Source organism: Callorhinchus milii, unplaced genomic scaffold (assembly GCF_018977255.1).
Source record: "Callorhinchus milii isolate IMCB2004 unplaced genomic scaffold, IMCB_Cmil_1.0 Scaffold4, whole genome shotgun sequence".
Classification (NCBI taxonomy): Eukaryota; Metazoa; Chordata; class Chondrichthyes; order Chimaeriformes; family Callorhinchidae; genus Callorhinchus; species Callorhinchus milii.
Window position 1 is genome coordinate 73,224,103 of NW_024704745.1, and position 72,089 is coordinate 73,296,191.

At 41.0% G+C, this 72,089-nt stretch overlaps 1 protein-coding gene across 1 annotated transcript; it reads left to right on the forward strand.

The window, feature by feature from the left end:
- The first annotated feature begins 18,339 nt into the window (after positions 1–18,339).
- ufm1 (ubiquitin-fold modifier 1) lies at positions 18,340–38,790 on the forward strand. The gene is made up of 6 exons (XM_007891232.2): positions 18,340–18,529; positions 20,855–20,911; positions 22,446–22,503; positions 30,016–30,055; positions 30,197–30,229; positions 38,317–38,790. Coding segments are annotated over exons 1-6 (258 nt in total). The 5' UTR covers positions 18,340–18,527; the 3' UTR covers positions 38,385–38,790.
- The last annotated feature ends 33,299 nt before the right edge of the window (positions 38,791–72,089 follow it).

Genomic DNA, 72,089 nt, shown 5'->3' on the forward strand with positions numbered 1-72,089 from the left:
TGTTTAAATTTCGCTCACAACAGGCTGTTCCGGAACACATGGTTGATGAACAGAACCCATCAGTTCATTAGCAGTTAAGTTCTTTCTAAATCTATGTTGCACGAGTCAATGGTTTTATGTTTGCTGTTGATATTTTAGTGGATTGAAGGATTAACTATTTTTCTAATATTTGTCTGCTTGGTACTTTGCCTCACAGCAATGTTTTGAGTCAGATAGCCATTTTTTTAGTGTTCATAAATATTATGATATCCATTGATTTTATATATAATGTTAATGCACCTTTTAAGGTTTTACACAATTTGACATGAATACAGAAGTTTAAACAACAACAACAACAACAACAACTTGGATTTATATAGTACCCTCCACGCGGGTGGCGTCTCAGAGCGCTTCACAGTAACGGATCCCGGGGCCGAGTCAGGGGGAGGGGGAGGAAGGTGACCAAAGAAAGGTATTCAGCAGAGAGAAATCTAAAGACTGATAAGGCATTCATTCTAGTTAGTGGTCAGTCTAATGACATAGATATCATAGAATCATAAAATTATACAGGACAGAAGGAGGCCAATTGGTCCATCGTGTCTGTGTCAGCTCTTTGAAAGATCTACCAAATTCAATCCCATTCCCTGGTTCTCTCCCCATAGCCCTGCAGACTTGTCCTCCCCAAATAATTATCTACTTCTCTCTTAAAAGTTGTTAAGTCAAATTCGACCACCCTTTCATACATTCCAGATCCGAAAAACTCGCTGTGTGAAAAAAAATTTCTCCTCACCTCCGCTCTGTTTCTTTTAACAACTATTTTACATTGATGGCCTCGGGATACCGACCCAATCGCCAGTGGAAATAGTTTCTCCTTGTTCACCCTATCGAATCCCCTCATAATTTTGAAAACTTCTATTAAGTCTCCTCTTAACCTTCTCTGCTCCAAGGAGAATACTCCTAGCTTCTCTAGCCTCTCCTGATAACTGAAGTCTCTCATTGCTGGTACCATCCTGGTAAATCTCATTTGCACTCTCTCCAATGCCTTAACATCCAACGCCTTGATATGTGGAGTCCGGTAGTGTAATACTTAGAGCGCGTGCCTCGCAAGAGAGAGAACCTGGGTTTGATTCCTGGGCTGGGTGAATCTTTAGGTAAGTTAGATATCCTAAAGTGTGGTGCCCAGAACTGAACACTGTATTCTAGCTGAGGCCTAACCAGACAATGCACTATTTGAATGAAAATGGAGTTTGGTGAATATCCCCCAAATAAGATTCATCATTCTCTTTATAGTTGTTTGTAGTTGCCTTCGTTCCACCGGGTCGGGCCTCCTCCTTGTCCCCCGAGTCCTCCGCTCCACCATCGGCGGCCGTGCCTTCAGCCACTACACCCCGAGGCTCTGGAACTCCCTTCCTCACTCCCTTCGCCTCGTCCCCTCTCTTCCCATTTTCAGGTCTCGGCTGAAGACCTTTCTTTTTGACCTCACCTTTGGTCACCTTCCTCCCCCTCCCCTTGGCTCGGTCCCGGGATCCTTACTGTGAAGCGCTCTGAGACGCCGTCCGGCGTGGAGGGCGCTGTATAAATCCAAGTTGTTGTTGTTGATAGACTATAACACTTACCACTAAACATAGCAAGGGCAAGTTTCATGATGCATAACTAGCTGGAACTGCCTTACCCATTTATACTTTGGATCAAAGGTTTCCAAGTCTCAAATGATAAGCTCTGCTAACCATCTAGTAAGGGCTCAAACTTGTGCTTATCAGTTGTCAAATAACCAATTTATGATTATCATTGCCTGGCTCAAGTTCTTACTTGTTCAGAACCTGAGTCGGGCAGATTCACTGATGATGACGGATAATAATAATAATCCTTGCATTTGATATAGCGCTTTTCACATCTTCTAGATGGGAATTGAACCCAGGTCTCTTGCTTGCAAAGCGAGCGCTCTAACCACTGAGCTACAGGGATCAACTAATCAGTTAAGACCAGAACGAACAGATTACTTACTAGAAACTGGACTTCTTCCCACTTGGCCCCAAATAACCCCTTGGGTCAAAGTTCTAGTGGTTAGGGTGGTACTAGCTGAAGAAGAAGCAGGAAGCTTGCTAATAATAATAATAATAAGTCTTGCATTTGATATAGTGTCTTATCACATCTTTGAGATGTCTCAAAGTGGTTCACAGAATATACTGTGAAGTTAATTGACTGTATATTTTGTGAGTAAAACGTAGCAGCTAATTGTACACAGCAGTGTCCCACCAGCAGTTGCAAGAATCTCGCAAGAATGAAGGGTTGAAGAGATCTATCAGGATTTGAACTCAGAACCTTGCCCCAAGTCAAATGAGTGAGGTATCTGGTTCATCATGTTCTCATGCTAAAATAACAACCTGGCATCTCACACCAGTTTCTGAACCTAAATAGATATGTCTCTAAAAAAAAACACCCCATTTGGCCTTTTGGTACGTATTTATAATTTACTAAGTTGTAAGATCATTTTTAACATTATTGCCACTGACATTTTCCAAACAACTTTTAACACATTACTGGGTGAAAATTGCAATGTGTGATGTATTAATTAACACCTCTACCACCCTACGGTGCTAATTAACAACAACAACAACAAGATTCCATTTATAGAGCGCCTTTCACGTCAGGAGGACGTCCCAAGGCGCTGGACAGTTGGGTCAGAACCCGAGCAGGGGGGAAATGGTGAGGGGAGGGAAGGGAGGGAGCGAGGAGGGTGTAGAGAGTTGAGAGGGGAGCTGAAGGCACGGTCAAAGAGAAAGGTCTTGAGACCGGCCTTGAAGGAGGAAAGGGAGGAGGCGGCGAAGGCACTGCGGGATAGAGTTTCAGAGCCTCGGGGCTGAGAGGCTGAAGGCCCGGCCACCGATGGTAGGGCAGTTGGGGCGGGGGATGTGGAGCAGACCGGAGCCAGAGAAACGGAGGGTACGGGCAGGTAAGTAGGGGGATAGTAGGTCAGAGAGGTAGGAGGGAGACTGGCCTTATAGGTGAGGATGAGGATCTTGAATTCGATCCTCTGGGGGATGGGAAGCCAGTGGAGGCGAGCGAGGGTGGGAGTGATGTGGTCGCGAAACCCATATTAAAAATTGTGAGCAATGATGGTAAACCTATTGACCGGCACCCTGATGTGCTGGAGATGAGCTCTTATCCTGACAACTCTGCAATCTCAGTCTTTAACACTCTCATCTCTGAGTCAGAAGATTGTGGGTTCAAGCTCCATGTCAGTCCTTGGAACTCATATAGTCAAAACTGACACTCCAATGCAGTGCTAGGGTGTGCTGCATTGTTGGAGGTGCCATCCTCCGGATAAGACAACAAATTACATTTATATAGCGGCTTTCACGTTGGGAATGCATTAAACCAAGGCCCCTCAATAGTCTGCCTATTTGGGTGAAATTAAAGTGTATAGTCATTGCACTTTACATTATATCTTGTGGAAGAAGCACTTTGGGATGTCCACCCAATGTGAAAGGCATTATACCAAATGTAATGATCATTATTAATCTACTTTTCCACATCCAGCTGCGAGCCCAGTCCCCTTATGTTCTGTCAGCTTGTCTGTCGGACATCAGGAGCTGGATGAGTGCAAATTTCCTGCAGTTAAACGTCAACAAGACGAAAGCTGTACTCTTTGGCTCCCGCCGATGTTTTCTGTCCCACAGTTCTGACCTCTTCAACCTACCCGACCTGTCCTTAAAACTCTGACTCTGTACGCAACTTAGGCATCAGGTTCGATCCCCTGTTATCCTTTCTCCTTCACATCCGGTCCCTGACCAGCACCGCTTTCTTCCATCTCCGCCACATTTCCGTCTCCAACAATACCTCACCCCAAAAGCTGCCAAAACCCTTGTCCATGCCTTTGTCAGCTCTTGGCTGGACTACTCTAACTCCCTCGTCGCCAGTCTCCCCTCCTCCATTATTCACAAAATTCAGCTCATTCAAAACTCCGCCGCCCGCATTCTTACCCGTACCAGACTTCGTACCCCAATTACTCCTTGGAACTCATAAGGTGGAGTCCTGTAGCTCAGTGGTTAGAGCACTCGCTTTGCACACGAGAGACCTGAGTTCAATTCCCGGCAGGGCGAAACCTTAGGCAAGTTTCCTTACTCCATACGCCTAATAATAATCCCTCCAAAAAAAAAACAATAATAAATTGTTCATTTTCAATCTACGACTGTTTGTGGGACATTGCTGTGCGCAATTGGCTGCCGCGTTCGCCCACAAATATACAGTCAATTCACTTTACAATGTGTTCTGTGAAACGCTTTGGGACGTCCTCCCGACGTGAAAAGCGCTATATCAAATGCAAGGATTATTATTATTATTATTTACTCCTGTCCTTGCCGAACTCCACTGACTCCCTGTCACAGAGCAGCTTGACTTCAAAATCCTCACTCTAGTGTTTAAATCCCTCCATTCCTTGGCACCCCCCTATCTCTCTAACCTCCTCTCTCCCCACAGCAGTACCCGCTGCCTCCGCTCTATTGGGTCCAGCCTCCTCCATGTCTCCCGAATCCTCTGCTCCACCATTGGCGGCCGTGCCTTCAGCCACTATGTCCCGAAACTTTGGAACTCCCTCCCTCAACCCCTTCTCCTCGCCCCTTCTTTCCCCATCTTCAGGTCGTGCCTGAAGACCTTCCTTTTCGACCACGCCTATGGTCACCTTCCCCCTCCCTCTAGCTCAGCCTTGGGCTCCGTCATTGTTAGGCTCTCTGAGATGTTGCCTGGCGTGGAGAGTGCAATATAAGTGCAAGTTTTTGTTGTTGTTATGGACTGGTCTACGAGTGCGCCTTGTCCACTCTGTCACAGTGGGTTGAGCAAAACTGTTCTCCCAAAGTCAGGAGGCGGTGCGGTATACTCTCAAACCTGTTAGTAATGACAGGTTTCAAGGACATGTTTTGACTGTATGTTCTGTCCTTGTGAGAATTAACATTTCTTCCCCACTGTTGTAGCAATGCTACAACAATGGCTGTTTTACTCAATGCATATCTTAGATTTGTAACTATAATGCAATGCTTTGCTTTCACAATTCTGGTGTATAATCAGATTTATATGAGCATAATCTTACCGGAGGCAGTTAATTAATAATTCAATAACCATCCCTTCACTGCAAAAACACAGAATGGTATATTTAATTATTTATTGTAACAATGTCAAAAAGAGTGTAAAGACATGAGACCACCAGAAACTAAGCAGTTCCTTACCATTTCCTCTCCAATTATTTTTTTTGTAGGACATTGTTGGGCCCAAATTGGCTGCCACATTCACCTACAAAATGCACAGTCACTACACTTAACACTAACACCTGTGAAATGTTCTGAGACGTCCTCCCAACATGAAAGGCATTATATCAAACGTACAAAGCCATTCTCACTGATTCGTTCTCAGTGAGAATGCCTTTGTACTTTTGTAATTTGATTTATAATGCAACATTTCCACTGGGACAAGGCTTGCTGTTTTATTGTATACAAAGGAACGGAGGTCAGGATGCATTGTTTGAAGTGCCATATCCACTCCTTTATCATCTGCTTTGCACCTGTTGGGATGTGACATGGAGGAGTGCGTTGGATAATTCAAAGTCAATAGACCATCAATCCGAATTTCTAGCAACAGTCGTCAAATGTATCATATATTTATTAAGGCTTTGAACAGAGGACATTGCATGAAAGCATAAGATCCCGTTCCTGATTTCTTTTCAAAGGTATTGGCTGGAAGGTGCTCTTGTGAAGATTTGGGTGATGGCAGGATTAGACATAATTTTGATGAGCCATCTGCTTTCTCCATCTCCAAATAGTCTAGCAATGTTCAATGTTGGGGTTCATACATGCATAATGAACAAAGTACAGAAGGGTGATAATTATTGTGTCCTAGTTTCAGGGGTAATAATCCCTTCAAAAAAAATAATAATTTGGTCATTGAATCCATGACTGTTTGAAGGACACTGCTATGCGCAATTGGCTGCCGAGTTTCTCCAACAAAATATACAGTCAATTTAGTGACTCTATATCAGGGATGACTATATAGGCACGAGTCCTCCGGGGTCACAAGCGAGCGCTATCCACAAACCATCTTTGTACTCTGTTGGTTTGGGGGGAAGGAGAGGGGGGAGGGTGTCGGAGGGTTGGTGTGAAGGGTGAAGGGCTCATGTGAGAATAAACACCAGCATAGACTGGTTGGGCTGAATGACATGTTTCCATGCTGTACCACTGTATGTAATTAATAGCCATATATAGAGCAGGAATATACAGGGCAGGAAAAGGCTAATGAGGTCTTAAAGTTCAAAAAAAAGAAAGAATCCTCCACTTTGTTCACTCAGTCTTCACTAAACAGTTGGTAGTTCTCTCATGAATTCTCTCGTGAATATCTGCCTCCACCACCTCCCTTGGTAGTCCAATCCACATACTCATCACTCACTGTGTAAAATAATTAAATTGGAATTGTCTTTTCACATTTCCTCTTCTGTGGAAAATATTACATTCTAATCTTTATTGACCATGTTGATCATTAGCTGAAATATGCAATGGGATAAGATTGGTAGTACCTTTAAAATAGTTCCTTGTGTTACTTAAGGAATAATAATAATAATCCTTGCATTTGATATAGCACCTTATAGGGTCTCAAAGCGTTTCACAGAATTTATTGTATAGTGAATTGACCGTATATTTTGTGGGCAAAATGAGGCAGCCTATTGCGCACAGCAGTTTCCCACAAACAGTCGTGGATTGAGGGGCCCAGGCAAATACTCTAATCAATCCACTACAGGATTCCAATAATGTTCGATAACTACCAGAAGCAAGTCCATCCCTCTCCAGATAAATCATTTCTTCCTTTCCAAGACGTAGGATTAGCGTTTTTATTATTCTGTAAATTTTAGTCTTTACAGAGGTAAAATATCCAACTGAGTTTAGATTCATTTAAGGTAAATATTTTGCAGCATACAGAGCTTAAATACAATGGGACAGTGTGATGGAATTCCAAAAGATGGGGTCAGAAAGGCTAACGGTCCAACCGCCGATGGTGGGGCAGGAAAAGCAGAGGACATCAGCAGAATGGAGCCCACTGAGCAGAAGGAGAGGACAAGTTATATGGAGTGAGCAGGTTAATCGATATGGAGTTAGCGGGTCTGGGGGAATTAAAGATTAAAGATTTGTGGAGTCCTGTAGCTCAGTGGTTAGAGCACTCGCTTTGCAAGTGAGAGACCTGAGTTCAATTCCAGGCAGAGGGCGAAACCTTGGGCAAGTTTCCTTACTCCACACAGAGCCTAATAATAATCCCTCCAAAACAAAACAATAATAAATTGGTCATTTCAACCCACGACTGTTCGTGGGACATTGCTGTGCGCAATTGGCTGCCGCATTTCGCCCATAAATATACAGTCAATTCACTTTACAGTGTGTTCTGTGAAGCGCTTTGGGACGTCCTCCCGACGTGAAAAGTGCTATATCAAATGCAAGGATTATTATTATTATTATTATTATTATCATCTTGAATGCTTCAATTAGATGTCTCCTGAGATGCCTCTTCTCCAGTGTGAATTTCCCAGCTTCCATAATCCAACCATCAATTTAATTACCCTATTTTGAAAGCAACAAAAAAAAGGTGATATGATTGGCATTCTTCAGTCCCTGAATGCCATCCTGTGAGAAAATCCATAATGGTAACTACTTATGTTGCTGTAATAGGCAACGCAGAGGAACTGAATATTTTTGCTGTAAATTGTTGTTTCTCTTTCATCACTGATTACAGAAAATCATACACTAAATCATAAATGTTCCCTTAGCAACTGTACTGTTACCAGTAAATATATTATAGACAGGAGACCTTAAGTAAATAGTAGAATGATCTCTGTAATGATAACCATGACAACAAAATGTTGCTGTTGGTTTTTGTTTTGGTGCATGATAGTACAGTTCGTGGCATCATTACACTCAGATCACTTGTGCCTTTGGTAATCAGCCACCAGTATATTGTTAACACTTCAGAACTTTTTGTCTTACTTAAAGTTGAGTGTATCAGGAGGCTGCTGGACAGAATATTTGCCCATTTTGGAGTCCTGTAGCTTAGTGGTTAGAGCACTCGCCTCGCAAGCGAGAGAGCTGGGTTCAATTCCCACAAATGTTGGGCAAGTTTCCTTACTCCACACGCTTCTGTTTACCTTTGCAGTAAATAGGAACCCGATTGTTAGTCGATTAGCAGATTGATTTTTTGGGGATAATCCACTGCCATCCATAAAATCCAGATCATTCAAAACTCTGCCGCCTGCTTTCTCATCCGCACGAAACTCCGCTCCCCGATCACCCCAGTCCTTGCCAGACTGCACTGGCTGCCTATCCCTGAGAGAATCGATTTCAAGATCCTCACCCTTGTATTCAAGTCCCTGCACTCCTCTGCACTCCCCTACCTCTCTGACCTCCTCTCTCCTCAAAACAGTACCTGTTGCCTTCGTTCCTCCGGGTCTGGCCTCCTCCTTGTCCCCCGAGTCCTCCGCTCCACCCTCAGCAGCCGTGCCTTCAGCCACTATGCCCCGAGGCTCTGAAACTCCCTTCCTCACTCCCTTCGCCTCGCTCCCTCCCTTCCTATTTTCAGGTCTCTGCTGAAGACCTTTCTTTTCGACCGCGCCTTTGGTCACCTTCCTCCCCCTCCCCCTGGCTCACTCCCGGGATCCGTTACTGTGAAGCGCTCTGAGACGCCGCCCGGCGTGGAGGGCGCTATATAAATCCAAGTTGTTCTTGTAATAATTTCTTCAAAATAAATATGGTCACTTCAATCCACAATGGTTTGTGGGACACTGCTGTGCACAATTGGCTGCCATGTTTTGCCCACAAAATGTACAGTCAATTCACTTAACAGTATATTCTGTGAAGCACTTTGGGATGGCTCAAAGACATGAAAAGGCACTGTATCAAATGCAAGGATTATTATTATTAAAATTGGCCAAATCCAGCAAAATAAAATTTTGTTGCTTGTGCATCATTCTGCAACAGCCAATTTGCACAATGTCCCACTAACCATGATCACCTGTAAGATGAATTGTGACGATACAGTGTAGTAAATCACTCTTGTTCTCCGAATAATCTGAACACTATTAATCTACAGATGCTTTTCGGTGCATTAACTGCAGCTTCCATGAAAAAAATGGTTAGTAAGGAGATCTCTGATTTATTTCACCAGAGTAATTGTGCAGCTTTTCAATTTCATTTATCACCTGTTTGGACGGATTTAAATAAAATGCTTTTCATTCAATCCTGTATTTTGGGCTGTAATGAGAGAAAATAGTTTGACCTGCTGATGAGGGATAGTATAAGGGATTATGCTAAACAACATAGATTAATCAGAGGGAGACAGACATTGCTTCAGGAGTGGGAGGTTGTGCTGTGTAAATGTATTGGATATTTTTTAGGAATTAACAAGCTGGCTGGACAGAGGGTGAGACTGTGAATGTTATTTACAGGCATTTCCGAAATCTTGACAACTAACACAATAAGGTTGAGACCCACGGGATGGTTAGCAATGTATTAATCTGGACTAGCGTATAGGGTAGTTGGCAGAAATGTTACCTTATTTGCATCTGACCATCTCAAAGCAATTAACAATCAATTACAGTCAAATACAATGACTGTTGTAGTTACAATACAATACAAATTTCATTTAATATAGATACAGGAATCAGTACTGGGGCTGCTTTAATACATTTATAATATAAAATACAACAACAAATTGCATTTATACAGCATACTTCACAACACTGAAAAATAATATAATCCTTACCTTTCATATAGCCCCTTTTATGTCAGGAGGACATTTCAAAGCGCTTCACAGACGCGCTTTGAAATATCACAGGATATATTGTAAAATGTAGTGCATCTGTATTTTTGTGGATGCAGGCAATTTGTGAACAGCAGTGTTCCATAAACAGTCATTAAGTGAGTGACTAGTATTATTTGGAGCATTGTTGGCCAGGACATTGGGAGAAAATGTATAGTTTTGAGTAGTGCCTCGATATCTTTATTATCCACCTGAACAGGTATACGGGACCTTATTCAAAGTCTCATCCAAAAGACTTGGACAATGCAGCACACCCCAAGAACTGCATTAGATTGTCAACCTAGAGACTATATGAATTCAAGGTTCTGACATTGGGCTTGAAACCACAACCTTCTGACAATGCAAAGGCCACTAACTCAAACTCTGCTGTGCTTGAAAATACCAAGAACATTTGTGTGGAATTAACATATAGAGCAGGCACATGTCATTCCTTATATGAAGATCCTTCTGAAGAGTCTCCGAATGAACGGTAACATTGTACAGTCTGTGTGGATCACAGTATTTTGATTATATGAATCAACAGTGAACTCCTGATAATGATATCCTGTCTTATATCACAGCGCCTTATCACGTCTTCGAGACGTCTCAAAGCGCTTTACAGAATATACTGCAAAGTGAATTGGCTGTATATTTTTTGGGTGAAACGCAGCAGCCAATTGCACACAGTAGTGTCCTACAAACAGTCGTGGATTGAGTGTCCAAATTATTATTGTTTTTTTATTATTTTTGAAGGGATTATAACTCTGGAAGTACTTAAACTATACTGTATTTAAACGACTTTTATACTGAGTGTGTTTAGTGTAGGTCCTCCTGGCCAAAGCACCCCCTGGTGATCCAAGAGGACTCATGCCTACATAGTCACCCAGATATAGAGTCACTGAGCTATTTTTCCTTGGATTGATGATATATCTGGAGTTTACTGTAAATGCTCTATGTTTTAATTCAGTCTATTATAGCTTACAACAACAGGCTTCATAGCTGTTGAATGTTGTTGTTCAATTATTTCCGAAAGCCATTTCCTTTTCCACTTTACACTTTAAATGCCTGTCTTTCTCACAACGAGGAAATACAGATAGAAATCAGTTTCATTTTCATACTGCCTCATTCTGTCAAGCACCTCAAGGCACTTTATAGTAATTACTGTCAAGTAGTGACTGTTTTTGAAGACAAACAGTCATTTTGCATCCAGCAAGGTTCCAGAAACAGCCATGTGGTAAATGACCTATTGATCTGGAGGTTTGTTGGAGAGGACACAGAGTAAAACTCCTTTGTCTCTTCTGAAGTGTCATTAAATAATTAATGCCCACCTGAACAACCAGAGAGTCCTATCCCCTCCATTCTCACCGCATTGAAATCAAAACTTATTGTATTGTCTCTTCTTATCAATTGCTTTGAGGTTTTCAGATGTGATAAGGCAGTGTAAAAATGCAAGTTCTTTGTGTCTGACATCTCCATTACTCTAAAGGTAGACCGTTTTAAAACATACATTAGAAAATAAAATTACTTTTGGAAAAATAGATTAGAATAACCAACTATTATAAAACATGCTGCTGAAGTCGACTGCATCATCTCCTATTCTTTAACTCATTCTTTCCCAGAATCTCAACAGTTTGGATAGCTTCACCTCCTTCAAACTTATTAGAATAATAAATAATAATAATAATTCTTGCATTTTTTAAATATACATAACCTCTTAGCAGTTATAACTATCAGTTGTAAGTTATATACAACTTCCCTTCCTACTATATTCTACAGGCCAATAAAACCCAAGATTGGTACAGTACTTCCAATTCATCTTTCCCTCTCTCATATTCTTTTTATCACTGGAGATCAACTAATAATACTGAATGATAAACTTTACATTTGGTAAAGTACCTTTCATGTCGGGAAGATGTCTCAACACACTCCACAGGATTTTACTATAATGTGTAGTGACTGTGTACCATGTTGATGAATACAACAACCAATTTGCATATAACAATGTCTCACAAACAGACATGAAACGAATGACCAATTTTATCTTGGGGATTATTGGGAAGGACATCAGGAGAAACTTTTGAGACTTGTGGATGACACCCAAATCCAACTGCAACTCCCAGTTCTCTGATGTCCTGTTAGCTTGTTTGATGGACATCAAGGCCTGGATGAGCACAAATTTCCTGCAGCTAAATGTTGGCAAGACGGAAGGCATGCTCCTTGGCACCTGTTAATGTTTTCTATCCTGCGGGTTTGAACTCCTCAACCTCTCCGGGCTCTCCCTCAGACTCACCGAACCGGTGCGTAACTTAGGCATCAGGTTTGATCCCCAGCTTTCCTTTCTACCCCACATCCATTCCCTGACCAGGATCAATTTTTTCCACCCCCGCTACATTGCTTGCCTCTGTCTGTCACTCACCACCAACAAAACCCTTGTCCACGCCTTTGTTACTTCTTAGCTGGACTATTCCAATGCCTTCCTCACTCGTCCCCTCCACTCCACCATCGGTGGCCTTGCCTTCAGTCACTATGCCCCGAAACTCTGGAACTCTCTCCCTAAATTCCTCCTCCTTGCCCCCTCTCTCCCCACACACAAATTCCGCCTAAAGAGCTTCCTTTTTTATTGCACTTACGGTCACCTCCCCCACTCCATCTCCCCTTGGCTCGGTGCCAGACTCCGCCACTATCAAGCGCTCTGGGACCCTATGCTGCACAAAGGGCGCTATATAAATGCAAGTTGTTGTTGTTGAAAAGCGAAGTCTGAGAGACAGATCAGAGAGGAGCTTGTGTATTGAACAAGCTTAACAGAACAGAGAAAGCAACCAGTAGCAATACTTTTAGTTGTGCTTGGCCAACAGGACAAGAGGACACAGCTGCAGGCTTTAGCACAGACATTAGGATGCACTTCTTCACACAGAGAGAAACAGATTACCAGGAAGGCTGTTTGAGGTAAGAACACTAGACACATTTAAGAGTCTGATGTTGTAATAGGTTAGATATTCTGGAAGGATAATGACAAATGATTCTTTTTTCATAGAATTTTACGGCACAGAAGGAGGCCATTCAGCCCATCGAGTCTGTGCCGGCTCTTTGACAGAGCAAGTCACTTTCACTAACCCCAATTCTCGTTGAACTTTTCTTCTGATTAATTTTAATATTATGAATCATTACAAGCAAAAGGAACCAGGTTCGATTCCCAGGCGGTGCAAAACCTTAGCAAGTTTCTTTACTCCACACGCTCTGTTTACATAGCAGTAAGTATGAACCTGGTTGTTAGTCGATAGGTGTATCACTTTCTGGAGGTAATAATCCCTTCAAAAAAATAATAATGTGGTCACTCAATCCACGACTGTTTTGTGGAACACTGCTGTGCACAATTGGCTGCCGAGTTTCACCCACAAAATATACAGTCAATTCACTGCACAGAATATTTTGTGAAGTGCTTTGAGACGTCTCGAAGACGTGATAAGGCGCTATATCAAAAGCAAGGTTTATTATTATTACTTTTGAAATGGATTTTCATTTAGTGATAAACAGCAGACCAAAACAGAAGATTAATTCAGACAGTTTTGCTATAAGATTGCAAATTCTAATTAGGTTTAAGATACTATCCACTTTGAAAGATAGAGCACGTCTCAAAACATATCTGTTTGACCAACCTTTCCCCTCCCCATTCCCAATGGAATGCCCATCAGCATTATGAAACGTTTGAGATGTCCTATCGATGCGAAAGGTGCTATATAAATGTAAATTGTATTGAACCTTGGCAAAGAACATTCCTTTTAGATTTAGTCAGAAAATTGGATTTTGAAATCTGACATTTTGTATTTGAAAGTTATAATTTACCTATAACTGGTTGCCATGTTATTACAGAGTACAACAAGACAATTATTTGCAGTTAAAATACTGGCTAAAATTTGGGGCATTTTTGTTGCTTAATTCACTATAAAACTTTGTCAGTTGAAACATGTTTGTTCACATAAAGCTGTATAATTGTATTCAATTAAATGCTATAATGTCTTGAGTATTCGGTTTAAATAAAGATGCATGAATAAACATTAAAAATGATTTAATTAATCATCACATTCTTTGTAATGCTTGTTTTTCTGCCTTGGTGTTCGAATGAAAGTTTAATATGACCCATCATTAGGAGAGACAACAGCAACTTTATCAAATAATGCTTGAAAACAGCAATAATCATCCTCTGCCACAGAGATAACAACAACAAATTGCATATATATGTATGCGCTGTTGGCCAGGAACACTGGGAGGAAACTCCCTTCTCTTTTTAAATAGTGCTTGGGATCGTTAATGTCCACCTGAATAGGCAGACTTTCCCAAAAGGGATAGATTCTAACCCAAAGAATATAAGAAAGAATGTGGCAAGCCTTTTAGGTCCATCAACCCCACTCATTTCATAGCCCTTACACTGTACAGTATCTCCTATTGTGGACTTTATTCCAACCATTCAATCTCTTGATGAAACATGATGCATAGATATAACCAGATTCCTAAAGATTTTAAAGCAAAACTACACAATACAGGATATATTTTGAAAGCAAACAATCCCCTTATCTGGATTTTGCAAAGTATTATGTCTAACAAAGTTGATAAATGGATTGACTTTCAAAATTCTTCTAAGACTTAACACTAAAACGTCCCCTCTACCTTGGATTGGTTGCACCTGACAATTTCATCCTGCTTAATTTCCATCATGTGGGGATAATTTATCTTATTAATAATAATAATAATAATCCTTGCATTTGATATAGCGCTTTTCACGTCGGGAGGACGTCCCAAAGCGCTTCACAGAACACACTGTAAAGTGAATTGACTGTATATTTGTGGGCGAACGCGGCAGCCAATTGCGCACAGCAATGTCCCACAAACAGTCGTAGATTGAAAATGACCAATTTTATTATTGTTTATGGTTTTGGAGGGATTATTATTGCTTGTTAAAAGGAAAGTTCACCACCTTTATAAATTATCTGTGAAATGCTGGATATCAAATTATTGCTTATAAACCAATTTCAATGAATTTCCCTGGGATGAAGTTGTTTTCTTCCAATATAATGTTTTTTAGGAACACCACTATTAACGTTCTAAGGTTTGCTAATGCAGCTGTCTCTCCAGACTGTCAGACCAACAATCCTATTTCACTAATTTGCATCATATAATACATTTCACACTTTTAACTTTCACGGTGAATTTGAAAAAAAGTGTGAAAGATTATGAAGTGTTCATTATTTTTCGGTGTTTGATATTGTGTTGAAATACAGCATTTTAAAGTGTATAGCGTTTGCAAGCTTTATTAGACGAGGTTAAAACTGTTGAAAGGTAAACAATTGCATAGGATCTCCGGGTATTTTCCATTCACACCACCAAAATTTACCGAGGCAGCAGAGAAAAAGGTGCACTTGGCCAGTAGTTGGTAAATTTAGATAATCTTGGAATCCCACAACATCCTCTTCTAATCGTTTCAAAATAATTATCTTCTTGTGAATGGCCCCCCAGGAAGATAGTTTCTGAAGCTTTTGAAATGAAAACTATGTTCCAGGATTTGAGCCATCAACAGTTGTATTTTTGTGTAACTATCACGATTGACAGCAAACAGTTAAGTTACTTTTTTTTAAATCAACAAATAGTTATACAACATAATAAATTCTATAACATGGTAGCTCATTTAACATTAAGCATTTAGTAAATTATCTGGTTGATATTCCATGTTTACTTTGGGAAACCATAATGATATGAGTAGGAGTCAATGTTCCTGGGGCGGATTTAATTTGGTAGAAATCTTGTAGTTTCCAGCTACTGCCATGTAGTAATGCAGAATTTATTGTAATAGTCTCTTGTTAATGGATTCTAATGTTTCTCTGAGGTGGACAAATAAATCTGAACTCCAGCGGAAATCGCTATTGGTTCTGACTACCAACGCAATAACTTGTATTGAACACAAATCAGGAACACAACACTGAGGCAAGCTCCTTTTTGGGTCCAGAATGGAAAAGACTGTAAGCAAGTCCCATAATTCTGGTTTATTTTAAATTGATCAAAGAAACCCACAAAGCCTCTTGGATTTGTTTCCTTCCTAAATAAAGGCTGACTATACCACACAAATGCATGGCCAAATTTTTGAATGGTCTGATTTGTTCTCCTTCTTGCAAGTTGGAAGATGTAGTGAGAAAAATATGATGGATACAGTATTGAAATTAATCGCATGGAGAGCTGAGACTTCAAGCTATAAGTTCCGATTACTGAGATAAGTGGTTAAGGCGACCCCCACGAAAATTGATGGAAATCAAACAGAAGATATGATAAATGGTGAATTATTATACAACAAAATACATTACATTTGTATAGCACCTTTCACATTGGGATGTCCAATACAATTTACATTGCATAGCACCTTTCACGTAAGAAGGATGTCTCAAAGAGCTTTTCACTGCTGGAGCAGTGGAGGTATTATTTTGGAATCCAAAGTTGGTACACTCTGGTTTTCAGTTTTTTTTTACTCCCCTCAAGTTACTTTACGATTTGACACAACATAACAGTTGAAGACCATATGTCCCTTCGGCAAATCTAAAATTGTCCCAAGCACAAACAACACACACCAGGAAGTTTTTCTTTATTCAGAGGGCTATTAACGACTGGATAAAGTTTACCAGGAAAGATGATTGAGGCCATTTAGAAAGCAACAACAACAACAAAATTACATTTATAGAGCGCCTTTCACGTCAGGAGGATGTCCCAAAGCGCTGAACAGTCAGGTGTCGGGGCCCGAGCGTGGGGGAGGGGTGAGTAATTGATAAAAAAAAACTTCACAAAGAAATGCATTGGTTAAAATGATAAAGCAGCAGCATCAGAGGAACAATATTATTTTTTGCTGCTACAAATTTCTCTATACTGTACATTTCTCTATTATATACTGTATATAATTCCCGGCAGGGGGCGAAACCTTGGGCAAGTTTCCGCACTCCACACCCAATAATGATCCCTCGAGAAAACAAAACAACAATAAATTGGTCATTTTCAAACCACGACTGTTTGTGGGACACTGCTGTGTACAATTGGCTGCCGCGTTTCGCCCACAAATATACAGTCAATTCACTTTAGTCTATCCTGTGAAGCGCTTTGAGACGTCGAGAAGACATAAAATGCACTATATCAAATGCAAGGATTATTATTATATTATATAAGCGCTCTCACACACATTCTCTCTCTCTCACACACATTCTCTCTCTCTCTCTCTCACACACTCGCTCATTCTGTCTCACTCACACTTACACTCCCTCCTCTCACACTCTCTCCCTCCCCGTCTCTCTCTCCCTCCCCCTCTCTCACACTCACTCTCTCCCCCGCCACACTCACTCTCTCTCCCCCCCCCCCCACTCACTCTCTCCCCCCCTTCACACTCACTCCCTCCCTTTCCCACTCTCTCTCCCTCCCTCCCCCTCTCTCTCCCTCACCCTCTCTCTCTCTCCCTAACCCTCTCTCTCACTCTCCCTCCCCCACACTCACTCTCTCCCTCCCGACCCCTCTCCCTCCTGCCCCCTCTCACACTCCCCCCTCTCTCACACTCATTCCCTCCCCCTCTCTCACTTACTCCCTCCCTCTCTCATACTCACTCTCTCTCTCTCCCCCCTTCACTCACTCCCCCCCCACACTCACTCCCCCCCTCACACTCACTCCCCTCCTCCCCTCCCCCTCTCACACTCACTCCATCCCTCACACTCACACCCCCCCCCCTCTCCCTCCTCCCCTTCTCTCTCTCACTCCCTCACCCTCTCACTCACCCCCTTTCTCACTCCCTCCCTCCCTCTCACTCCCCCCCTCCCCCTCACTCACTCCCTCTCTCCCCCCCTTCTCACTCCTCCCTCCCTCCCTCTCACTCCCCCCTCCTCTCTCCCACTCCCTGCCCCCCACCTCCTCTCTCCCACTCCCTCTCTCACTCCCCCCCCTCCTCTCTCCCCCTCTCGCTCCCACTCCCTCTCACTCACTCCTCCCTCCCTCACTCCCTCCCTCTCTCTCTCACTCCTCCCCCTCCTCCCCTCTCACTCCCCCCTCTCTCTCACTCCCTCCCTCCCTCACACTCACTCCCCCCTCCCTCCCTCCCCTCTCTCACTCCCCCCCCTCCCCTCACTCCCCCTCTCTCTCACTCCCCCCCTCCCCTCACTCCCCCTCTCTCTCACTCCCCCCCCCTCCCCTCCCCCCCTCACTCCCCCCCCTCCCCTCACTCCCCCTCTCTCTCACTCCCCCCCTCCTCCCCTCTCACTCCCCCTCCCTCCCTCTCTCTCACTCCCCCCTCCCCCTCCCTCACTCACTCCCTCCCTCCCTCTCCCTCCTTCCCTCCCTCCCTCTCACTCCCCCCCACCTCTCTCTCTCTCACTCCCCTCTCTCCCCCCCTCCTTGTCTGGGAGTTGGCGGGGTCTTTACAGTGAGGTGTCCAAGGCGGCGCCCGCACAGTATTAGCCTCACAGATATTTTAAAGGATCAAAACTGATCCATTGAAAAGAAGAAGAAAAAAAGCAACTTGAAACAAGCGAACACAGCAGCGGGGCTGCGCGTGTGTGTGTGTGTGTGTGTTCAGGGTGTGACACCTGTCTGTGCTGGAGTTTGAAGGGCAGCTATAGCCGGTCCTGTCCGGGCGGTGACGTGGCCCAGTCCGTCAGTCTCTGGTCACTTCCGGGGTCAGCGGCCGAGTCGGCGCCGGAGAGAGAGAGAGAGCCATGTGAGAGCCTCAGCACTGACACAGCGACAACACAGCACTGACACAGCGACAACACAGTCACTGACACAGCGACAACACAGCGACAACAGTCACTGACACAGCGACAACACAGCGACAACAGTCACTGACACAGCGACAACACAGTCACTGACACAGCGACAACACAGCGACAACAGTCACTGACACAGCGACAACACAGCGACAACAGTCACTGACACAGCGACAACACAGTCACTGACACAGCGACAACACAGCACTGACACAGCGACAACACAGCACTGACACAGCGACAACACAGCACTGACACAGCGACAACACAGCACTGACACAGCGACAACACAGTGACTAACATAGTCACTAACACAGCGACAACACAGTCACCAACACAGCGATAACACAGTCACTAACACAGCGACAACACAGTCACTAACACAGCGATAACACAGTCACTAACAGCCACTAACACAGCGACAACACAGTCACTAACACAGCGACAACACAGTCACTAACACAGCGACAACACAGTCACTAACACAGCGACAACAGTCACCAACACAGCGATAACACAGTCACTAACACAGCGACAACACAGTCACTAACACAGCGACAACACAGTCACTAACACAGCGATGACACAGTCACTAACACAGCGATAACACAGTCACTAGTACAGCGACAACATAGTCACTAACACAGCCACTAACACAGCGATAGCACAGTCACTGACACAGTGACAACAGTCACTAACACAGCCACTAACACAGCGATAACACCGTCACTAACACAGCGATAACTCAGTCACTAACACAGCGATGGCACAGTCACCAACACAGCGATAACACAGTCACTAACACAGCGATAACACAGTCACTAACACAGCGATAACACAGTCACTAACACAGCGATAACTCAGTCACTAACACAGCGATGGCACAGTCACCAACACAGCGATAACACAGTCACCAACACAGCGATAACACAGTCACCAACACAGCGATAACACAGTCACTAACACAGCGATAACACAGTCACTAACACAGCGATAACACAGCGACTAACACAGCGATAACCCAGTCACTAACACAGCGATAACACAGTGACTACAGCGATAACACAGTGACTGCAGCGATAACACAATGACTACAGAGATAACACAGTGACTGCAGCAATAACACAGTGACTACAGCGATAACACAGCGACTACAGCAATAACACAGTGACTATAGCAATAACACAGCAACTATAGCAATAACACAGTGCCTGCAGTAATAATACAGTGACTATAGCAATAATACAGTGTCTGCAGTAATAATACAGTGACTATAGTAATAACACAGTGACTATAGCAATAACACAGTGCCTGCAGTAATAATACAGTGACTATAGCAATAATACAGTGACTATAGTAATAACACAGTGACTATAGTAATAACACAGTGACTATAGTAATAATACAGTGACCGCAGTAATAGTACAGTGACTATAGTAATAATACAGTGACTATAGTAATAATACAGTGCCTGCAGTAATAACACAGTGACCGCAGTAATAACACAGTGACTATAGTAATAATACAGTGCCTGCAGTAATAATACAGTGACTATAGTAATAACACAGTGACTGCAGTAATAATACAGTGACTATAGTAATAATGCAGTGACCGCAGTAATAATACAGTGACCGCAGTAATAATACAGTGACCAGAGTAACAATACAGTGACCGCGGTAATAATACAGTGACTATAGTAATAACACAGTGATTGCAGTAATAATAGTGACTGCAGTAATAGTCAGTAACTACAGTAATAATATAGCTTACAGAACAAATACAGAGTCACTGCAAAGTAAATTCCTGTGAAGTTACAGCCTGTAATAGCCACAGAGGCAATAACTACTTATTATTACTGTCACTGTGATTGTGATGGCTGTTCAGAAGGAATAATCATAGTGACAGTAGTAATAGCCTCATAAATAGTAGTACTAAGCATATTATTAATAACGACAGAGGAGGACTGGCCTCCCCTTAAACCAAAGAATTTGGTCACTCAATCCACGACTGTTTGTGGGACATTGCTGTGTGCAATTGACTGCCACGTTTCGCCCACAAATATACAGTCAATTCACTTTACAGTACATTCTGTGAAGCGCTTTGAGGCTCGATATCAAATGCAAGGATTAACCCCAGTAACAGTGCTGATCGCAACACCGACAGTAATAAACACATTAATAATGGCAGTAGCAATAATGTTGATGACATTTATTAACGTTGTGATATATAGCTGTGGTGTGCACCCAACTTATCGCCACAATCTTTTTTTTCTTTAGGTCGAAGGTTACCTTCAAGATTACACTAACGTCAGACCCCAAGCTGCCATACAAAGTGTAAGTCAGTGCACCCACCAGAGATGCATTCTCATTAAATGAAGGGAACAGGACCAGGAATAGAGGGGTTTGGTCAAGGGGAGTAGGAGGGAGAGAGACCCTGACCTACTGAAAGCTGGACATTTTTTAGTACAGAGAACGCTGTGTGCGTGTGGGGAAGTGCTGATTGCCGACCACACCACTTTAAAGAGCAGCTGTGATTTTATGGGCCCCAATCTGCGCTATTGGTCATCTTTTCCCTTGCACACTCTCCCGAGCTATTCCTCCTCGCCCCTACCCACCACCCACCCCCAAGCTGGGACTCCCAGCTGTGAGAAGCACTTTGAATTGTCCTCCCAACATGAAAGTGGCGTTACAAATATAAATTGTTGTTATAATGGGGCTCCACTGAATTGTTCCATATTTATACAATATATGTCTTTTTTTTAGTTGTTCTGTAATTACCGTATCACTAGATTTCCTCTTCACTCCAAATTGAAAATTGGTATGTGGAGGAGGAGAGTTTGTTGGGGAATATTGCCTTATAATTGAGGTTGCTTTATTTTTATTATATCTATTAGATTTTGGTTTGTACTTGGGTTGAATAAAATCTCCAGTGAATGTGTAAAACAGCTGTCAACCATGCTTACCGTATACTGGGCTGCATCTCAAGGGCTGTAGGTTGGGGGGGGCGGTGTTATCTTTAGTGAAGTTACATTGATAATACATGTATTACAGTTTTGGATACCTAACCTTCAAAGACACATTATTGGCAATAGAGAAAGCAGAGAGAATAATTATAGGACTTCATTATAATGATAATAATCTTTGCAATTGATGTAACATCATACGATGTTGATGAATGCCTCAAAACCCTTCACAAGATGCACTGTGAAGTGTAATGAATGTATTTGTAAGCGAACACCTACAATGGGCTACAGTTAAAATTATCACTTGTTGGTTTGTTCGGCTGAAAGAGCAATGATGGAGTGACATGATTTGTGGATTTTATGGGCCTTGATGCTCTACACTCAAGTATTTGTACAAAGTCAGTATTGTAACTCATTGAGGCAGTGTTTGCAGACAACCGTGAACAAAGTGATTTTCACACCAACCCTACTTATTTGTTACTAGTGGAAAGTGCAGTCAAAGTTAGACCACTAAAATTAATGCTGTGTAGCAAGTTGAAATCCACTTTAAGTTGTACCAGTAGTGAAAATTCTATGATCCCTTTAGATGAAATAAGTGGCCCAATACTCTCTGCGAAGTAAAAGACATATTTATTACAAAAAATTCCAAATAAAATACAAACCATCCATTGTCAGGTTTTCAGCCTATCTGATACAATCTACTGTCGGACTTACAATCAACAACATCAACAAATTACATTTGTATAGCGTCTTTCACGTCAGGATACACAGATCCACATCCTACCACTCCTCATGTGCCATATGAATCACTAGCATGCTATAATAAAGTTACCTTTAAGATCCACAGCTAATCTCAGTCACATCCTAGTAATAACATGCATTGATTCTCAATAATCGTGTTTCAGGTTGAGTGTACCCGATGCCACACCTTTCACAGCAGTGTTAAAGTTTGCAGCAGAAGAGGTAAGAAACTTGTGCATGAATTAATTTCTCACACAACTTTTGCGAAGCATCTTTTGGGTGCAATAGCCTTCGTTGACACATTACATTAATCAGATCCCTTGGACACTACAATTATTACTTTGGAAAAATGCTGCTGCAATGCAGTGGTCCATGGTATTTACTGACATGTTCCTCTGATCGTTACATTACTATATTATGCACACTTTTTTAAAAAAGTTTGTCCAATTATTTTTTCTAATCTTCCCAAATGCCTCGCTGCTTCAAATCTGGCCTCTTTTCATTGGGGTATTGTTCTGTGGTTGCTGGTTGCCCTCTGGTACCCGGCTCAAGTGGTCATTGCATATGTGTGAGATCTAGCAGTGAGTCAACTGTCGAAGGTCAGCATTATTGTTGAAAAATGTCTAAAGGTCCTAATTACTATTACTTTCAGCACTATACAGTGAAATTCACATCAGTCTTATCAGTCAGGACTGTAACATTTAATATGATTTACGCAAAGTGTGAATGCAATATGAAATCTGATTTAATCAATAATCTATACTGCGCTTGCATTCTTCAATGCAACTGGTAAGTGTGTATGCACTGATGGGCCAGAACTTGATTTCCCGTGATTCAGTGCAGCCAGTAAGTACGGTAGAGACGTTAGGAGATGATAATAATAATCCTTCCATTTGATATAGCGTTTTTCACGTCTTCTCGACGTCTCAAAAGAGCTTCACAGAATTTGCTGTGAAGTGAATTGACTGTATATTTGTGGGTGAAGATGACTTGTTTTATAAATTACAACTAGTGTAAAGAAATCTAAGTGTATTTTGGCAGGAAACTGAATGGGATTATGGTACACGTATGATTTAGGTGATAATCCGATTTATAAAAATAAGAATTTTGCTGTAGTAATCCTTACATTCAACAAAGGACCTTGTCAAAATGCCTCAAGTGCTTCACTGGATTTACTGTAAGGTGTTGTGACACTATTCTGCATGAAGGGTGTTATATAAATGCAAATTGTTGCAGTGACTATATTTGTAGTCGAATGTGGCAGCCAATTTGGGTCAGTAAAACAAACGGGAGCTACTAGTTAGTGAAGCAAACAAACTAGAGCTAAGAGAATCGTACTTAAAAGCAAATTGCAGAATTCTGATTCTTGGCACAAGTTTAATTTAAGCTTGCCAGCTCTTAGTGCCATATTTAGCTGGATTTAACCAGCCTATTCATTTGAATAAATACAATAGTGACAAATAAAATTAAATTTCTGACCTAGAAATCAGTAGGGATGGGCCACATCATTTGTTTCTGAAGATGACTAAATGCCAGGGTTCTCTATTTATTTGTTTATTTTCATTATCTGTCAAGATATTGCCAATTACATCCTTGTGATTGTCAAGGAGATTGAACTGATTAGAATGATATACACAGTGCTTTGATTCCATTGGTGTGAAATTGACCTGAAAGCTTTGTTAAATTGAAGAAGAACATTGCATCTTTAAGGTAAGCTCTTACTCAGGGTATTTAGACACAGTTCCCGAACCAGAACAATTTATAATTCTTGTGTTCCATTTCAGTAAAACTACATATTTATATTTATTTCACGTTTGGGAGGATGCCTCCTTCAAATAGCTGACTTGGTGCCGTAATGAGTTAGAGGTGGCCAAAAGTGTGGTCCAAATGTTGAATAGAGGTTAACATATTTTTGCCAGTTATAAGAGTGGTTCTGGATTCATTTGAGCTTTGCTTCTTATCGGCAACGGGGCTGGCATATCTGAAACTGACAGCAGTGGCCATATCGAGCAGTAATATAATCATGTCTGGATTGTATTCTGTATTTACTATTATGTTTGGAGAAAGGTTGACTAAACTCACTTGACAAGACAGCTAAGGACAAAATTGGAGGTTTCACTTTCTTACGGCAACGTGAGAAATTCCCTACTTTCAAATCCTGCCTAAAGACCTTCCTTTTTGATCGCGCTTACGGTCAGCTCCCTCTCCCCCTGCTCGGGGTCAGACTCTGTCACTGTCAAGTGCTCCGGGACGCTACCCCACGTGAGGGTGCTAAATAAACGCAAGTTGTTGTATATTACTTTTTTTAATCCACACGTGAAAAAATTATACTAATTGGACTGAAAAGAAAAGATTTGCTACTGTATTTGGGTCGCTGAACTCTTGCTATTTGTTTCGGTGTAGTACGAGACTTTGAGTAATAATAATCATCCTTACATTTGGTGGTGTACCTTTCACGTCCACAGGGACTTCACAAAGCGCTTCACAGGATTTACTGTAAAGTGCAGTGACTGTGGGTGTTCAACCAATTCTGAAGTTTTCTGCAGCTCAAACTTTTCTGAACTAAATTATTCAGCTACAATTTAAAGTATATTATAATTCAGTAAGTCAAATGCAGGTTAATATTAAGAAGACCCAAATATCTTCTAAAATCAGCCCACAATTTAGATTTCTTTGATTGTCAGAATTTTCCAGTTGCACACAGGAAAATGTACTGCTCATATGCTTACAGTGATGCATTAAACATGTAGAGATTTTGTGTGTCAAAATGTTTGTCAGGTGGCTTAGTTGGTAGTAACTTCAACACCGAGTCTTAATGGTGTGGGTTCATGTCCCACTCTTGGACACTTAACTTATATAGACTCTTCTGCCAGTCCATTGCAGTGCTGTCGAAGAGCTACATTGTTGGAGGTGGTACGTTAATACTGAGGTCTCATCTGCCTGTTCAGGTGGATGTTAACAACAACAACAAAATCACATTTGTATTGTGCCTTTCACGTCAGGAGGACGTCCCAAGGCGCTGTTAAAAGATCCTGTGGCATTATTTAAAAAGAGAAGGGAGTTTCTCCCAACGTGCTGGCCAACAATACCACCAAATAAAAATTGGTCATTCACTTTGTGGCTGTTTGTGGGACATGGCTGTGTTCAAATTGGTTGTGGCATTTACTATGTATAAGTTATATAATAATACTTACACTTGATATCGCACCTTTCATGTCAGAAGGCCGTCTCAAAGTGCTTCACACAGGATATGCTATGAAGTGGAGTGACTGTGTACCTTGTGGGCGAACTTTGTTTGATTATAAAGAAATGGGGATATTAATATGAAATTGTTCCTAATGTGGTAAAGATGTTAAAATGCTGCACCAGAGTGATCAGACATCCCACACATTCTAGTGAGCGACTGATCCCATTGGAGTTGTGTGGGAGGACAAGTCATTCACCAATGGAGGGAGTAATAAGCCAACTCAATATCATAACACACTGATGAACTCATAAGTCAAATGTCGGTTTTGTAATTTAATTGAATGCTTGTGATTAATCTGCCTCATTCCCTGCAAATGTACTTGTATGAACTGAAAAATATCATTTTAGGTAATTTTAGGTAATGGAGAATAATAAAAATAATAATCCTTGCATTTGATAGAGTGCCTTTTACATTGAAAGTACTTCTAAGTACTTCAGAGATTATACTGTAAAGTGTAATGCCTTTTTTGTAGGTGAACACGGCAGGTAATTTGGGCTCAGCAATGTCTCATAAAGTGAGTGACCAATTTTATTTGTTGGAATTGTATGCCAGGGCACCAGGAGAAACTTCCTTCTCCTTTTTGAATAGTGCTATGGGATCTTTAACTGAACAGGTAGTTTGAACGTCAGTTTAACATTTCATCCGATGAACAGCACCTCAGACAATGCAGCAGTGGGATGAAGAATGGTAAACATTTCGGTAGCATTTTCAAGATGAACCATGTTTGTCAACATTTTATTGCTCTCTTTCTATCATTCCAAGCTAGGCTGTCCATTAATACCATAAGATATCATCAGTACACAAACACCTATGAAGTATGAAGTTATGACCAATTGTATTTGGCGAATCATTTGGGGGTGGAGGTAAGTGCGTTCTCCTTGGAGCTGAACTGGTTCCAAAGTATCATGTTTGCCAACCGAATGTCAGAATCGAGCCAACCTTCTGTTGTAGTCTCAGTAGTCCAGTTCCAGGTGGATTTGTAGTATTCCAGGGCACTGCTGATAGCTGAACAGTAGGACTTGGAAGGCAGACCAGTCGCTGGGACCGATTACTCTTCCCACTTAGCTCCTGTTAAACCTGCAAGTCAAAGCTCTGACGTGTAAACAGATGGGAAGCTTTCCAAGCGGTGCTCTCAATGGCTGGTTAGACTCCAGCAGTACCCCAACACACACTGGGATGCCCCATCCTTGGCTCTTGCCAACCTGCATCTATTAGTTTGCAGATTAGGTTTGCAGGATGTGTCCCTCCAGGGAGGAAGTGTGCATTCCATTCCAATAAACATCTTTGAATTTTCAAGTATAAGTGGGATGCATTGGATCTCTCAGTTTGGTTTGGATACTCTTAAGCATGGATGGGTTGTCAAGACACCTGGCTGACCAAAAAAATAAATTGGAGGATTGTTGATCAGGAAACTGGGGGAAACTCCCTCACAGTTGATTACTGACCTTGGTTTCTTCTGAATCTGGTTTTGTTTAGTTCCTGAAACTCTTATTTATTTGAAACCTTGTTGGGGCCCGGTAAAAATAAATGCTATGGTTTTCCGTGAGCTTTGCAGTTGTTAATTTAAGATTTGGAGATGAGGGTCATAATCACGAACCACAAAGTCATAAGTGAATCGTAGAAGAGTTTACCAACTTCAAAAGAGCAACACTCACAGAATGCTAAAACTGACTTGATCTTTGTGAACTGAAAATATCTATCTTACAGCTCAAACCAATTACAGCTTCATTGATTTTTTTTAATATGAAAACTTGGCCATTGCAAGCTGATCCAGTTTATGTAACAAACCCATTTTTATAGTGATGGAAGCAAATATGCTCCTAGAAGTTGAACAATTTGGAGCGTGAAACAGGATTTAAAATCTTTGCTTGCATTGCTGTTGCCGGGACTTGAGCTAACCGGTGTCGAAAAGCAGTAATGAACGTTTCAATATTTTAATATTTTAAACATTATTGTGCAGAACATTGTCTGAATGAAAAAAAATTGGAAAAGCTGAGAACGTAACACAAAACTGATTCCAGCACTTTATCCATAGAAATTCGTGCAAATGTATTCAAATATATTTCTAATCTATACCACAGTACCAAGTGTGTCACTGTGGTATAGATCAGTTAGTAGCGTGTTTCGTCTCTGGATTCGAAAATTGTAGATTCAAGTTCTCCAACAGGGACATTGAGTTCACTGTCTAGGTTGACACTCCAGTACAGTGCTGGGGAGCACTGCATTACAACAACAACTTGCATTTATATAGCCGTCTCGCCAGGGTAGAGTCCTAGAGCGCCCATTATTGGGATATGCCGTCTTTCAGGTGAGATGCTAAATGTCTGTCTGGTCAGGTGAATGTTAAAGAACCCCTACTCCTTATTTAAAAAGAGAAGGAAGTTTCTCCTGGTGTCCTGGCAAATGGTCCTCCATTTGATTAGTCATGCTTCTCTTGACTGTTTGTGGGACATTACTCTGCACAGCTTTGCTGCCACATTTACATACAAATAGTCACTACTATTTTCAGTAATTACTGTGGAATACTTTTAAGATGTTTTGACGTGATGAGGCACTATATCAAATACAAGGATTATTTTTTATTACTGTATTTTGTTTTCTGTAGGAATAACATTTCTGGTGGCTTAAAGTATCAACACTTAAGGAGAGTAGGGAAGAAAAATATGCAATATATGACAGAAGGGTGAAATCCGTTGCCGAGTGCCATACTCTTGTATCTTGGTCAGAGAGGTGTGAATTCACATCCCAGGTTGGAGTGTTAAGTTCAGCGTCCAGGCTGATACTCTCATGCAGTTGTGGGGGAAGTGCTGCATTATTGAAAGTTCTGTCTTTAAGATGAGATGTTAAACCAGGATCTCATGACATTGTTCGAAACCAAAACGAAGTTTTTCCCGGTGTCCTGGTTAGCAATCAACAACAACAACAACAAGATTCCATTTATAGAGCGCCTTTCACGTCGGGAGGACGTCCCAAGGCGCTGTACAATTGGGTCAGGACCCGAGCATTGGGGGGAAATGGTCAGGGTGAGGGGAGGGAAGGGAGGGAGCGAGGAGACGGTAGAGAGTCGAGAGGGGAGCTGAAGGCTCGGTCAAAGAGGAAGGTCTTGAGACCGGCCTTGAAGGAGGAAAGGGAGGAAGCGGCGAAGGCACTGGGGGATGGAGTTCCAGAGCCTCGGGGCTGAGAGGCTGAAGGCCCGGCCACCGATGGTAGGGCGGTTGAGGCGGGGGGTGTGGAGCAGACCGGAGCCAGAGGAACGGAGGGTACGGGCAGGTAGGTAGGGGTAGGTCAGAGAGGTAGGAGGGAGCGAGGCCGTGAATGGCCTTGTAGGTGAGGATGAGGATCTTGAATTCTATCCTCCAGATAGATACACCATTCACTTCATGTTTGCTTGTATGTGCTTCCTGTGTGGATATTGGCTGCCATGTCTGTCTACAAATGCAGTCACTATATTTGAGAGCTACTACCAATCAAAAGCTTTGAGCCAATTTGACATTATAGGGATCATATCATATACGAATATTATTGTTGTATCTTTTCCCCTGGATTTGACTAACCCTTTGTTTCAGTAAATGTGTCTGATCATTTATTTCTGCATAGTTTGCTTGTTAGAGTTAAAGTAGTTTTCAATGACATCCTTAGCTTCTGATTCTTTGCCATAATCCAGCTGTCAAACAGTCAGAACCAGCAAGATGTTACTTAGCTTCCCTATTTCACCCCAGGAGGAAAGAACTAAGAAAGAGACAATACAATTTACATTTATTTAGCATCTTTCACGTCGGGAAGATGTCTCTGGCTGGCTGGGCACCCAAGCTGGAGGGTAGGAACAGAAGAGCTGTGGAGGAGAAAAATGACAAAAGTGTGGGTCAAAGAGGAGCGTCTTGGGTTGGGCTTTCAACGTGGGGAGGGAGGTAGCGAGTCCGAAAATCTTAATCTCAGCCTTAAAACCATTGTCTTAAAAATAACTGCACAAAATGGCTCCCAAATTAAAATTTAATTTAAGAATTTTCCTAAATTCTGTGTGATTTCAAATTTTACGGCAATGATCTTTAAGTCTATTATTATGGGTAATGTGACGCAGGGGAAAGATATTTGGTGTGTTCTACTTGCTTGTTATTTTAACCAGTTTTTAAAAAATCTTCATATGCGCTGAATAGGTCTGTTTAAGGAACATTTACCAAGAGAAATATTGCTTCCAATATTGCTGTTTGTTACACAGACCAGTTTATGGAACTGTGTTCCGATGGGTTTCCGCATGTTTCAGACACCTGGCTGATGCAACAAAAAAGAATATACTGGAACATATCTTCTAGAAAATGCTTCCTCCCTCACAAGTTCAAGCGTATAAAATACGTTTTCTATAACACGCTATTACTTGCTTTTGTATTATTTCCAGAAACTATGATATAAAAATTAGTCCTCTACTACACTGATTCAAAATGAGTTTGTTCAGAATTTTAATTGTATTCTTTGTGTTGCTTTTCTTTCAGTTCAAAGTACCAGCAGCATCCAGCGCTATTATAACAAATGGTAAGAATACTGATTTCCCACTTTGCAAACCTCTTCACAGGATATACGTAAAGTGCAGTAACTTTTTTTAGGTGAACCTTATCGTTCGATGAACTTGATCATGTGAAAATGTAATTGAGCAATTATTTTGTTCCATTTCAGATGGGATAGGAATAAACCCTGCTCAATCCGCAGGTGAGTAAAACATTAAATTATTGCTGAAAGCTATTTGCAGGCATCAGCTTCATGACAGCTATGTTTCAAAGGCCAATCCACAAATGAGTTTGTCAGTAATATACAATTTCATATTTCTTCACCATAAAATTTAAGAAAGAATTGCTCTTGGAGTCGACGTTAAGATAAACAACAACAATTTGCTGGACCCAAGCCGGGAGGGAGAGGAGGAAGGAAGAAACCATAGTCAAAGAGATAGGTTTTGGGGTAGCCTTTGAGGACCAATAGAAATGGAGTAAACGGAGGGGCTGAGAGACAGGAAGTTCCGTTTGGTGAGGCCCAAGTGACTGGTTGCCTCTGGTGGTAGAGGGCACAGGCAGATGACCAGCAGCAGGCCTGAGATTGTCGAGCCGAGGGAGAAAAAGGTTAGAGCAGATCACACAGGAGAATCAGGATGAACACTCAAAAGTTTTTTTGGGGTAAAGATTTGATTAGCAGAGTTTGGCCAAGCTGAAGCTTGTGAATGGTGGAACTTAGGAGATCAGTGAGGAGAGAAGTTGAGTTTAGAGGTGATAAAGACGTGATGAGGGTTTCAACTGCATAAGGAGTGAGAAAGGGACAGAAGCTGGCCAGGAGGCTAAGATGTAGAAAAGCAACATTGGTCAACAATAACTTGTATTTTTACAGTGCCCTTCATATAGGATAGCATCTTGGAGCGCTGGTCAGAGGGGCTAGATATGAGGGAGGAAAGTGAGCTGAGCGTTGAACTGAACACCAAGGTTGTGCATTGGTTCAGTAAGTTGAAAGGAGGAGATTTGAAGAAGTCAGAGCCAGAAGCAAGTTGTTGTTGGTGTTCGCGAGAGCTGAGGAGCTTGGCTTCCGTCTCATCCACATTGAGCTGAGGAAGTTGAAGCTCCTCCGGGACTTGATGTGGCAGACAAGCAGTCAGGACATCAGTGGACTTGAAATCAATGGTAGAGGTAAAAAGATGAATTTGGGTGTCGTAAGAAGTAATTGATTTATAATGTGTCTTGAGAGTTTGTACAAAGGTTCAGAGCCAGTCTTACTGCTTGTCATATAGGGAAATTGGATGCCACATTTCACCCTCAAAAGATAGTCAATTCACTTTAAAGTATATTCTGTAACATGCTTTGAGGCATCTCGAAGATATGATAAGGTGCTATATTAAATGCAAGGATTATTATTATTGTTATTCTCAGGCCGCTAATGCATTGTTAACCTACAGTTTTGACTTCATGCCCTGGGCATCAATTGGTCAGTTGTACACATTTCTGAGGATGATTTTTTTAGACAGTATTAGTCCCGTAATATTTTGAGACTGTTCATCTGACACATTTATACTTAGGCAATTTTCCAGTAATGAACCTGCTGTCAAATCTTTACAGAATTAAGTGGCAATTTATACATACAAGCACTGAAACAGCAACATCTTGTTTCCTTCTGCTTCAACTCTGATCAAAATCAACTAATTCCTTAAGTAACATGAAGTGAAGACTCCTCACTCTAGTTGGGGAATTTGAGATATAACCTCAAAATGAGAGCTTTGTTAACTTAAAGAGGAGTCCAAAAACATTTCTTTATACTAAGGTTCCTGAGAATATGGAACGGACTGCCTCGGAAGGCCATCGACACTCAGTTAAATGAGGTAGAATATGGCGAAAGGACAGGGAAGTGGATTTTAAGTACTTTATGTTGATAGCCCTTTACACTGCTAATCAAGCTAATAATAATTAATAATAATAATAATCCTTGCATTTGATATAGCACCTTTATCATGTCTTCAAGACATCTCAAAGCGTTTCACAGAATATATTGTAAAGTGTATATTTTGTGGGCATACAGACTGTATATTTTGTGGGCATTGTTGGAAGTACACTTTTCAGAAGAGATGTTAAACCGAGGTCATCTGTCTGGGTGAATGTTGAAAATCCCACGGCACTGTTCAAAAAGAGAAGGGAGTTTCTCCTGGTGTCCTGGCCACCAATCCGCCAAATAAAATTGATCACTCAATTTATAGCTGTGCGTGGGTCATTGCTGTGTGCAAAAATGGCTGCTGTGTTTGCCTACAAATACATAATCACTACTTTACAGTAAATCCTATAAAGCGCTTTGTAAGATATACTTACAATGTGAAAGGCACTAAACTATATGCAAGGATTATTATTAATGGTGGATCAGGCTCAGCAGGCTGGCTGCAAGTACCTATTTTGCAAGAAGAACCAAGTTTCAAGGAAAAATAATAACTTTTGTTCAAAACTAATTTGAAACTAAATGACTATCACAAAAAAAGCTTTTTAAATGATTTGGAATGATCTGCCTGAAAGGGTAGTGAAGTCCGATTCGATAACAGCTTTTAAGAGAGAACTGGATAGGTATCTGGGGAGGACGGGTTTGCAGAGTTATGGGAAGAAAGCTGGTGATTGGGGTTAGTGAAAGTGACTTGCTCTGTCAAAGAGCCGGCACAGACTCGATGGGCCGAATGGCCTCCTTCTGTGCCGTAACATTCTATGAATCTATGAAAAAAAGTACAAAAAGAGTTAATCGAAAATGATTCCCGTGGAAAATGTGTACTACATGGAATACTTTGAGGTGCAATAGTTATTTGGTTTTGATATTTGTGCAGTATTTATCAGTCAGCCTTTTCCCTCTGTATGTGCACTGTTTAAAACACGAACAATCATTTTTTCACAAGTGAACTGTTCTGCATGGGCTGTAAATCTACATTAGGCAAATTCAGCTGACTATCAACTATATAACAACTTGCATTTATATACAACAACAAGAAGATTACATTTGTGTAGCGCCTTTCACGTCGGGAGGACATCCCAAGGCGCAGGGTAGCATCTCAGAGCGCTTAACAGTGGCGGAGCCTGACTCCGAGCCGACTGGGTGAGGGGGAGGTGATCATAAGCACGATCAAAAATGAAGGCTTTAAGGTGGGACTTGAAAAAGGGCGGCAAGGCCGAGGGATTGAGAGAGAGTGTTACAGAGTTTCGGGGCCTAGTGGCTGAATGTGCGTCCTCCAATTGCGGTGCAGAGGGTGCGAGGGACAAGCAGGAGGCCGGTGCCAGTCGAGCGGAGGTACTGCATGGTGGATTGGGGAGTGAGGAGGTCAGAGAGGTAGGGAAGTGCCAGGGAGTGAAGGGATTTCTACACATAGTAATAGCGCATAATCATTTATATTTGCCTCTTCTGCTGGATGGAGTCTCGTATGCATTGCAGTAATAACTGTTGAAATATTCCAGTTGGAGCACACATCATCATATCCACTATATTCCACACATGGCAGATGGGTTCATTTGGTTGCTGGCACATGGCTCTGAGCATAATATAAAATGTTAATAAGGCTGCAGACAAATCCATTTTAATAAAAACAAAAATGTGTGAATTGGTAATTTTTTCTTGAAGAAATGAAAATTATTATGCACAAATAAAAGCCCAGCTCGGATTAATATAAGAAATGACTGAAATGTCATGAGTGTAATCTTCCTCATGAAATTCTGAAGTGCCTTTGATCTGTACAAGTTGTGGTGAAAGGGTGAGCATGCGTGGGCCCTGGGGCAGGACATGGGGACAGATATTAAATTGACTTGAAGGTTTTCATTACATATGAGACAGTCTTCAAGCAGGAATGAGCAGCAAGGGCCTGCGAGGTCATGGGTTGAAAGTAATAGCCAAGAGCGCTCCCTCCCAAGGAAGGAGAACTTCTGAACTGTTGTGGCCTCCAGGCACTACATACTGTAAAAGACGAACTTGAAGATTATCCAGGGTTGATTGACAGGGATGCAATAGGTTGATGGTTCATGAAAAAAAGAAACCAGTGGGCCGCAAATCCAATTGAACAATTTGATTGATTGATTGAGATCAGTCGCTCACGCGCTGCTTGAGTAACCGGCAACCTGGAAGCTTGCCATTGTTAATGTGCGCAACAACTAAAACGTATTAAACACAAAATAGCAAAAAATTGGCATTTTCACCACCAATATTTAATAACTTTCCAGTATGTATACGAGTAAGTATAAGATTATGCTTCAATCATAATAACTTGCATTTATATGCATTTATAATAGCATCTTTTATGTCAAAAGAAATGTCTCAGTGTTTTGGTATAATTAATAATAAAAATGAATCTTGGCAAACATGGCAGCTAATCTACAGAGAAAAATAAAAAAAACCTTGCATTTGATATAGAGCTCTATCAAAACATCTCAAAGCATTTCACAGGATATACTGTAAATTGTGTGAATGGGATGGATGAGTAGCCAATTTATTTTTTTAAATTTGGCGGTATAAATTTGGATTGGGAGGATAATATAAAAGACGTTAACTGTGAGAAAGACTCCACATATTTCTAAAGGCCAATCCCTATATGTTTACCTGAATCACAAGACAGACAGAACTGAAAATAACCCAATCAAAGAATGGGATTTCCATCTGGGAATAAATAATAATAACAAAATTACAATTTATATAGACTGTTATATAGGCAAATGAGGCAGCATTTATAAGGAATAAAGTCCTTGTTTGTACATTCAGTGTTTATAATCTAATTTTATTGAGGACAGAATGGAGTAAAGTCCCATTGTCAGGTGGACCTTGGGGTTCATAAAATTCCAATTAGCCCTTGTAATGGGTTCGTTGGTCATCCCCTCTACATTGTAATGACACTGATTACATTAGGTTACCTTACTGGTCCACGTGGAAATTCCAGCAGTAGATTGTTGGAAGGTCAACATTATAATTAGGGAGAATCTGAAGAAATAATCCTTACCTTTGGTAAAGCTCTTTTATCACTTCTTTGAATATCTCAAAGTGTTTCATAGGATTTACTGTAAAGTGTATTGATTGTGTTTGTGTGCTATTGTGGCAGGCAATTTTGTGCACGGTAATGTCCACAAACAGGACGAGAATTAAAAGTTATTTGTTGCAAACTTGTACTGTACTTCAAAAAAATGTTGAAAATCTACTTTCCCAAGTGAATGCACAATTCGTGGAGTGCTGTATTGGTTAGAGCACTCGCCTTGCAAGCGAGGTGACCTGGGTTCAATTCCCGGGCAGGGCGAAACCTTAGGCAAGTTTCCTTTCTCCACACGCTTCGGTTTATTTAGCAGTAAGCAGGAACCCGGTTGTTAGTAGATCGGCGAATCGCTTTTCCGGAGGTAAATTTTAAAAAAAAACGATGATGTTGTCACTGAATCCATGACTGTTTGTGGGAGACTGCTATACGCAATTGGCTGCCACGTTTTGCCCACAAAGCGTCTCAAAGCGGACATCAAGGCTCCGTGACCCCATCACTCCCACCCTCGCCCGACTCCACTGGCTCCCCATTCCTCAGAGGCATACCATCGGTGGCCAGGCTTTCAGCCTCTCTGCCCACACACTCTGGAACTCCATCCCACACTCCCTTGCCTCCTTAAAGGCCGGTCTCAAGACCCTTTCTTTGATTGTGCCTTTGGTCGCCCTCCCATTCCCTGTCTTCCCTCACCCCTACACCACCCATGCTTAGGTCCCAACCCCTGACTGTCCAGCGCTTTGTGATGTCCTCCTGACGTGAAAGGCGCTCTATAAATGTAATTTTGTTGTTTAGAAGATGTGATAAGGCGCTATATCAAAAGCAAGGATTATCATTATTATTTAACAGTTATGCTTTTTCTCCTATATAGCCGGCTTTAATCGTTTTAGTCAGCATAATTATAAGCAGAGTAAAATTTCAATCAGTTTACACTTCAAATCATAATGGTAACTTAACTATGGATGCCTTCAGAGATGCTTTTGGCCCCCATGGGATGCATGACATTGACTTAATATTGTACATCAAAGTTTGGTATAACAAGAAGATTCTTCACGATTCTAAATCTATCTATGGAAAAAGCTAGCGAAATATAACCTTTACAAACTGAGAAGGCTATTATTGTGGGTTGGGGATGGGGGAAAGAAAGGACCTGAAGAAATATATAAAATAGTAAATGTACAGACAACAACAGCTTGCATTTACAGTGGTGGGATTGGATGCCAAGCAAGGGGGGAGGGGTGTTGAGCGCTTTGAGGCGCTACCCTGCATGTAGGCCGGTATTTAAGTGCAAGTTGTCGTTGATGATCATTGGCGAGGTCGAAGAAGTAAGTCTTAAGGTGGGAATTAAAATAGATGAAGAGGGGATGAGTGGAAAATTGAGGCAGCGAGTTCCAGAGATTTGGGGTTTATTGGCTGAAGAAAGACACCAATTTGGGGCGGGTGTTGGGGAACATGCAGCAGGCCTGTGTTAGCTGACAGAAGGGGCAGGCAGAGGAGTGAGGTTCGAGCGGGTCAGAGAGTAGGGAGATATTAGGGCTCAAAAGGATTTTTATGTGATGATGGGGATCTTGAAATCGATCCTATGGGATAAACCTAATAAAAGTTAGTTGTTAAGTAAAGGTCATAAATGGAAGCTCGTGAAATTATAGAAAGGATGTCTGGAAAAGCTTCAATACTTTTGATTAATTTTTCCTGACCGATGTAATGGGGCAACATAATTGACGTTACTGTAAATACAATTAGGTCCTTTTTATTGGTCACCTAGATTTCTGACACATACAGAAACCCATCACCATGGTTTAATTTCTCCCTGGATGGCCACACCCTGCTTACCCAATACCAAAGAGTATTAGATGCAGGTTGATGAGTGCCAAGGCTTGGAGACTCTCAAGTGTGTGTTAGGGTAACTGCTGGAGTTCAACTACCGAAAACTACATAGCTTGCCATTGACAGCACTGTCTGGCAAACGTCCTGTTGCTAACGCTGTTAGGACCACCCTAGCTGTTACGGCTTGGCTTGCAGGGTTAGCAGGAGTCGAGTGGGAAGAATCCCTGCTCCCAGTGACTGGTCTGCCCCTCCAAATCCAGCTGATGAGCCAGGCTGGCTGGTCTGTTATTAGCACTGCCTTGGAGTACTGCAGACCTATGATGGGAGAGATAATGTATTCGAGTGAAGAACTTCAGTTGACCAAATGACCTTATTTTTGTTATATTTTCCCACTATTGTTAATTGTTGCACCGGTGTTGAACTACCTGGAGTGAACTTGGTTTGTTATTTGGCGGTATATCAACGTGCAGCCAAAAGCTGCGTTCATCCTGCCTGTTGTACACAACTTTGCATTAGAAAGAAAATGCACTAGAAAAAGAAGATCCAGGTGAAATTCGTTGATAACGTAAATGTGTGCCATTTAGAATTCCAAATGGCAATGACATTGGTGTGCGAACGTTGTGGATAAAACCTGACGAGGAACCTCCTAAGCGACTGACAGCTTGGCTGGGAACTGCCATGAATGTTCAGCGCTCCGAGGTGCTATCCTGCAGGAATATATTAATGCAAGTTGTTCATCCTTGCATTTGATATAGCACTTTTCACGTCGGGAGGATGTCCCAAAGCGCTTCACAGAACACACTGTAAAGTGAATTGACTATATTTGTGGGCGAACGCGGCAGCCAATTGCGCACAGCAATGTCCCACGAACAGTCGTAGATTGAAAATGACCAATTTATTATTGTTTTTGGTTTTGGAGGGATTATTATGAGGCTCTGTGTGGAGTAAGGAAACTTGCCCAAGGTTTCGCCCTCTGCCTGGAATTGAACTCAGGTCTCTCGCTTGCAAAGCGAGTGCTCTAACCACTGAGCTACATGTTGCTTAGTTACAGTAAAACAAACTATGATCCTCTCGCTTTGCTTCTTAGTGGAATGTTGCTTCCAGACAGGAAAGTTAAACCAAATTGCTTTGGAGAGAAGCTGCACTGATATTTGGAAAATTCACTGGAGAGTGTGCGACACTTTCAGATATCTGTGGTATTTAGATTATCAGGAGCATAAATTAGGTTATGTAAATTCAGCAATTTCTTGTGTTCTCCTTTACTACTGTTAAGCATTGCAGTGCAGTTAGTTGACAGGAATAAAACTGGGTTGCTCTTGGCTGTATATCAATGCGGTGCTGGACGCCGTGTTTATGCTGCCTTTCTAACCACTTTGAAGAGACGAGTTGCTTGCCTGTATGATATCTTAAAGCCAATTGTCATGCTTTTGCTAACCAGGTTTTATTCTGATTGCTTTTTTAATTGTAGGAAATGTTTTCCTGAAGCATGGCACAGAACTGCGACTCATCCCCAGGGACCGTGTTGGAAGCCATTAACCTTTTGCTGCCCATATAATGGACAGGAAACCATCTTCTCCTGCTGAAGAAACAAACCCATATTTATTTTGGAAATTTTTGGTCCATGCTACACCTGTTTGATACACATTCCTGTTAAAAGTTCTTGATAAGGTTCTCGGGATTTAATTAACCAACAGATCTTTCAAGAGAGAAGATTTAAATTGTGCACACTGTAAATCTGCCCAGCGGTAACCAGACATTTAAAAATTATCTGTACTGCATTGGAATTGTTGAAAGACTGGACTGCAAAGAGTTGTCAAGCAAGTAGAGTTAATGCCTTAATGTATGGAATTGTTGTACTGTATTAAGGAATAACCTGCACCTAGTGATCTAGTAAATATGATCTGCTCAGAATGAACTCAGATNAAAAAAATGTAAAGTTTGACATTATGTTCCCAAAGCTTCATTTTGTCAGTATCTTGACTTTATATAATCCATTTTCTGTGTATTCACAAGATATAAGCCATCTAATTCAATAAAATAAAAATGCTTGTGACAGAATGAAAAGGTGAAGGCATCTCACTTTTACCTGTACAGATTTGAAAGTCGCAAGTGTAGGTGGAATGCATGGAGCTCTCAATTTGGTTTGGATGCTCTTAAACATGGTGATGGGTTTCTGCATGAGTTACACACCCAGCTGACCAAAAAAACAGAAGTGGCCTGTGCTAAGTCTGTTTGTGGGACACTGCTGTGCGCAATTGGCTGTTGCGTTTCGCCCACAAAATATACAGTCAATTCGCTTTACAGTATATTCTGTGAAGCGCTTTGAGACGTCTCGAAGTTGTGATAAGGCGCTATATCAAATGCAAGGAATAAGGATTATTGTTATAGCTAGTCCATACTGGTATCTACTCTACATGAGCCTTCACCCCTCCTAATCTGCTGTCCTATATCCCTCTATCCCCTGCTCTCTCATGTATGCATGTTTGGACAGTTCATGAATTTAATCACATTCAACAGACCTCCAATATTCAATAATCTCTCAATAGAGCTCGATTTTCGCAAGTGGCTTGAAGATTCATAGTATGGCTATAAAAAAGATTGGTGATTAAAGTGTTTTCATTGCGGGGTACTTACAGAAACTGATAAGGACCATATGGCATTGCACACTGTATAAGAACTGCGACTAAATGGTTGATTGCAAGTGTGCAACAACTTGCATTTATACTGCATCCTTCACATAGGTTAATGCTTTATAGTTCTTTACAGATGCTGAGCATGGCATAAGGGGAAGGTGACCATGTGTGCAGTTGAAGAAATAGGTTTTTAAGTGGGAATTAAAAACAGAAAGACTATAACTTTCCAGTAATGGGAAGGAGATGGCTAGAGAAAAGGAGTTCAAGAGGTTTGGGGCTGAAGTACTACATATTAGTAGAGACACAAATATTTAGTGTTTTATACTTCCTTGCAGCAATGAAATGAACTGAGACAACAATTAACTGAAGGGAGTTACTCCCAGTGTCTGGGCCAAAAATTCAGTTCACTTCAATGCTGTTTGTGGGATGCTGTTATGCTTAAATTGGCTGCCATGTTACCAACAAAATGCCCAGTCATTACACTTTACAATAAATCCTGTAAAAAGGCCTTGGGACCTTCTCCGAACATGAACAACAACAACAACAAGATTCCATTTATAGAGCGCCTTTCACGTCGGGAGGATGTCCCAAGGTGCTGGACAGTTGGGTCAGGACCCGAGCAGGGGGGAAATGGTCCGGGTGAGGGGAGGGAAGGGAGGGAACGAGGAGGGGGGAAATGATCAGGGTGAGGGGAGGGAAGGGAGGGAGCGAGGAGGGGGGAAATGATCAGGGTGAGGGGAGGGAAGGGAGGGAGCGAGGAGGGGGGAAATGGTCAGGGGGAGGGAAGGGAGCAAGGAAGGGGTAGAGAGTCGAGGGGAGCTGAAGGCACGGTCAAAGAGAAAGGTCTTGAGACCGGCCTTGAAATAGGAAAGGGAGGAAGCGGCGAAGGCACTGGGGGATAGAGTTCCAGAGCCTCGGGGCTGAGAGGCTGAAGGCCCGGTCACCGATGGTAGGGCGGTTGGGGCGGGCGATATGGAGCAGACCGGAGCCAGAGGAATGGAGGGTAGGGGCAGGTAGGTAGGGGGATAGTAGGTCGGAGAGGTAGGAGGGAGCGAGGCCGTGAATGGCTTTGTAGGTGAGGATGAGGATCTTGAATTCTTGAAAGATGCTTTATCAAAAATGTAAGGATTATATTAAGATAAAGCACTAGAGAGGTACGGATCAAGAAAGTCCATTTATATAAGCTAGATAATACAATCTTAAAGGGGGTGAAGAAACAGACAGACCAGGCGGTTCATATATATATATAAATCTTTGAAGGTGGCAGGACAGGTAGATACAGCTGTTAAAAAAAGCATACGGGATACTAGGCTTTATAAATAGGGGCATAGAATATGAAAATCAGGAAGTTATGATGAACTTTTATAAAACACTGGTTGGGCCTCAGCTAGAGACTGTGTTCAGTTCTGGGCACCACACTTTAGGAAGGATGTCAAGGTATTGGAGAGAGTGCAAATGAGATTTACTGGGATGGTACCAGGAATGAGGGACTTCAGTTATCAGGAAAGGCTGGAGAAGCGAGGAGTATTCTCCTTGGAGCAGAGAAGGTTAAAACGAGACTTAATCAAAGTTTTCAAAATTATGAGGGGATTCGATAGGGTGAACAAGAAGAAACTATTTCCACTGGCGGGTGGGTCGGTAACCCGAGGACACAAATTTAAAATAGTTGTTAAAAGAAATAGAGGGGAGGTGAGGAGAATTTTTTTCATACAGCGAGTTGTTCGGATCTGGACTGCATTGCCTGAAAGGGTGGTGGAAGCCAATTCGATAACAGCTTTTGAGAGAAAAGTAGATAATTATTTGGGGAGGACAAGTTTGCAGGGCTATGGGAAGAGAGCAGGGGAGTGGGTTTGATTTGGATAGCTCTTCAATGAGCTGGCACAGACACGATCGGCCAAATGGCCTCCTTTGCTGTATAATTCTATGATTCTATGAATACCAATATGTGCTTATTTTTACTGTATAAAAATGTGATCTTTTTAAAGACAGGAATGGGCATTCACAAAATGAGAGCGCCAACATTCACAATGACAGTATCTGTGTGCCTTTTATTATCTTGCTTTCCTGTAGATGTTTTAAATAAATCAACATTTAAAAAGCTTATAGATATTAAAACAAGCCATATAATCAGCTGATGACATTTAGCAGCTTTTGTGAAGAAACCAGAAGCCTTTGGCAATAACCGAAGAGATGATCATCTACTAATTTGCGTGAAATGAATCGAGAAATGTGAAAGTCTTATCGTTGAATGTTTGTTCCCATGTGTCATTAGCACTAATTAAATGTTAATGTGTGCTTGTCAGGCAACAAATAATCTCTGTACTGATTAAATTTGTGGACATAGCCAATTGAGTATGACCTCTATCTTCACAAGGAAATGTTAGACTTCATACAGACACTCACCTCCCAATGATTACATCCACATAGATGTGACCATCTTGAAAACAACAATTGCTTCAAAGAGCACTGTTGCTCCTGTAAAAAAAAGTTGTTGGGTAAGTGTTTTGTTCACGTTGCCATACATGTTTGGGTAATTTCAATTGGGAATAAGTCTTTAGAAACAATTGGGAGACTCATCCGGTTTTAGAGCCATAATGAGGATTAGCTGGGGCTCTTGAACAGCCTTAAAAAGAGACATATCTTTGTCGGAGATTGCAGTTAAAGATCTATCTCTAAAACATGTCCTTAATGAAAACATTGGATCTGAATACTTTGTTTCCCTGACTTTAGGAGATTTCTCCGTCCAGAACTTTCACTATTATGAATCACTGCTGAATTACAATACTGTACAAAATGCATAGCTGGCTGAGCACCCATGCTGAAAGTGGGAGCCACGAGGGGTGGAAGGGGAAATATGATCGAAAGCATGGTTAAAGGAGCAGGTCTTGATGCTTGACCGAGGTGATGGAAGGACTGGGATGTAGTTGCAGAGAATGGGGCATAAAGGCTGAAAGCCCACTCAGTGATGGGGCGGATAAGGGGGAACATGAAGCAGGCTGGTGCTTGCTGAACAAAGGGAGTGCCCGGGTCAGTAGGGTCACAGAGGTAATGTGGGGCAAGACTGAGGATCTTGTTCTCGATCCACTGAGGGATGGAGAACCAATGAAGCTCTTGAAAGGTGTTTGGATGCGATTAGATGGTCTAAAAAAAGTTTTGTCTTTTTTGAAGTGCAATTGAGAAGAAGGCAATTTAGTTACTGTATGCCATCCAGGAATTAATATTAACCTATTTACTACTTCAGTCAACCAGGATAAATACCAGAAATAAATTGTGTTATACATAAAACAAACCCAATCGATATAATAAATATTCTGCATTTTTTCAATTTTCTTTTAAGTCCAAGAGCAGGTGTGAAGCTAAATTGAAATACGGCAGCTCAATTTTACCCAGATCAGCTTGCAATGGATGCAGAATAAGACCTTGGACAGTCAATGTCAAACTATTTGAGACATTCTCCTGGCGTGAAAGACGCCACATAAGTATAAATTGTATTAAAATGATGTCCTGTCTACTTATTTTGAATATGTTCATTAAAGAGCACACAGTACTATTTCAAACATATCGTTTATTTCATGTCACAAAATATACAGCCAATTCACTTTACAGTATATTCTGTAAAGTGCTTTGAGAATCTCAAAAATGTGATAAGGTGCTATATCAAATGCAAGGATTATTATTATGATATTATTATTATGTCTGTTTGTGAATCCTTGCCCTTGTGCAAAAATAGCTGAAGTGTTTGCCTATCAATACATTCACTCGGATGACTTGGCAGTAAGTACATGTCAAACCCTTTGAGCCATTTTGATATTATTGGTGCAAGGATTACTGTCATGTTTACAGGGTGTTGGTGGATCTGTAAAATGTTCAGGTGCAGTAGAAAGAGAAAAAAAATGCATTTTTATAGCACTGCATCACGCCAAACCGTCTCAAAGCCTTTTACAGTAATTATCGTCAATTTTCACTTTTTTATGCAAATAATGTAAAGCAATAATTATTATTCGTTGAGTCACAGATTTAAGGCTTTTTAACAATAGAAAAGTGAAATTTTATGAGATCATTATTCAGATATGTCTGGCCATCTATTCCGAGGAAAGTCATTGTAAATCAGTTGCATTCTTTGAAACCTGAACACTCGTTTTCCGCAGTGACACTATTGAGTGATTCATTCAGCCAAGCAAGCACCTGCTGATAAGAGGATTTACAGCAAACATATTAACAGCCGTGACAAATGGAATGAATCATACACAGGGATGAAAAGAACAAGACATGCAGCAATATTGAACTACATTTTAAGCCTGGACTTTTTAAAATCAATTCATAGTCTTTTTTGTTATCACAAGACTAAATTTATTCCCATTGAAATGCCACGATTGAATTTAATTAGACAGCAGGCATTTGTGCAGTGTTTGTAGATCTGAATCTACGCAAACTCCCTGCTTGTCGGCCTCCCCAACTCCTCCCTCCATAAGCTACAGATCATCCAGAACTCTGCAGCACGTGTCCTCTCCCGCACCAGGCTCTGTGAACCTACCACCCCCATCCTCCTCCACTGGTTTCCATCACACAAAGGATACAGCTATAGATAAATCATAGAAATAGTAGTAAAATAATGCTGATAATAGGAGTACCAGTCTTTATAGGCTGCAAACTTTACAGGAGCTATAGATGTATCTACAACGCTCCAAGGCTGCATTGTGCTACATCTACAGATCTATACATCTAAAGTTTGCTTTTCCAGCTCTCTCTGCTATTGTTGTTGCAGCATTCGTTTGGTTTGCTATCAGAAATGTAATGATATTGTGCCAAACAACAGATGTTGTTGTGTGCAGAGTTATTCTTGCTGTCTGCTTCTGAGTGCTCTGCTGTGACAGGATTGCACAAAGTGACAGCAGTATAAACAGACTCATTCTGTCACTTTCATCGCAAGGGGTGGTACAGATGAAGAAAGCCCTTCAGCCTATTTAACAATAATAATCCTAGTATTCAATATAGCGCCTTATCACGTCTTCAAGATTTCTCAAAGCACTTCATAGAACATACTGTAGTGAATTGATTGAATATTCTTGCGAGGGAAATATGGCAGCCAATTGCGCCCAGCAGGTCCCACAAACAGTCGTGGATTGAGTGACCAAATTATTATTAGTAGTAGTATTTTGTAGGGATTACATTTCATTTTATCCTTCCAGAATATAATTACAATTTACATTTATATAGCACCTTTTGCTTTGGGAGGATATATTAGAACGCTTTACGCAGCTGGCTGCCAGTCCCATTACCTATCCTTGTGCCTGGTCCTTACAGCATCAAGCTGTTTCTCTAATGAGTCTGGAGTCGTGAGCTCTATCATACTTCCAGATAAACTGTTCCAGCTGCTGATTACAATCTATGTGAAGAAATACTTCCCTGTCTTTCTAACAACTGCCCCCACAACCCTCAACCCTCTCTTGTCACTCTGCCTTATTCTTGTGTCATTCTGCCTTAGATCTGAAAACATGGTACTGCGTTTACTTTGTCTTAAGTTGGTCGCCCTGCCTCCTCTTCACCAGGAATACCAAGAATATGGTAACCTGTATCAATCAGCTTAACTTAAATAATGAAACATTTTGGGATTTGAAATGATTTAATTCCTTTGCAACCAGCATCCAAACCAAGAGGAAGAAGCCCTATTCCATATACACAAGCAGATGTCAGCTTATTTGGAAGCAATCTCTCCTCTGGTATTACTTTCTCACAACTCAAATGTAGAAATCACTATTTTATTCTCAGCTCTCAAAACACAATCCAACAGTACAACCAAAGCCTCTTCAGTTAATTTTCCTGCATCCTGCTTTATACTGCCTGATCCCCTTTCATTGGTTCCCAGTTAATTGGTCATTTCTTCTTAAAGGATATCCAACATCTGGGTCCAAAGGTTATGGGTTGATGTCCCTCATCGAAATTTGACTCATGGTCCACATTGACTCTCTATTGCAGTGCTGCGATAGCAATGGATTCTGGATTAAGTGCTTCAGGACACTACCCTGTGTGAAGGGCGCTATGTAAATCCAAGTTGTTGTTGTTGTGGATTGTCAGAAGGGCCACCGTTCAGATAAGACGTTAAACCAAGATCTCTTCTGCCTCATCACGTGGATTTTAGCGATCCCTTATTAATAATAATAATCCTTGCATTTGCTATAGCGCATTATCACATCGCTGAGAAGTCTCAAAGCCCTCCCAGAATATACTGTAAAATGAATTAACTGTATTTTGTGGCCGAAGCTCACAAATAATCCCTTGACACTATTCGAAAAGCAAAACAACATTATAGGTAAGATATCAAACGCAAGCATTAATCATTATTTTGTGCAGAGGTTAGCTTTATACATATGATTAAAAACATTGGGTGGGAAAAGTGAATGAGATCATCGTTAAAATACAAGATCTTTGGGAAGCAGGCCCAGAAGTGAATTTCACTCTTCTTTTTCAAAGACAGTTCCCAGTGTGCTAACAGATCTTGCAATGTACAAAAGTGAAATTAATATATGAATTTTTCATATTTTATTACTGACTACTTTCTCTCTGTGACCTGCTCAGTACATTAGTCTTTTCCCATTTTGAAGTCTACCCACAAGACACAGGTCAGCACTGAGACCTTTTAAAACTTTGTTTCAATCAAGTCAGGGAGTGTTGGGATTTGGTTTGGAAGAGTGGTCTTTGCCTACAAAATACACAGTCACTCCACATACATTATCAAATACTTGCAGTCCTTTAGGGTATTGGTTAGAGCACTTGCCTCGCAAGCAGAGTGAAACTTTTGGCAAGTTTCCATACTCCACACGCCTCAGTGTACCTAGCAGTAAGTAGGAACCCAGTTGTTAGTCTATTGCCAGATAGCTTTTCCGGGGATAATAATTCCTTCAAAAAAATAATAATGAATAATAAATTTCTCGCTCAATACTCAGCTGTTTGTGGGACACTGTTGTGCACAATTGGCTGCTGCATTTTGCTCACAAAATATACAGTCAATTCACTTTGCAGTATATTCTGTGAAGTGCTCTGAGACATCCCAATGACACGATGAGGCACTATATCAAATGTAAGAATTATTATTATTATTATAATCGCTATGAGATGTCCTCCTTGGTGTGCCACTACCTTGAAATTCAAAGTATTCATTTGCAAAAGGTTTCATATTTATGGTTATTGGCAGCATTTTATGTATATGCATGTGTTTCCCAGTTAGTTCCGGCCTGTGATTATTAATCAACTCAAGTGAAATAAGTGAGAAAACCTTGGGGTTAATTGTCACCTTACACTGCAGAGAAACGCATAATATTCTCATTAGATAAGACAAAATGATTCAATGAGTAAGACGTCTATTGACCTGGTTATAGATGTTTGTGAAGAATGACTTACATGATTAAAAGAAAAGATTTAAAAAGAATTTTCACTCACTTTCTGACTGTTTGTTGTGGACTTTTGCAGTGTTTCAAACCCTCCGAGACGCCGTACGGGGTGAAGGGGGCTATATAAATGTAAGTTGTTGTTGTGGTGGTTGTCCCTTGTGCTCGCCTGCAAACACAAAATAATTGCACTTTACAATAAAAATCTTGTGAAGCACGTTGAGACCTTTTGACTTTGTAGGAGCTATATTATATTGCAGTTTTGTATGTCCATAAATGCTACTTCTCCATAATTTTGTTCAAACTCTTACACATTTGAAAATTGTGAATAATACAACACAATTTATATTTATGTAGTCACCAGGATAGATATGGTCTAATTGGCCTCCTTCCATGCTGTAAAATTGTATGGTTCAATTCCCCATCTAGCTTGTCAAATCCATTTATTATTTAAATCATTTAAATAAAATCAGCCTCACCCTCTACAGACTAGAACTGAGTGCAGGACTGATTCATTGCTTAATTTGTGACCTGTGTTTGAAAGGCAAAATAGGGAAGAAAGTGAGTGTAAATCATTCTTATAAGCATTTTGCAATCATATGGTCTGTCAGACATCCAGCAGAGAAGGCATCCATCATCGAGGAAATACTTGTGGTCAGCCTGGCGCAGTGGTAGCACTCTCACCTCAGAGTCCGAAGGTAGTGGGTTCAAGCCCCACATTAGTTTAAACTGACACTCCAATGCTGTGCTGGGGGGTGTTGCATTGTCGGAGGAACTGTCCTTTGGATGAGACATTACCCGAGGTCCTAACTGCCTGTTCAAGTGGATGTTAAAGGTCCCCTGGCACTATTCAAAAAGAGATGGGAGTTTCTCCCGGTGTCCTGACCAACAAAACCCCAAATAAAATTGTTCACACACTCCATGGCTGTTTGTGGGACACTGCGTGCCCAACTTGCTGCCGCGTTTCGCTCTCAAAATACATAGTCAATCCATTTAACAGGATATCCTATGAAGCGCTTTGAGATGTCTCAGCAAAATGACAAAGTGCTATATCAAATGCAAGCATTATTAATATTACTTTTGAAATGTATCACATGCTGACCTCCCTTCACAATAGACTAAGGACTAAAGTTTATCAGGGAATTAATTTTTGTTGGTCATCCAGGTGTATAACTCATGCAGAAACCCATCGCCATGCTTAAGAGTATTCCAACCCAGACTACAGTTCCATGTATACCACCTACACATGGAAATTCTATATCTGGAATGGAAAATAACTGGAATGGAAAACATTCCCTAATTCTGGAGAGTATTATGCTCAATCGAAAAGATCCAAGGCTCAAACCGCAGAGTGTGCGTTGAGGTACTACTAGAATTTAACCCGTCTAAAATCACAGGGCTTGGAATTGAGAGCACTCTCTTGCAAGCGTTGTGCTGCTTGTCCAGCTGGGACCACCCTACATATTTGGGCTTTGGCTTGCAGAGCTAACAGGAGCTGAGTGAGAAGAATCCCTGCCCCCAGGGACTGGTCTGCCCCTCCAAGTCCTGCTGATGAGCTGCTCTGTCATCATCAATGAGATCTAATGCACTGCACCCTCGGCTGGCTCAGGAACTGCAGCTGCTTCTCCATAATCTCCATAATAAAGAGGTTTAACTCTTCTGGCATTCCTTTGCCAAGCATCTCATCTTGGAACCAGATCAGCTCCAGGAGACCCTCTTACCTCCCCAAAAGAGGAATCAGAGCACAAATTTAATTTCATCAAAGGGTCCTGATGGACACAGAATATCTGAAACATTGCAAGACTTGTGGGGAAATTTCCCATTTTCCCAGAGTGCACATTTAGGGCAATGGTTTAAATTATATAATTATCATGTTGCATTTGATTCGCCTATAATAATGAAATGTTTTAATTACTTCATAGAGAATTTCAGTCTAGTATAATGCCTGCTTATTTATAAGTAAACATGGCAATCAATTTGCACAACAACAATGACAACAACAACTTGCATTTACATTGCAACCTTCAGTGGGGTAGTGTTTAGGGGCACAGAATATGTCTTATAAACAGCCGTGAAGTGAATGATCAGTTTGTACAGGACATTGTTGATCAGGAACCAGGAGAAATTCCTTTCTTTTTTCAAATTGTTTCATCGGATCTTTACATCTACCTAAACAGACAGACGGGACCTTGTTTTGAAGTTTCATCTGAAGGACAGCACCTTTTGATATTGCTCCCCAAGCACCATGAGTGACATTCAGCCAAGATTGAGAGCTCAAAGACATAATATAGGACTCAAAACTACAATTGTCTGACCCAGATTGAGAATACAATCAACTGACATTTTTATAATGAAGACAAAACATTTGCCTACAAAGCATGCACAGTATCTGCACTTTGCAGTATAGCCTGTGAAGCGCTTTGAGACATCTGGCATGAAAGGCTAAACCAAGTGAAAGGATTATTTTTATGATTTAAATTTATCATGTACCCAGAAGATACAAAAACAGATTCTGCTCAGTTTTATAACTTCAGTGAATAGGATTTATTCAGTTCAGTTATATCAGCAATCATTTTTATGTGTTGAATTGAACAGTACCTCTCTCAGCCATATAAAAATAGAGCATAAATATGTCTTATCTTGTGGAAAACAAGGTCTCTCTCATTAACCTCAATCTCTCCCAGATAGTCCTCAGGGAATGATCACTGGAGGCAAGATTATCAATTGTTTGGAGATTATTATATCTTTGCAGAGAATTTTAACTGAAGCTGAGAAATCTGAATTTGGCAATTAACACACTGTAAAAATCCTTTTGATTTTCCACCCTTTGAAATGTACTTCTCTGTTATCTACTAATATGCCAATTATGGACTTTTGAGATAGTTTTAGATGAAAAAAAATTATTTGGTCCATTTGATCTTTTAGAAAACCAATATTACTGCCTTCAACAGCAACAACAACAACTTGCATTTATATAACACCCTTCACTCAGGGCAGAGTCTCAGAGCAGATTGCAGCATCAAGTTGTTTGTAGAGGAGTCAAATGTCCTGTCCTCAATCACTCTTTCTGACAACCAATGCTCATTGTTCTTTGTGTAAAGAAATACTTCCTTTTCTGTGCCTTAAACGTGCCTAATCTTAGCTATGATGGAGTTATAGTTCTTTAGGTTAAGGGGTAATTTGATGGAGGTATTTAATGAAACCCACAACCCGCTGCCTCTGCTTAACTGGCTCCAGCCTTCTGCATGTCCCTTGTGTCCTCTGTTCCAACATTGGTGGCCACGCTTTCAGTCTACGCCCCGAAACTCTGGAACACTCTTCCCCTATCCCTCTGCCTTGCCCCATCTTCAGGTCACGCCTGAAGACCTTCCTATTCAACAGTGCCTATGGTCACCTCCCCCAGCTCGGTGTTGTGCTCTGCCACTGTCAAGCGCTTTGGGACGCTATCCTGCATGAGGGGCGCTATATAAATGCAAGTTGCTGTTGATGTTGAAAGGAATTAACAAGATAGATAGTGGATGACTCTTCCCTTCAGTAGAGAGAGAGCCATTAGCTAAGGTTCGGAGACCCCTGACACAATTAAAGTTTGCCTTTGTGAGGACTGTCTGGCAAGCTTTCCATTGCTTATCCAGCTAGGACCACTATCAATCAGCTTGCTCAGTAACCATTGTGCCAGCTGAGATTGGTTTACACATCAACCTTCGTCCTGGTTGGATAATTTTACTCATCAAGCATTGTCTCAGTTGAAATCAGGTTACTCAGTATATGTGTGTGTATGCTGAGATTGGTTTGGATGACCCAGAGACCCATCCCATCTCATCTTTCCAGAACACCAACCCCCAAGCTGCTTTTTAAATAAGTCTGGTGTTCTGGTCTCAACCAGCTTCCTGGCAACCTGTTCCCATCATTGATTGCCCTCTGAGTAAAGAAAAACTTCCTGGTATCCATCCTGAAATTGCCCTTCACAACTTTAAATTTATGTTCTCTTGTTCGACTGTATTGGTGCATCCTAAAGTGTTGATCTTCGTTTACTTTGTCAATCCCATTTAAATTTTATACGCCTCTATCAGATCCCCTCTGAGTCGTCTTCTCTCATGAGTGAAGAGCTCTAGCTTTTCAAATCATTGCTCACAGCTCATTCCTCCAACACTAAGGCTCATCCTCTGCATAGCCTCCAGGGCTTGGGCAGTCTCCTCAAGTCGCAGTGACCAGAACTGTGTGCAGTACTCAATGTACGGTCTAAACAGAGCCCTCTACTGTGTGATGTCTGGGGAATTAACCTAAACTGATATACAATCATCTTATTCAGGACAAGACAAGGATTAGAACCTGTGACTTTCTGTTGTGTATGGCTTAGTGCTGCACCTGACAATGACTCTACCCACTCGACAAACAACGGGTTTAATATTCCAATCTTTTCATGTCCCTTTGATTGCATACTATGCAGTACTTATGAAAATCCAATTAATTCAATTTTGTAATACATGCCCCTCAAACAGTGTTATATCAATCTTTCTCCAGCATATTGTGTAAATAACAAAATGAAGAGCATACTTATAATAATAATCCTTGCATTTGATATAGTGCTTTTCACATCTTCTAGACGTCTCAAAGCACTTCACAGAATATACTGTAAAGTGAATTGACATATTTGTGGGCGAAATGCGGCAGTCAATTGCACACAGCAGTGTCCCACAAACAGTTGTGGATTAAAGTGACCGATTTATTATTGTTTTTTTTCTTGAGGGATTATTATTAGGCGTGTGAAGTAAGGAAACTTGCCCAAGGTTTTCACCTGCCGGGAACCAAACCCAGGTCTCTTGCGTGCGAGGCAAGTGCTCTAACCACTGAGCTACAGGACTCCACTTATACCATTTCAACACTAACCTAAATCATGAAATACATTTCAGATCATTTTTTATCAATGATAAAGGAATTAGGGATTAACCCGTCACATTTCTTGTCAATTATTTGGGAAATCAGTTTTGTGCTTTTGAATTTAAGTTGTTATTATTACTGGGTGAAAAACAGTGTCTCTTTTGATCATTAGAGTGATTGCTGCTCCTGATGGGCACATGAAATGTACTGGTTTTTATTCAAATACAAATTAGTGCATAGGAACGTAATTAACTGCTAAATAGAGTTCAATTTCGTAGAACAGAATGCCTGTGGCTAAGAATTAATAACCCTCTAACTCACCATTATACATGACCTCATCCGTCAGATGTCTCCACGCACTGGAAACTCATCTTTTAATTTCAAAGCTCTTTAGTCACTGAGCACTTGGCTGACAATCAAACACAGAAACATAAGGCAAGCAGCAACCAGCTAACTCATTGTCTACAATTGGGATGCTAAGACGCAGCTGGGTACTTGTGCTGATTCTGTAATTACCTTCTGTAATTACCTTTGCGCCTTGGGACGTCCTCCCGATGTGAAAGGCACTTTACAAATGTAATTGTGTTGTTGTTGTTATTCATAAGTGGAACATTTTACATTAAAGCTTGTGGAAGAGACATAGACGCGCTGAGAGGAGACTGCGAAAGATATCAACTAATATCCCAGCCAATATCAACATCGAACCTGTCCAATTTTCCAAATAATAATCCTCGCATTTGATATAGCACCTTATTACGTCTTCGAGACGTCTCAAAGCGCTTCACAGAATATACGGTAAAGTGGATCGACTTTTTTCACCAGTTCATAAGTGGATGTCTCAAGGCCCTTCACAGGATTCCTGTAAAGTGTAGTGACTGAATTTTATAAACATCCAGCCTATTTGTGCACAGCAGTTGTTGCGGACTATCGATTGTTACGTAGTATCTGTCGATCATTATATTTCAATGAGCGTGCAAGTATGGTATGTATAATGATATGTTTGACCAGACCTGACACATCATTTATACATACTGTACTTGCACACTCATTGCCAGATTCCGGTTTCCCAGTTGATTCTGTGAAACGCTTTGAGATGTCCTCCAGGTGCGAAAGGCGCAATATGTGTAAAATTGTTATTGTCGTTGATAGTTCTCAAACAATGCTAAACAAAACCAAAATACAGTTAAAGATTGAATTAAATTGGATAGGAATTGCTGGTTAGACCAGCATTTAGGCTTTGGCTCTGATTCATTTTCAGCAGAATTACATGCTTCACATCTGAAATTTCAGATAGATTATTGCTGCAGGAGAAGACTTTAAAGCAATAATTTTTTTTTGGAGCTACCTGTTATATACACAGCTTTGTGATGCATTGACTGATGCACAGGGATTTCATGCACAACCAGAGTAAAGCAATCACAACAATGATATTCACTCTTTTTCCATCAACACAAAGATACAGGAGATGTCACATCACATAACAGCTGAGTGCCATAGAAACATGCAATGAACCTTTGTGATTCTAAAGTGCGGCATCTTCTTTGATGGCTGCACATTGCAGAAATAATAATAAGAATAATCCTTGCATTTGATATAGCACCTTATCACGTCGTTGAGATGTCTCAAAGTGTTTCACAGAATACACCGTAATGTGAATTAACTGTATATTTTGTGGGCAGCCAATAACGCACAGCAACGTCCCACAAACAGTCATGGATTGAGTGCCAAAATTTTTTTTAAGGGATTATTTCCCCCACAAAAGTGATCCGCCAATCGACTAACAACTGGGTTCCTACTTATCGCTAGGTAAACAGAGGCATGCACAGTAAGGAAACTTGCCTAATGTTTCGCCCTGCTCAGGAATCAAATCCAGGTTCTCTTGTTTGCGAGGCAAGTGGAACATAGGAACATAGGAAACATAAGAAACAGGAGTAAGCCATTCAGCCACTTGAACCTATTAAATTGTGGCTGATCTGTACCTCAAATCCAATTACCCACCTTTGCCCCATATTACCCTTACCTATCAAAAATGCTCTAACCAATATGCTACAGGACTCCAAATGCAGATGTATTAGCTCCGTGAAGGGCTTTGAGCCATCCTCCTGACATGAAAGATACTATATGAAATAGGTTTATTATTGCATTACTGTAAATTGATGGTGTTGTATTTGGATGATTTATTTTGTGTGTGATGTGAACAAAACACAGCACAGAACTTAGTGGTGAATTGAAATTAATATTGTTCTTGCCTTTCAAACACTAAAGAATTCAGTTCGACACTTTCGAGGACAAAAGCAGGAACATTTGATTCATGTCAGCCGCTCGGTAGTTTGAAAGCAAAGCAATAATTTGCGCTTATATAGCTCCTTTCACACACGTTGAACATCTTAAAGTGTTTCACAAAGACAATGACCAGAGAACAAAAGAAGAGAGAATTTGAGGTCACTTGTCAAACAAATGATCAAAAACATAATTTTTTAAGAATATTTATGAATATACTACTAATAATAATTCTTACATCTGATAAAGCACCTTTCATTTGGAATTCTGTAGCTCAGGGGTTAGAGCACTCGCCTCGCAAGCGAGAGACCTGGGTTTGATTCCCGGCAAGGCAAAGCCTTGGGCAAATTTCCTTACTCCACACGCCTGATAATAATCCCTCAAGAATAAAAGACACAATAATAAATTGGTCATTTCAATCCAAGACTGCTTATGGGACACTGCTATGCGCAACTGGTTGCCGGGTTTCGCCCACAAATACACAGTCAATTCACACTATAAAACAAAATGTAAAAAATACTGTAGATGCTGGAAATCTGAAAACAAAAACAGAAGTGGCTGGGAACACTCAGCAGGTCAGGCAGCATCTATGGAGAAAGGAAAGTGAGTTAACGTTTTGGGTCCACGACTCTTCGTCAGAACTGGGGCATGTTGGCAGGAAGAGACTTTTGAGGAGAGAAAGGGGAGGTAGGGCAAGGAAGACAAAGGAGAAAATGGAGTAGATGACCGGGATGGTGAGTTAAAGGGGGGATTGCAACAAAGCAGGGGAATACAGATGTTAAAACGTATGGATTCTGACTTAAACACCTTGCATTTGATATAGCACTTTTCACATCTTCTAGATGTCTCAAAGTGCTTCACAGAATATACTGTAAAGTGAATCAGCTGTATATTTTTGGGCGAAACACGGCAGCCAATTGTGCACAGCAGTGTCCTACAAACAGTCGTGGATTGAAGTGACCAATTTATTATTGTTTTTCTTTCTTGAGGGATTATTATTAGGTGTTTCAAGTAAGGAAAATTGCCTAAGGTTTTGCCCTGCCGTCAATCGAACCCAGGTCTCCTGCTTGCGAGGCAGGTGCTCCAACCACTGAGCTACAGAGCTCCAAATGAAATGTGCTTTATCAGATATAAGGATTATTATTATTAGGGAGAATATGCAGAAGAGATTTGAATAAAGTTGGAGCATATGGAGCTCTGAACCATAAAAAAGTTTGTATGCCACAAGCTTGACCTGCATCAGGACCTGCTTTCCTTGATGAGAGACAAGCTCGAACAGAATATTCCTTCACCCCTTCTCTGTGCGCTCCTTCAGGACAGTGTCCAAGCAAAGGTTAGTGTCCACAAAACCCCCAAGTATTGATAGGAATCAACAATTGCTATTGATGCCCTATGTGTCATCGAATCAACACCCTCAATATCCTCTCTTGAGCCATGTAGACCCATGATTCTGCACTTAGAAATTCTACTCACCATCATGTTTATTGGGTAGCCCAGTGTTCAAGATGGTAACTTCAGTACATAAGTTCTTTGAGGCTTTTATAAAGGAAGGGAAGTTTGCAATGGGCCTTTAAAAGCTATTTCAGAAATCTTCGGAGGATTTGCAACTCGGAAATTACTGTAAGGTTGGATCAATTGCAATCTGCACCCAAAGGGAAATGGTGAAGCTCAGATCAAAGGCAGGCATTACATTTGTTAAGCACTCGCAGGGCAGATGGAAAGACTTCACAAATAGAATGTATGCAGCAAAGATGTCCAAATGCAGAACTGATTGAAAAGAAGATTTGAGAAAGAATGGAAATCGTCCATCTCATCAAATTTCCCAACAGCATTTAATTTTCAGGCAAGGTAACTGGCAGCCCGGGGTTTGTGGAATAGCGATTGATCAGGGTGCTTTTGAAGATTCGCCACATTTGAATTTAATTATAAACAGAAAAACCCGGCTCCAGATTGAGAGGATGAATAATTTACACACGATCAAGTGTGACTGCTTATCACTAAGACATTTGCTTGCTATCTGAGGGAGCGGCTGACTTTGAAACATGTTAGCGTAAAGGAACGCAAACAGAAGATGCACAAACCACATTCAAATTTCATACTTCAACTGTTTGGCAATATCAGGCATTTGTGAAACATTGACTACCATCCCATCTCTCTGTCAGTGGAAATCATTGATTCACTGAATGCTACCAAAATGTTTTTTGATCTGAAATAAAACAAGTTTGCAGAATGAGTATCTGCGGTGACTGCTGCTCATGCATCAAGGCCAGCACTTTTTCTGAATGCGCTGCATAATGTTCTGCACTATTTTTGATGGTTCATGTGATAATAGGACCATAATAATCCTTCCATTGGATACAGCACCTTACCATGTTGTCAAGACGTCTCTAATCTGAACAGCGTTCATCTATATTTTATAGGTGAGGACTGCATCCAAATTGTGAACAGCAGTCCCCCCACAAACAACAACAACAACAACAATAAAATTACATTTATAGATCGCTTTTCACGTCGGGAGGACATCCCAAGAAGAGAGTGACCAATTTAACTGGGGGATTGTTGGCCAGGACACATACTGATGATTGGTGCTGCTGTGCCTCTCTGATTAAAGGTTGCCAGTTTGAATCATCCCTTTCTCTTAATAATAATCCTTGCATTTTGATGTAGCGCTTTTCACGTCGGGAGGACGTCCCAAAGCGCTTCACAGAACACACTGTAAAGTGAATTGACTGTATATTTGTGGGCGAACGCGGCAGCCAATTGCGCACAGCAATGTCCCACAAACAGTCTTAGATTGAAAATGACCAATTTATTATTGTTTTGGGTTTTGGAGGGATTATTATTAGGCTCTGTGTGGAGTAAGGAAACTTGCCCAAGGTTTCGCCCTCTGCCTGGAATTGAACTCAGGTCTCTCACTTGCAAAGCGAGTGCTCTAACCACTGAGCTACAGGACTCCACATCTCTTGCCATCACTGAGGACTGTTGCTATTCGAATCACACAATAAAATCATAGAAATGCAGAAATTTCAGGACAGAAGATCATTTATAGCCCATGAAACGCGTGCTGGTTCTGATTCCTCTAATCCCATTTTCCTGCTCTTTTCCGCCATATGTTTTTCTATTGTTTATATGCTTATCATCCATTTCCTTTTTAATGTTATTATTATAAAACCTCAGATTAACATTTCATCCAAATGACAGCCCCTCCTATTGCAGAACACCACAGCTCTCTTCAATGTCTATTAGTGGTAACATATGCAATGTTCTAGTAAGCTTCTATATGAAGTCTTCTAAACTTCTCTTCATCTTGCCCAATAACAATCCTGGGTTTATCACTGACAAATCACCAACTAGTGAGAATGATCTTACACTCTCAATATTAATTTCACAAAGCCTTTCAGAAGTTTGAGAGCTGCTTTTCAATTCCCTCTTCCTTGTTTCAGTGAAAATTATGCCAACTTTACAATCCTACTCGAATAAGTATAACCCCTTATCTCTGCTATCACCAGCCTGGCTCAGTCAGTAGCACTCTTGCCTCCAAGTCAGACGGTTGTGGGTTAAATTCTTTAATTCATGCTTTAATGTGAAAGTTGATTCTCTATAATTTTTTTTGTAATGTGTCGGCTGGCTCAGTTGGTAGCACTCTTGCTTTCCCACCTTGCTTGGTGACTGGTGAACGTTGTTGTAAAGCACTTGGAGAATTGAAAGAAGATTTACAAGTGCGAGTTGTTGCTGCTGCTCATGTGTGTGCCCAAGTTGCAGCTGTCTGCACAGACTGAAGCTATTCTTGGCAGCACACAGTGACAGATGCTGTTCCTGAATGTTAATTCACAAAATGAACTTTAGATTTTCTGAAGGAGCAGCAAAGATTATTTCGCATTCTCTAAAAATTTGTGTCAGCCGGGCTCAGTTTGTAGCACTCTCACCTCTGAATCAGGGTTGTGGGTTTAAGCACCATGTCCTGTAGCTCAGTGGTTAGAGCACTCGCTTTGCAAGCGAGACACCTGGGTTCAATTCCAGGCAGAGGGCGAAACCTTGGGCAAGTTTCCTTACTCCACACAGAGCCTAATAATAATCCCTCCAAAACAAAACAATAATAAATTGGTCATTTTCAATCTACGACTGTTTGTGGGACATTGCTGTGCGCAATTGGCTGCCGCGTTCATCCACAAATATACAGTCAATTCACTTTACAGTGTGTTCTGTGAAGCGCTTTGGGACGTCCTCCCGATGTGAAAAGCGCTATATCAAATGCAAGGATTATTATGTCGGAATTTCGAACTCATAGAATCTAGGCTGATATTCCAGCAAAGTGTCGGGGGTACTCTGCATTGTTGGAGATGAGACTTTAAAACGAGTCCCTGTCTGTCTATTCAGGTGGACATTAAAAATCCCATGGCACCAATCAAAAAGAAAAGAGAGTTTCTGCTGGCCAAGAATCCAGTGAATAAAATGTATCCCCTAACATGAAAGAGAATATATTAAATGTAAGGATTATCATTTATTTATTATTGCTGGGAGGGTGATAACTGTTGGGGTTAGGTTTATGATGTTTCATAACAGATTTGATATAATAAATTATCACAATGACTCTTACAAAACAGCATAATATTTGTCAATAATTATATAGTTTCAGATATCCAACCCGTTCAACTATTGGTTAACCTCTGTGTAAATACTTCCTGGTGTCTGTCCTAAAATTGTTCTTCACAACCCTAAACTTTTGTCATTAAGTTCTCAAAGACGTTATCCAATGTGAAGAGAACTATAGGAACACATACGTGGAACATTATCACATTGAAATGTCAGTGGCCATGTTCAAGAATTCAAGATCCTCATCCTCACCTACAAGGCCATTCACGGCCTTGCTCCCTCCTACCTCTCTGACCTACTATCCCCCTACTTATCTGCCTGTACCCTCCATTCCTCTGGCTCCGGTCTGCTCCATATCCCCCACCCCAACCGCCCTACCATCGGTGGCCGGGCCTTCAGCCTCTCAGCCCCGAGGCTCTGGAATTCTATCCCCCAGTGCCTTCGCCCCCTCCTCCCTTTCCTCCTTCAAGGCCGGTCTCAAGACCTTCCTCTTTGACGGTGCCTTCAGCTTCCCTCTCGACTCTCTACCCCCTCTTCGCTCCCTCCCTTCCCTCCCCTTACCCTGACCATTTCCCCCCAATGCTCGGGTCCTGACCCAACTGTACAGCGCCTTGGGACGTCCTCCCGACGTGAAAGGCGCTCTATAAATGGAATCTTGTTGTTGTTGTTGTTCATCGTTTTTATCTCACCACTTGTAGCTCATTGTGTCTACCTCTCCACTTGTACAGTCCTAGGAGACATTCTTTATGCAAGCGATGCTGCATGAAAAATGCACATCGCTGTTGTGAATTGATAATCTGAGTGTCCATCAAGTAGAATAAGGTTGCTGTGACATGTTTTAATCTTATCCACATGCCCATCTTTCCTGTCAATCCTTTTACTCACCCCCTCATTCCGCAGACTCCTCTGCTCCCTGTCCCCTCCACATCACCCTACAAAATGTCCGCCCTCACCAATAAAGTCCTCACCATCCACAACCTCATTGTTGACAAAAATGATCGTTCAAAAAAAAATGTGGTCACTGAATGCACGATTTGTGCGCAATTGGCTGCTGTGTTTCATCCACAACTATATAGTCAAAACACTTTACAGTATATTCTGTGAAGGGCTTTGAGATGTCTGAATGATGTGATAAGGCGCTATATCAAATGCAAGGATTATTATTAAAATGTTAACATCCTCACCCTCAGTGAAACCTGGAATCAGTTCATTTCCAGGCAGGGCGAAACCTTGGGCAAGTTTCCTTACTCCACACAGAGCCTAATAATAATCCCTCCAAAACCAAAAACAATAATAAATTGGTCATTTTCAATCTACAACTGTTTGTGGGACATTGCTGTGCGCAATTGGCTGCCGCGTTCGCCCACAAATATACAGTCAATTCACTTTACAGTGTGTTCTGTGAAGCGCTTTGGGACGTCCTCCCGACGTGAGAAGCGCTATATCAAATGCAAGGATTATTATTATTATTATTATTATCACCCCCCCCAGTGCCACCTTCCCCCTCACTGAGGTCAGCCCACCCAGTTACACATTCCATCAGACTCCACAACCCAACTGCCGTGGTGGTGGTGGTGTGGCTCTCACCTACAGGTCTTCATGGTTTTCCCCCTTACTCCTCCAGATCCTTCCCCTCCTTCAAGCGCCTTATTTTTTATTGTCCCTCCAATCTTTCCCTTAAAATTCTCCTCATGTATCATCTCTCCTTCAAGTGCTCTGAGATGCTACGCTGCGTGAAAAGCGCTATATAAATGCAAGTTGTTGTTTAATTACAGTTTAATTACAGCGCCTTGGGAACGTCCTCCTGACGTGAAAGGCGCTCTATAAATGGAATCTTGTTGTTGTTGTTGTTGTTGTTAATGGATGCACTCTCCAAATCACTGAGCCAGTATGGAATCTTGGTGTCTTGTTCGACCCTCAAATATATTTTAAACCCCACATCCTTGCCATTACCCATTCTGACTTCCCCAATCTCTGCAGTATTGCCCGCCTCCGCCACTACCTCTCCCCTCACCCCGCTAAGACTATCATCGATGCTTTCATCACATCCAGGCTTGACTATGCGAACTGCCTGCTTGCTGATTCCCAACTCTTCCCTCCACAAGCTGAAGATTATTCAGAACCTAAGGAATTGATGTGTCTGCAGCTTGTGTCCTCTCCTGCATCCCCAGGCTTCACTGGCTCCCCATCCCCCAGAGCATCGAGTTCAAAATTCTTGTCCTCACTTTAAAGCCCCCCACGGTCTTACTCCTCCCTACCTCTGCAAGTTACTGACACCTTACCAACTTTCCTGCTCCCTCCACACATCGGGCACTGGGCTACTCCGTGTCTCCGGCCCTGCCCGCTCCACCGACAGTCAGCCCTTCAGCTTTCTGCCCCCACCCTCCTGAAGTGATCTTGGACTTGCTTGTGTTTGTGTATATCTTTCTACTTATAACTCATTGTGTCTCACAGTCAGACCATGTTTTGAGTAACGGATTACAGGCTCCAAATTCTATCTGGTCTTACTTAGCCTATGAGACCATTTTGTCTCTACATATAAGCTTGTGCAGAATTACAGATCGTGCAAAATTCTTAAACTCACCCCTATACTGGTTTTCCCTGGTGATTAAAAATAAACTGCTTCCAAATTTAAGGCTGAATTGAAGAATTTTTCATAATTCTGCACCATCTTAATTTTTCAGGTGCAATTCAGGCCTGATATTGGTTTCAACAGGACATCAACTGGGTCAGCACATCCCAAGGAATAAGAAAGCTCAAATTGTAACAAGGTGCTCCAATTTACAATCTCTCAGCATTAATTTCTAAAATATAGCAAACTTACTAAATCCCCCTTGAATTTAATTTGGGATTAAAATGTTATCTCAAATGGAGGATAGATAACAATGTATCAAGACTGCAAACCAAGCATTTCTATATTCCCTGAAAAGCTCCACACTTAAATCTGTCAGTTTACAATGTTTTGAATCTTTATATAACTTGTCTGAGCTGCAAACGCCAGCAACAGCTCATCCCTTATTTCCGTCAGTGCTGACAGTTTCTCCAAACCACGTGTAAACATCAGCATGGACTGGTTGGGCTGAATAGCCTGTTGTACTACTAATGATCCTGAATTCAGCCATATTAGCTTTCCAACGTTAAATAAAATGGCCAACTTCCAGGTTATCAAGTCACTGCTATATAAATCCAAGTTGTTTTTGTTGTTGTTGTTGTTGCCAACGACACCTTCCGCTTTGCGCCTGCGCAGCAAAGAGAAGGTTGTGAGGATCTGATGATACAGAAGTCAGTCACTTTTTTCTTGTAGCGAAATAGGCTAAAGTGGCTGGTTTCTGGGTCATGAAGTTGCAGTCCACATCACTTCCTATTTTGTATATGTGCAACAAACAAAGGATTGCATTGCAGTGACCCAATGATCCAAAGTCAGCTATTTTTTCTTTTACAGTACCACTTGGTTGCATGCATGTAGGTTAAGATTTTATACATGCCTAACACTGCATTATTACGGGGCTGACTTATTTTTTAACACCTAAAGGTGACTTTATATGAGTGTATCTATCTATTTCTGGTACCTACCAAGTAATTGATCAACTACAATTTCAATCCTAATTATATTGACATAATGAGATCATATAGTGTCTCATTGCAAACTTCATCTACATTGTTATATTAAAAAATATAATCTTCAGATAGAATGATTAATAATGCAAAAGCACTAAGTATTGCAAATGATATTCCTAGATTGAATGAATATAATAATATTTATATTTGATATAGTGCCTATCACATCAGGAGGATATCTCAGGATTTACTGCAAAGTGTAGTGACTGTGTATCTGAAGGTGATATTGCAGCCAATTTGCACATAGCAATGTCCCACATACATCTAAATGTATGTAGTGAATGACCAATTTTATTTGAGCGCTCTGGGACACTACCCTGCGTGAGGGGCTCTATATAAATGCAAATTGCTGTTGCAGTATTTGGGGGATTGTTGGCCAGGTCACCGGTAGAGACTCCTTTCTTTTTTCAAAGTGCCACTGGATCTTTAACATTTACTGAGTAGCTAGACAGGACCTTGGTTTAACACAATGGTGGCCAACCTGTGGTCCATGGGCTGAATGTGATCCGCGGGGCCGTCCAGAAATATTCAATCAAGAACATTTATTTTGTTAGGCAACCATAAGGGTTTAACATTTTCATCCAATGGACAGCACCTCTGGCAGTGCAGCACCCCACAGCACTGCAATGGACTGACCCAGATCATATGAGTTCATAGTCCCATTGTGGAGCTTGTACCCCCAACCTTCTGATTCAGAGGAAAGAGTACAACCAACTGATACCATTCTTTAGTAAGACATGGTTTGTCCATTCATTCTTGAGCAGGCTACTAAATTGAAACATTGCACCTACTAGATTTCCAGGATGGAGTCCGTAAAACTGAGGCCGTCTGTAAGAGGGAAGCACTTCTCTATGGAGAGTAGAAGAAAGTTGGACATAGGTCTGTCCAGCAGTGGCTTGCAACAATTTTGAATATGTGCCTGGGACCTCAAACATATGCCTAATGGCTAGCGGGGAATTGAAAAGCACATGACCGATCATTGGGGATCTGAACTCATGCCAACTATTAGGATATATAGATGGACAACCATCAGATCATAAGCAATATTGACAGATGGATAACCTTGATGAAGATCTTGTCTCTTCCCTCTATTTACATTACTTCTTTCAGCTGAATACCCCCAGCTCCGAAAGCTTGGAGCAGATGGCAGCCAGCAGCATGAATCCAAAACTAGCGTTACGAAGAAATAGAAATAGCATTCATTCTGCATGTGCGGTACCACATTCTGATGGGAACAGGGCAGCCCTGAACTAATTGGATTGAAATTTCCCAAATTTTACATTTAAATTGATTTTTCAGGTCTGAGTTTTACCACAATTTGAACTGATTTGAATTTTGATGACAATTAGGAATCTATCAGAGAGAAGCACTATAATTGGAAAAGTCTACAGCCCACACTATCACTCCTTTGTGAATGGCCAGAAAGAGTAATGTGGAAACAGAGGGAAAAACATTTCAAGATATTAAATTTACTATGTCGCAAAGGTATTGTCTTAAACTATAATGAAAGGTCAAACGTGATATGGTGCTGTATCAAATGCAAGTATTATTATTATCTTAATTAATTCCCTTTTTGAAAGCTGCTATTGAATCTGGAAGCAGATTAGATAGTAGCTTTCAAAAGTGAATTGGGAATGTCCGATGTGGAGAAAGGAAAAATTTGCAGGACTATGGGATAAGAGTGGTGGAGTGCGACTAGTTGGATTGCTCTTTCAAAGAGCTGGCATAGGTACGATGGGCCAAATGGCCTCATTCTGTGTTGTAAGAGTCTATGATTCTACCATAATTGGAAAGGTTATCTTATGTGGAACTTAGACAAACAGAGAGTGCTCAGATTTGATACCCAGTCTGTGCTGAGTAAACTGATCTCAGTTAGGTTATCAGCTGGATTGCTATAATAGGCATCAGGGTAGAAAGAGGAAAATGATCAGACAGAATTCACGATACTTGATCAAAATACTGGAACTTCTCACAGATGATCTTAACCACAAGGATGCAACAGTATCGAGAGAATGTCCCACCTCCACCATCTACTCAGGGGAAGTAGGGCGACACTAAGCCAGGCTGACAATAGAACACCACAGCCAGAAAATACAAAGTATGTCAGAGTTATTCTTCATTTTTTGTTATTGATTTTTAGAACACTCTTCTTTTAATATTCATAATACAGTATATTCATATACAGTATAACATTACTTCCAATGTAATGTTATATGTAATATAATGTTACATCTAATGTGTCAGGCTGGCTCAGCTGGTAGTATTCTCACCTCTGTTGTTGGTTCAAGTCCCATATCAGGACTTTGAATTCACATAATCTAGGCTAACGCTCCAATGAATTGCTGATAATGGGCCTAATTGTCATAGGTTCCATCCACCAGATGAGATGTTAAACCAAGGTCCTCTCTGTCCCTGTGCAGGTAGATGTTAATGTTAAGCTCCGATGGAACTACTTGTAAGGTGAGGGGAGTTTCGCCTGGTGTCCTGTCCAACAATCCCCCAAATAAAATTGGTCATTCAATTCATGGTTTTTTTTCTGGACGTTGCTGTGCACAAATGGCTGCTGCAGTTGCTGACAACATTTTTATTTACAGTCGCTGCAGTTTTACAGTTTTATTGCAGCAAATCATGTGAAGAGCTTTGAGACATTTTCGAATGTGAAAAGTGTTGTATCAAATGCAAGGATTATTATTTTACTAAGACATTACTAAGCAAGATGAAGCAAGACAAGGGTAAGAAAGGAGCTATGCATTTTAAAAGTCTGATTCTGTTATTCAGGAGAAAAGCTAGTGTGATTGATTTATTTACCAGTAGTGAACCCTGAGAAGGTTTCTCAATAATCTGCCGTGCTTGCGAAATGGGCACTGTTAACTCCCTGTTACAATATGAATGGAATGAATGGCTATTAAGAAGATTGGTTGGGAATCTGGATTGAGTGCCAGATATGTCCTGAAATGATTTATGTGGTTATCCTGACATGTTTACTGGCAGACACAGAGAGTATGAAATTTTGATTACCATAGAAATATGATGTCTGGTTAGGAAGTATTATAAAATATAGCCTAACCAATGGATATACCTCAGATTTTTACAAGATTGTTTTTGGTGTCCGTGTTTATTTGACAGGCCGGTATATAATTTGATACAAAGAGTTGCTCTCAATACTCATTTATTTGAAAATACCTGACCCTGCTACACTGCACAGCATTGGTCGGGGATCAGCAATCATCCAGTAGCTCTGGGAAATAAACTATCACATTTGTTGACGGGTTTATATAGTCAATAACATGCAACAAGCACAGATTTTCTTTGAAATGTGTGCTGTTAGTGGTGTAATATAAACAAGAGCATCTCTGACAATATTGTATTAAATTAATATTGTGTACTTTCATGGTTCTCCTGCATCTGTGATCTGATGGTGGAGTCCTGTAGCTCAGTGGTTAGAGCACTCGCTTTGCAAGTGAGAGACCTGAGTTCAATTCCAGGCAGAGGGCGAAACCTTGGGCAAGTTTCCTTACTCCACACAGAGCCTAATAATAATCCCTCCAAAAAACCAAAAACAATAATTAAATTGGTCATTTTCAATCTACGACTGTTTGTGGGACATTGCTGTGCGCAATTGGCTGCCGCGTTCGCCCACAAATATACAGTCAATTCACTTTACAGTGTGTTCTGTGAAGCGCTTTGGGACGTCCTCCTGACGTGAAAAGCGCTATATCAAATGCAAGGATTATTATTATTATTATTATTATTATTATGGTTACCAGGCCAATATACATTTTACGACTCTGGTTAGAGATCAACACTCACCCGTGACTTAGGGCTACCTCTCTACCCTGATTTATCAAATGCTCACTGCTACGCTTTTCAAAGCTGAATACAAGTGGATGTCTTTATGCAAAATTGTTTCTAATAGATTTTGCTTAATGTCAGATATCAAATTATGTTTCACCTCAGACTCCTGCAACTGTCAGGCCCAGGAACATTTCATTATACACAGGGATATCTATGTGTAGGTGGCTCTCAGTCTCGTTTGGATATGTTTAAGCGTGGTTTCTGCATGCAGCTGACCAAAAAAAACTCATTTCAGAAGTGGGCTTTTTTCCTAAAGCATTTTCAGCTCAAACACTGAGAGCTGAAACAAATGATGCCATTTTGCCCAAGGCCTGTCACAAATAATATTCATCCTGTACATCAAAAAGAAATACATAGAAATACAAACAATGTCTGGTTTAACATACTGGGTCTCAACCTGGTGTGCAAAGGATGCATTCAATGTGATAACTGTTGAATGAAACACTAAATTGTCCCATTGTTCCTACTATTTAAGGCGGCTTTCATGTCAAGAGGACTTCCCAAAGCACATTAACAGTGCTGGATGGGAACCCAAGTTCGGATTGGGAGCCGAGGGCCATAGGGAAGGGAAAGATGACCACAATCGTGGTCAAATCGTGGTACATTTTTCGATGTACCTTGAAAGAGGAGGAGGGAGAAAATTGGAGGGACCCGGGATGGAATTCAAGAGAGCAAGGGCAGCAAAATTACTCATGATGTAATAATAATAATATTCCTTGCATTTGATGTAATGCCTTTATCATGTCTTTGAGACATCTCAAAGCCCTTCACAGAATATACTGTAAAATGAATTGAAGGTATATTTTGTGGGTGAAACATGGCAGCTGATTGCGCACAACAGTGTCCCACAAGCAATTGTGGACTGAGTAACCAAATTATTCTTTTTTTATATATGTAAGATGAAGGTATTTTTATTATTTGTATGTAACAGTAAGTGTTATTCAAAGTTGCCTGCAGTCTTACATTAAATAACCTGAACCAGTACAAAGGAGAACAGTGCAGGGAACAAATAAATATGATTAAATATAAATCAAGGCATTTTTTTCCTAGAGGCCTGACTATGTACAGATGGCAAGGCTGTTTTTTCTGTTCTTTGCTCTTTGGGGCACTGATAGAGAAGTTCCTCCCTAAGGAACTAGTTATGAGAGAATTCCAACCCAGCTGCAATTTGATGTCAGCAACATATGGTAAATACCATCAGACACCTCAGAGCAATTTTGAGTGTCATCATCAGGGAAGATCCAGAAACAGGAGATCAATTAGAGAAATGTTTTTTTTAAAAAAAGTGCATGTTATTTTCTCAATAGAAAAAAAAACATTGCAAAACATGAATGTATCTGGCTCTTTGCTACTAATTAAGATTATTAGCACAACTGTGATATTTCCTCAAAAGCGCAAACCATCCTCATCCCTCATTCAATTTAAAACCAACAAATTCTCCCAGGTTTTTCTGAGTTGACATTTCTAAAAGTTTAATACTTTCATTCTCCTATCAAGATATGTACCATTGTTGGCTCGTAGACTTTAACAAGTGCCCAGGTATAAACCTTTGTTCTCGGTGTCCAATTGATGTCCAAGTGGACTGACAATGCAATGGGAAGCTTGTCAGGTAGCGCTCTCAATGGAAAGCTATGTGGTTTTAATTTGTTTAACCCCAGCAGTACCCCCAACTCATACTCCGGAATCCCCAAGGCTTGGCTCTTGCCAACCTGTGCCTATTCCTCTCCAGCATTAGATAAGCAAGTTGTATCCCTTCTGGGAGAGTGTGCACGTTCCATTCCACATAGAGGGAAATGTCCACATCGGTGGTATACATATGTGGAACGTTTAGTGTGGTTAGATACTCTTAGTATAGTGATGGATTTCTGCAGGTGTCAGACCCAAAAAACAACCATTCGAGTTATGTCACCACAGATAGATTCCATAAACCTGCTTTTCAAAATCCTGTTTGACACTATGCAGGAAGATATAACCCCAGTGAAGTTAAAATGGTGCCAATCTACAGAACCATCAATTTATCGCCAGGGGATGAACCCACAATCTTTTGACTCTGAGGCACAAATCCTATCAACCTAGCCAGGCTGACATAAAATTGAACATCCTTTAAGGAAAAAATAAACGGTGCTTCCACAATTAACCTTGGCACACATGTAATTTGTATTGTAATTTGTATAATCATATAGTTTGATAGTCTCATAATCTTTCAGCATAAATCTTAGAAATGTTTTTGATCTTCCAAGAATCATTTAAGAGATGATATGAGTTGAAAATGCGATCAGTGCCATGATAATTATCACTGGTGACAAGTATAACTGCTGAATATTATCACACTGCCTATGTTTTATTTCATCTTTGTGTATAGAATGTATTCAAATATTGTTGCATTTTACATTGGTGAGAATAAAAAGTACAGCATTGTTGTCTGCTTCAGAAGCTGCTAAAATGATGTTACCCTGGAAATCCATCTGAAACTGTACTGTCAACTCACTTTTTAACACTGACTGTCACTCAGGGGAAGAAGTCATTGTGATTCATCGTGCCTGAAATCGATAACAATTTAATTCCTGAAAGACCAAAAAGATCTGCATTTGTCTCTGTAGCAACTTCCACTGCACTTCCAATAATTATTATTGTTAAGTGCTTTCAATATTTCAAAGTGAGAAGCCGCTCTATTAAACATATTATTAAATGTATGCAATGTTATTGTTTAATTCTAGATCCTTTTTTAAGTCAACCCTTCTTTGAAATAATTATAAAGCTAACATCCCATCTGCTTTGTGATTCAGATTGGAGACCTGGGTTCGATTCCTGGCAGGGAGAAACGTTGGGTAAATTTCCTTACTCCACACACCTTTGTTCTCCTTGCAGTAAGTAGGTACCCAGTTGTTAGTCGGTTTTCCAGGGATAATCATCCCTTCAAAAAAATGAATAAATAGTAATAATAATAATTTGGTTACTCAATCCACAACTGCGGGACTGCTGCGCGCAATTGGCTGCTGGTTTCGCCCACAAAATATACAGCCAATTCATTTTACAGTATATTCTGTTAAGCGCTCTGAGACGTCCCGAAGACATGTTAAGGCATTATATCAAATGCAAGGATTATTATTATTATATATTCATTTTATTCGTGTGACATTGCTGGTATAAATTATCATTTTGGGATTGCCTATGCAACAATCACTTCATTTCCAGCTAATCTCATTCTCATGAAGAGGCTTGGAACATTTTTTTTAAAGTGTAAGTAGATGTATTAGTGTAAGCTGCTGCAGCTAAAATAACCTTAGAGTATATGTTGATTATATCATTTCAATCACTTATAAGAATTGATTACGGACAATAAAGGAATCTGAGTGAGACACTTGGTTGAAACCATTCTATTAAGCCTGACTCTGACAGATGATCTCTCTACTTCTCCTCAATGTTTTGAAATTAAGTGGAATGCATCTTCGTAAATACACTATTGACAGACATACAGACATATAGGAAAACCACATACTCTTCCTATTTTCCCTAATCTGTTCTTTAAGCAGAAAACTAATTTCATCCTTTTGTTAAAACAGTCTAAATTGCTAAATCAATTGAGTTTCGATCCCGAGACATCATATTCAGGCTGTACATTGTTGTGGTTCGACAGCATTGTATACTGCAACATAAGTGAGCTGCCCTCGATGTAATGCAGAAGAGAGTAATGGGTAGGATGATGGATAAGGGGGTAAAGTAAGAAATTGTTGGTGACTCATGTTGAATATAAACCACGGCATTGAACTAGCTGGGACGATTGGCCTGTTTCCGTGCTGTACAGTCTGCGTAAATCTATGTAAAATCACACTTTAACCTCGCAGCTCCATCTTCAATTCACAATAATTGACAGAAACATTAAAAAGCTTGTACCTAGCATTCTACTTCACGTTCGGGTGCCCCAGAGGTAACATTGCTTCCTGTTTAAGACTTACTTGACAGCAATTTCCCCCTCGCTGGTCGTGAAGCTATTAAATATATCTTATGTTCTGTTAAGCACTTCCAGAATGTTTAAACGTTCAAAAATTTATTGAACGCGAGTAAAAAAAATTAATCGTTGAAAAAATAATCAAAACGTAATGATCTGGCAAAATTACATTTTCCTTTGAACCTATGGGATCCCTCAGGTGAGTTCTGAATCAATAACTTGAAGGTTGCTGTAAATCTAGATTTATTTTCTGACAGAGACAATGCTTAGCTCCCCATCCCCCAGCGGATCAAATTCAAGATTCTAGTTCTCACCTTCAAATCTCTCCACAATCTCACCTCACCCACCCTACCTTTGTGATCCCATTCAACCCTATCCACCCAGCTGTTCCCTTAGTTCAGCGAGCACCAGCCTGCTTCATGTCTCCCACTCGATGCTCCCCACAATTGGCGGGTGCGCTTTCAGCCATTCTGACCCCACTCTCTGGAATTCCATTCCAGAGTTCCTCCGACTCTCCCCCTCCCTCCCCTCATTCAAGTTCTGGCTCAAGCTGTACTTTTTTGATCGTGTTTTCGGTCAGCTTTCACCACCCCCACCTCCTTTGGTGTCCACCACTAGTTTGGATGCCCAGTCAACAGTGTCAAGTGCTTTGAGATATCCTTTTTTCATGAAGGGCTTATACCAATGTAAATTATATTGTATAATTCAAATAGCAGAGATTGAAATGTTTTTGGTAATTGCTTTAGTTATATGTGCCTTTGTCAATTATATTTTAAACTTCTGCCATTTTCATACCCAGGAGGGACAGCTGGGGGACGAATTGGATGTCTAGATTGCTCATTGGTTCAGTGAGTATGAGGGAGAGCCCAGGGAGGTTGAGGACTTTAGATCCCCAGGAGTGAAGACGATGATGGGAGCCAAGGAGTACGGCTTCCATCTTGTCCATATTCAGCTGAAGGAAGCTTACACTCAACCAGGCCAAAAAACCTAAAGACCAGGTGAATCTCTGATGAAATTCACAAAATTACAAGTGAGCTGTTAATCAAGAAGCTATTTGCTCACTTGATCTCATCCTTCTAGATTACCCATCCTTCCTGCTTCCCTTTGGGATGTCCTCCTGGCAAGAAAGGTACTACATAAATGTAAATTGTTGTTTTTGTTTATTAAACAAATGATTAGGTGCCAGCCTGGCTCAGTTGTTAGAACTGTTGCCTCCAAAGGTTTTGCATTAGTTTTGATCCCAGAACAGAGAGGTTATACCTATCAGGAAAGGCTGAACATGCTTGGACACTTTTCTCTTGAAAAGAGGAAGGTAAGAGGTGACCTGATAGAGGTCTTTAAAATTATGAAAGGTTTTGATAGGGTAGACATAGGGAAGATGTTTCCACTTGTGGGGGAGACCAAAACCAGGGGCCATCAATATAAAATAGTCACAAATAGATCAAATAGGGAAGTTAGAAGAAATTTCTATCCACAGAGAGTAGTGGGAATGTGGAACATGTTACCACAAGGAGTTGTTGAGGCAAATAGCATAGATGTATTTAAGGGAAAGCTGGATAGCTACATGAGGAGAAAGGAATAGAAGGTTATGCTTGAAGGCTTAGTTGAGGAAAGGCAGGAGGAGGATCATGTGGAGCATAAACACCGGCATAGACCAGTTGGGCCGAATGCCTGTTTCCGTGCTGCATATTCTAATGTATTCTGATGTATTAGTGCCCTACATCAGGAACTTGAACTCATATAATCTTGGCTGACAGTGCTGGGTGTGTGAGCATTGTTGAAGATACCGTCCTTCAGATTAGAGGTTAAACAAGGTCCTGTACAGGTGGACATTACAAATCCCATGGCACATTTGAAAAGAGAAGGTTTTTTTTCCAGATGTTCTGGTTAACAATCTCCCACCAAAAAATGATCCCTCACTTCATTGCTGTTTCCAGGACAGATCTGTGTGCAAATTGACGGGTGGGTTCGCCTACAAAATACAGAGTGACTGCACATTATTGAAAGTTCTGTGAAATACTTTGAAATGTTCTCCCAATGTGAAAGATGC

Excerpts from the sequence above, each read along its gene's own strand:
- ufm1 (XM_007891232.2), top strand. Across the intron at positions 22,504-30,015 it reads TAAAGTTTGCAGCAGAAGAG|TTCAAAGTACCAGCAGCATC; the intron begins GTAAGAAACTTG and ends CTTTTCTTTCAG. Across the intron at positions 30,056-30,196 it reads CAGCGCTATTATAACAAATG|ATGGGATAGGAATAAACCCT; the intron begins GTAAGAATACTG and ends GTTCCATTTCAG.